This window comes from Anas platyrhynchos, chromosome 1 (genome assembly GCF_047663525.1).
Source record: "Anas platyrhynchos isolate ZD024472 breed Pekin duck chromosome 1, IASCAAS_PekinDuck_T2T, whole genome shotgun sequence".
Lineage (NCBI taxonomy): Eukaryota > Metazoa > Chordata > Aves > Anseriformes > Anatidae > Anas > Anas platyrhynchos.
The window spans coordinates 40,051,511-40,108,389 of NC_092587.1; the positions used below are offsets into that span (position 1 = coordinate 40,051,511).

Sequence of the window (56,879 nt, forward strand, 5' to 3'; positions counted from 1 at the left end):
AACATGGTGTAGCTGTAGCCAAGCTGCTCTGCAGATCCTGAATGTTTTGGTACTGTGTATTTGAGAAAAGAGGTGGGTTTTTTGTTTGTTTGTTTGTTTTTTAAATAAGGCTACAAAGCAACCTGAAGGAAGCTGTAGGAAGCTGTTAATGGCTGAACAAACACAGTGAAACTACAGCTCCTGGAGCTCTTCAAGACCTCTAACACAACCCCCCGCACAGGCCTTCCTTTTAAGTAACAGCAGCAATAACTGATAATAGTAAAAATGTCTTCTCTTCTGGGTTGCTATTTGGAGAAAGACAAGCTAAGGGGATAGAGTCGCCCTTTCACAGGAAAAAGAAAGAAGAAAAAATGTTAATAGAAGAGAAATCCCTGATCAAAAATGCTGAGGAGGACAAGAGGTGGGATGAGAAGTGAGAAGGAGTCCTCTGTTTTAGTAATACTGCCTTGTTGATCTTCCCTCCCTCCACCATGTGGTTTCTATTTTCTTGTATTAATCCGTGCTTCCCCTCCCAACATTTTTTCATGTGCTTGCCAGTTTGAGGTCAACGAGTACTAAGAATGGACTGAAAAGAATTTCCAGGATGTTTTTTGAGACTATTAATAACTTTAGCAGCTATTCAAGCAAACAGCGTCCCATGTTCATTGTACTTCAGCACATAAGCTCATCGCCTGAGAAGGCTAATTCAGAGTTTTCTCGTGTTACAGATTGTACATATGGTCTGATACACTATGGGGGTTGGAGACAAGATGCCACTTCCAGTGGGACACAGAAAAAGAAGGAGCCAATACGGTACTGATCAACAGGGACATTTATCAAAGGCAATGAAATTCCAGAAGCAGGACTCAATGGGGGATTTTTAAGTGTTGCCGCTTTCAGCACTTCCTAATTTCAAAACATCTGGCCACATGGCAGGCATCCTCGAAGCCCTGAGCTGCGAGATATTCCTCAACAACACACAGGAAGGCTGAAATACCTATGAGTGAGATTTGCAGAGGCCAGTCAAGCCAGGCAGGTTGCCAGAGGCTAAGAGGAGAGGTGACACTTCTGGAAATGTGTGATTAAGCTTCATCAGTTCTTTGCAGAGAAAGCCCAGAGCAGCATCCCTCACCCCAGTGAAGTGGGGGGCTTGGTGGAGACTTGAAAAAAGAAGTTAGAGTCTATGATGCAGTGAATTCGTCAAAATAAAATAGGTCCAATCAGCAATGTTCAGGACAATTCACCCCAAAATTACACTGAAGCCCTGTGTAGGGCAGAATGCCAGCAGGACAATGACCTGTGCTTCAAACAGGGCAGAATACCAGGGCTACCAGTGCTTCACATGCTCCAGTACAGTGCTCTAACTGGTATATTGGGCAAAGCTGGCAAGACATAGCCAGCCTCATTCCTAGCTGTCTTCCGTGTGAGGCCCAACATGGTAGGCATGCTCTGAGAATGACTTTTTATTTTTCTTTTTTTTTTTTTAATAAGAAAAAAAAAATCAGGGCTGGAATATGAGAGAGGTCATGGAGAAGACGATCTGAGAACCCCACTGAGGGCTGGGCATGAGGCAGCTTGAAGATGCCAGGTGTGGCTGCTTACACATGAACAGATGTCTCGCTTCCAAGGGGATTAAAATTTGACCTTGAAGTGCTTAAAAACAGGGGCCATGGTCTATTTTAGAGCTGATTTTTGGAAATCAGAAGACGATATTTATAAAGGGAGAGAGTAAAACTTGCACAGGAGGAAAGGAAACACTATGCCAAATTTCAGAGTGATGTGTGTGGACATAGATCATACCTTAGAGGGGGAATACTGGGGAGTTAAGTGATGAATTCACACCCAAAAACTATGCACTTGATACAATGTGCTAGCTTGCACTCCGCTTGCAGACTGCAGCTTTTGGGTATCCAGAGCTTTCCAACATCTTATGAAATGATGCAATCAATACATACATGTATGTGTGTGTGTGTGTTTGTTGTTATTGTCGTTGTTTTCCTAAAGTTTTTGTCTTGTGTTTTTCTTATTGATTTTGTTTTTCAGAGAGAAATACCAAAAGGCAAAGGGATATTCAATTTCTCTTTTGTCTCCCCTCAAAACAGGACAGGTTAGCAGACTAAAAATTGTAGCCATTTCTGGATTTATTTCTAAGAAGCAAAATTAGATCTGATTCTTGTACAAGCATCAACACATCCCTTCTGAGTTTCAGAAGGTTTCAACACTCTTTCAAAAAGGTAACCAAAGCCAAGGAGTGACCCAAACCTATACCTGACGTGGTGAGAGCTGAAGGGCAGTGAAATACGGCTCCTGCAGAGAGAACCAGTAAGTTACACATCTGAAGGCAGAGCTGGATTCTTCCTCCTTTATACAAATTATAGCCCTTTCTTTTTTGAAGCTTTCCAGGAAGCATTGCAGACCTCTATATGTTATACCAAGTTACACCAGCTAAGAGTCTGGCCTAAGAAAAAGAGAAATGGAGGACAAATTTGTCTGGCATGGTAGAAGATGACAACACTGTGGATACAATGCCATGTAATGCAGTGCCATGGAGAAGCTGCTAACTGTTCTATGGATTTTTTTTTATTTTTTTATTTTTTAAGGCTTACAGCTAAGTTTACTTCCCATTTTCCCAACAACTCACATTTACTGAATACTGTAAATCCCAAGAGCAATTTCCCAGATAAATGAGTGTTAATTACAGAAAAACAAATAAACGTGGTTCAGTCCTGTCTGGAGTCCACTTTCTCCATCGTCACACCTTCCTGTGCCTATTGACCTTGCAGGACAGCGTGCTAACCTGGCTGCAGTGGCTGGGGTGCCAGCCCTGGCCTGAAGGATGCAGAGCAGGCACGTCCCAGCAGGAAGGAAAGGGTTATGGCATTATGGATGTGGGTTGCTGGGCTTTCCTCCAGACTCCTGCGATACCTTGGGCAAGTTGTTTAGCCCGTGTCCCGGGGGCCCAAGCTAAAAGCAAAGAGGTGGTAATCCTTCTCAGCAACTGTGTTTCTCCTGGCTTTTAAAAGAGTCCCTCGGGCCGGGGATTTTTCTTACCAGAGCATGTTCCAGCCGTGATCCCAACAGGGAGCACAAGGACTGTGTGGCTCGTCTCCCTGGCAGCAGCTAGCACGCTCCCACCAGAGGAGGGCCCATCCCTTGCTCCCTTGTTTCTCTCTGTGTCTCGTTCCAGCTGGTCTGACGCTCCCAACATTACTTACTGGTGTCACTGGAAATCCGTCAGCATTTTTTTCTAGTGCGTGGCTATGTTTTCTTTAACTGTGGTTGAATTCCAGCCGATGCCGTTACACGATCCGTACCTTCACTGATGATTGCAGGGGAGTTGATGTTGCATTTTCACTTCCTGTCTTTAAAAAGGAGACAACTGCATTGTTTCAAATTGCTCCGTGCATAGCACATTCCCCTCATAGTTTCGCAAAACCCGGGACAGCTTGTGAGATATGCTAAAGGTCAGCAGAAATATATTCCCCATGGGATAACCCTGGAACAGTGTCTCCATTGAAATGCTTGTGGTAAAGCTTTAGGCTCCGGTGTGTGTGTTAGTGCAAGTGTTCGGAGGAAGACTGGCAAATGGTCATCACATTTTGGGAGGAGCAAGGAGACAAGGCAGGACTGGTGCTATTGAGAGTCAATCTGGAACAGACACAGAGGAACAGATTTTACATCTTCCAAACTAAAAGAGTGAGATGAGGTGGACTCACAGTAGATGGTGGATTTTGTGAAGGTGCACCATAATCTTTCCAGTATGAATGATGGAGTCAAGACGCCTAACGTCAGAGCCAGACCAGCACTTGATCTCTGCCACCCGTGATGGCCAGTCACTTCTGAGGCTTGCAGGCTGAGCTAGGTATCATTCACCGAGATGTTCTGATTTATAGCTGCAATTAATTTTATTTCAGGCAGGTGATTGCTCATTCTGTTTCAGTGACTTCCCATTACGAGAGTTTGGAAGACCGCAATGGCTTTTTATGCTAATTGGACTCTGCTTCCTCAGATCCTCACGCAAACATTTAGCACAAAGCAGAGACTGCTCTCTCCTCAGCCATCTGGCAGAGAAGCTGAAACCAACAATTTTCCGAGTCAAAAATCAGACATCTGAAAATACTGTTAATGTATTCTAACCCCTTATATAAACTGAGCAAGTCAAGAGGCAAGTCAGAAGATGAAGAACAGGCTGCAGGAAGGGCACACCACTCATCTTGCCCTTCAGCACCCCCAAGCAATCAGACTAAGGCTGCTGGATCAGGAACTCAAATCCACCCTCCCTCAGAAGGGCCGTACTGCCTGCAGCCCAGCATCTGCTACACCAAAGGTCAGGCAAGGGAGCTGATTTTTTTAATAGATTTATGCTGACAAACAAATGAATCTGTGTACTTAAATATACATGTAATGGGCAAACACACACATTTATGCCCAGGATGCAGATCGCTGTTTGCTGTCACCACGTTATATTCTACTTGACTTTGTAACAAACCGTTCCTGGTGAAAATCAGTTTTAAGCCCCATAGTCTACACCTTTATCAGTCAGGGCTGGAAAGCCTGCCTTGCTCGTGTAACAGGCTTCAGCTTTCTGGGGGACAGAGGGCTTAGAGAGAGCTCCCAGGAAGGAGAATGATAAGACAAATTACTGACTTGTCACACGATTCCTTCTTCCGTGTGACACAGATAACAGGGGAAACAGAGAACTCACGGCAGGTCGGGTCAGTGACACTCCGTGAGGGAAACAAAACTGAGGGCTGCACTCGAGACACACCATTCAAAAGGACGTATAGAGCATGCAGGTAGTAAACCTGCATTGTATTTAAGCTCAGATTTACCTGACTAGGGCAATGTGGCCGCCCTATAGTCCAGAGATGTCAGCTGTGTTTTATCCTCCAGGAATTCTGCGTTTGTATAGTTTTTCCAAAGAGGAATATCCATATAAGAGTTAATTGGACAGTCACAGTCATCATGAATGCTGATGGTTAAGAAACTGCCCAAGAGCAAAAAAAAAGATGAACATTTGTCAGAATATTTTTCATCCCAGACTATTCTCTAAATGAAAGACTGCCTTTACATGGAGGGTCACTGGAACAGAAGGGTGTGTAAACACTATCTGAATATCACTGCAGGAAAGATTTTTTATTATTATTTTTATTTTTTTAATTAAACATGGGTCCCACTTGCTAGCAAACCTGTTCAGAGTAGCAAGTACCTTATGGCAGAGAGAAACCCATCCTACTTCACGATATGTATGTGCCTATCCCAGATTTTCTGTGCATAGCCACCCAAGAGGCTCAGGAACAACCAGAGACAGGGGTTTCTGCAGGTCCAGCATCCCTTCCCTGCACTCTGTGAATTTCTTAAACCAGCACCACTGCGTGCGGGCAAGGGTAAGCAGTCTCCCGAGCAAACCAGAAGGGTTAAATTCCCACTGAAGACGGTGGGGGTTGCAGTGTGCTGGGGACCTACTGGTACCTCTCCATTATCATCGTACCCTTTCTTCGGTAACAATAAGGCAGTTATTGGAGGGAAACAACACTCCCTTTGTCAACGTGACTTTGCTGTTAGAACGGTTTTCATAGCTCAAAAAATGCTGGGCAAAATTGATCTCAGAAGAGGATATCATCCCCGTCCAGCCGGCGAGGATAGATTACCATCGGCTTTCAAAAGCAGCAGTGTATCTTTTCCATCCCCGGGAGCCAAGCAGATGGATGCCTGGATGGACGGTGTGGGGGTAGCCATAGTAACCACCATCCCACGAAGCTCCCGCTCGCATTTCTCTTTCTATCACAGCTGGGGAGAGAAGCCAAGAGCCCGCTGGGGTGCAGATATCCGGTCAGACCTTCGGCTCTCAGCTCCAGCTGGGCTTTCCATTCCTCTTCAGCAATTTCCTAATCTCACCTATGCTTTGTGGGTCGTAAGGTTCAACCCCTGGGGATGACCCCTTGGGCAAGTGGCTTCCCCAGACAGGCAGCCCATATTCTGGGTGGACATACGCTGGCCACTTTATTTCCCCAGCAGCATCAAGAAGCCCCACAGACCTCCCCTCTGAGCCAGACAAACTCCTCTGTCTCACCTGAGCACACCTAGACTGCTGCTTGGCACATGGAGAGACGTGAGGGCTGACCCAGGTGCCACGTTCATCTGCATTACAGGCAGCTGTGTGGTCTCACGGGAGCTGGCTGGAGGATGCCACCAGGCAGACCCCCCCGTGGCTTCTCAGAGGGGATAACAGCCCCAGGTGCTGCCGCCTGGAAGGCAGCTGCGAGGCTTGGACAGGGGAGAAGGCTGCTCTGCTGTTAGCTGAAGGTGTTATCCATCCTTATCTTTCACTTCGGGTGTTATCATTATTTCTACTGGGTGAAGGTCTTATCTCAAAGCAAAATTTACTGACTTCTGTGGCGACTCCTCCAACTACCCTGGGGGCACTCTGAAAGGTTGGAACAGATTTTATAAGATGCCTATTGAAAAGGAAATGTGATGATTCCTCTTAAGATGGGCTACCAAAGCTTGCGTCCACTTCAGAACTGCAGAGTAGCCAAGGCTGGAAGGGGCCTCTGGAGACTGTCTTGTCCCATCCCCTCATCACTGTCCTTTCACACAAATCAAATTATCAAATTGTGTCTGAGGATATTATGGGAGACAGTATCGAAAGCCTTGCTAAATTTAAGATAAAGAATACCCTGCTGTCCCCTCATCCACTGGTTCAGTTCACCGAAGAAGGCTACCAGGTCGGTCAGGCATGATCTTCTCTTCATAAACCCATGCTCGCTGCTCCCCGTCACCCTCTTGTCCTCCACCCATTTGGAGATGATTCTCAGAATGACCTGCCCCATCACCTTCCCAGGGGTCAAGGTGGGGCTGACTGGCACATAGCTCTCCAGATCTTGCCTCTTGCCCTTCTTGAAGGCAGGACAGGCGTTTGCATTCTTCCAGTGCTCAGCAACCTCCCCAGCTTGCTGTGGCCCTTCAGAGATGATTGAGAGTGGCCTCACAAGGACATTGGCAGCTCCCTCAGCACTCATCCCATTAGGTCCCGTGAGCTTCTGTGTGTGTCCAGCTGGTGCAAATGTTCCCTATCCGATCCTCTACACCAACAGTAAGTCTTCCTTGCTCCAGGCTTTCCCTCTGATCTCTGGAACCTGGAATTCCTGAAGGCAAATCTTACCCACAAAAAACAAGTGGGTGACCTGTGGATGCCTCCCAGCTCCATGTTGCAAACTTGCTTGAATTGAGAGGTTTGATTTCTTTGAAGACTCTCTGAAAACTTCGACCTAAGACATTATCACATAAAGCAATTGCCAGCCACTGCTGGTGATTTGGTCTACCTTCAGGAGTTCAATTTGCACAGCAGCCACCTGGAGTCAGTCAGTATTGCTCTGCACAACTCCGCCCTCCAAACAGCTCTCCTGTTCTTGGGTCCTGGCCAAAACAAAATTAAAGCACTTCCCATTCAGTTTTGCTAACTGAGAGAACTTGTTAATTTAAAGCTCTATGACAAAGAGTAGATTAGGTTAAGCAGCTTGTTTAGAACAGCCTAATCCAACTGTTCCCAGCATACAACTTTAAATACCATTGACTTTATTAGCATGTGCAGCAAGAGCAGCCATAAATTACAGAATGCCTTACAGCTGTCACATCTCCATCCTTCTTGCCTTTGTGAAGCTCTGGAGTTGGCTAAAATGTGCCGGTTTTACAAGGGGAAGAGGGCAAGTAAAAGGGTTGGGAACCCCCTGTGGTACCCTTGCAGACCAGCGGGCATCCTACCCTGGGGAAGGGCAGGGTCTGCACAGCCCCTGCTCACCCAGCGATGTGCGCAGCCCTCCTGCCACCAACACCTGCACCCCGCTGCCTGCTGTCCCCCACAGAGCCAGAATCAGGTAAACAACTCAATGCCTAGATGTATTTGTGTGTTTATTTTAGCAGGCACACATCTGAAATTAAGCCCCCTCATGCATTAGAGGAAGGGTTTTTGTTTGCCTTACGCTTTGCTTCTCCTCTCCCTGCTTCACCTGAGTCTGGCTAAATTACATCTGCGAAGCACAGGGGTATTAAGCGAAGAGCAATGCAGAAAAAGCTTACAAAGAAATGAATAATTCTGTATTCATAGCAGGGCTTGAATAATGTCCCTAGAACCACATGCTGGGAAAGGAGGAGAAAACCAAATATTGAACAGCTGCTCATTAGAAAAGCACCAGCCATCCTGAGCCCTGACAGAGACAGGAGTCGTGGGGGGAAGCACTGCGTGACCGTGCAATTAAAGGCTCTATCGGAGAGCCCCGGGGGGCTGCAGTCAGGCTGCCCAGGCTCTGCAAACCTGGCATTCTTTTAATGGCACCGCAAGCAATTTTCTGGGGTCAAAACCCGGGAATCCAACACACCCAGGCCACAAATTGTGCTGTATTTTGTTCCAGGGACACCTTCCGGGGGCAGTCAGGAGATCAAATGCACAAAGCTCTGCTGCTCCAGCTGAGGGGAGAGCTGGCAGCAGCCTGTGCTTGACGTCCTCTTGCTTGGACGTGGGGCTGGAGCAATGTGCTCTGTGCCAGCCCTGACCTGGCTTCTGCTGGTGTCTGGCAGCAGGAAAAAGCACCCTGAAAGTGCCAGACATCAGCGTGGCACCCCAGGGATGTCAGTGAGGCTGGTGATGGGTTTCTGTGTGCTTTACCTGCACAAGTCCACAATTCTGCCAGGAGGTTTTAATGCAGGCAAAATAATAGATTAATCTCTGGCTCCAGTCTTGAGAACAGCAGCACTACTTTGGTAGCAATTTAAAAATGAAAAATCAGCTTCAGACAGACACCCAGTAAGAAAAAATTTGTGTCTGATGGGTATTTGGCACAGTCATCAGCATTATACAGCAGAGGTTCGTAACAGAAGCAATGAGTAAATACATTACCAACCTCATTCTAAAATACTGATGGTCAGACTGACAAGCTGTGATTTCACTGCTGTTTTTTTTAGGAATACAGGTGTGTCGGTGACGTGACTGATCTCCAGAGGTCTTGGAGAAGGATGAGCAATGGTTGATGGACTGCAGTCATCCGCAGGGCTTTCTGCAGAGCAACACCAGAAAAGAAGGCATTTTGTTTTCTGCTGAGATATAAGGATACTGCAAATGGGGACCAGTACTTACTTTCTGAGGCTGTAGTTGACCCACAACAATTTTGACTCAGGTTAATGGAAAATTAGCTTTAAATATAACGAAGTCAAAATGCTAAATGATGCATTTAAAAAAAAAAAAAAAAAAAGAGCTTCTGCTTCCATTTTCTGTGTTTAGTTTTACTTGACAGTGCTCAGCACTCAGAAAGCTATAAAAACCACCGATACCTCTGTCCTGTCTCACCCAGACTTCGGTGGGTCCAGCTGCAGCTTTTAGCCTGTGCTCTGAGCTGAGGCAGGTGCAAAGCCACCATTCTGCACGGGTGGCTTGGAGAAAAAAATGTGCCTTGGCAATTCCCCCTCTCCAACACATGAGATGTTTTTCCTGCTTGCCCAGGTCCCTTTGAGGAGGCACACTGGTGTTTGGAGACGAGGGGCAGCAGCCTGTTGTGGTGAGGCTGACAAGGGCACAGCACGTGCAGGTAACATGCCCCGCATGGCGTGCCAGCCTGGCTGTGATGCACATGCCCTTTGGGTATGTAGGTGCAGTACCTGTGCGCGGGCGGCACTATCCTTGCTGTGGCACAGTACTCATCTCGCCCCCAGACATCTCCAGTCAGCTCCCGCCTGTCTCAGCTTGGTTATCTCCTCCGAGCCAAAGCCCTGCTCCTTCCTGAGTAACCCTTGCAGCTCCAGCTCCTTCTCTCAAACACAATAAACTTCACGCAGAAATTCCCTTTTTCTTCTTCCCTTTACCTTCTCCCTTCCCCTTTGTTTCCTTTGTTGTAGTGAATTATGAACCTGCAGGGCTGTTCTGCACTGACGAAGTTCCCTTGTGACTAGCTTTAATGTGTGGGAATAAATACTGCACATCCATCTGTAAGTATGGATAAGCAGAAGTGCATATATGCATATACGTATATAAAACAATATAATTGCGTGTGTATATATACATAGCAGTGTAAGTGCCTATAATTATGAGCATGTAGATATAGTGGAACAGGATGAATCTGAAAATTTCTTTAAAAAAAAAAAATTCAACTCAGAGATTTCATTAATGAGTTGAGCATCTGGAAAAACAGCCAGAATGCTCATTTCAATGCCATAGTCAAAACCGCAAGCTTCCTGTCGGTTCAAATAGCTGTGTGAGGCGTCGTTTCCCCAAGATAAGGCTATTTGCTCTGGGAAACAAAGGGCCCGTTTGCCCCCAGCAGCCCGGGGGCCGGTGCCGGCGCTGTCTGCGGGGCAGCTGATGCCACAACCCGGCGGAAGCAGATGGCGACCAGGCTCCCGGCACGGCTTTGATCTGCGCTGGACCCAGCGATATCGCCCTGTGCTGGAGGGCTTCGCTCCTGGTGCTGAGCGAGAGCTTTCTCAGATCCCACCAGAGAGTAGGAAGCGTTCACAACACACCCGTACCCCCCAAAACCCGGAGTTATTTCATGGGCACCTTGGGAATGAATCCCTGGTGCCACCATGCCTTTACCTCCTGCAGCAAAGCACTCTTTACCTTCACCATGCAACACAGAGGTGAGACCCAGCCCCAGCACACTAGCTAATTAGCACAAACCAAACCCTGATAACAAGGCAGTGTGTGCTTCAGAGGCTCCAGCCGGCCGGGCTGTCCACTCGTGTGAATGAATTCAGGTCTAGGAGCCACCAGGCTGCTGTATTTACAGGAGGCGAGAGCTGGATGCAACAGTTAGCAGTAAGCCTGCAATGTGCCATGAGAAAGAAGGAAAAGAAAAATACCTCAGTCCAAGTCCCGAACAAATGACTTCTGTGTACATATATACCCATGGGAAATAAGCATACTTTGGAGTTTTTTCTGGAGTCCTTGAGAAAGAGAATATCTGTGTTATGGTGCAACAAAACAAAACATTATCATCTGACTCTAAACCTTTGGGGCCCCAAATCCAAGCCATATATCCCTTTTCAAACAGCAAGAGAACATGAGTAGCCCACAGCCCACTGCCTCACAGGCGTTTATGTCTGGATTTTATTTCCCCTTAGAAGAGCTGCACAAGGAATATAACTGTGGTTATTAATTGCATGTGGTCAGAGCACGGAGAAGTCACCAGGCTTCTGCCATGGGAAGGGGTCAGGACGTTGAACCTCGCTGAAGGGCAGGCACTGAGGTGCCTTGTCCTGGGTTCAGGTACATTTGCTGACTCCCTGTGAGCATGAGGAAGGTACTAATAGGACTGCTGCTGGCTCACTGCCTCTGCACCGCACCCACAGACCCCTCAGATGCTGCATGAAATGGCCATTCCAGGACGAGGAGGACACTGCTCACTCACATCCCCATCCTCATGTTTTCTTGGGAGAAAGAGAAGTTTACTGTGAATTACAGCCATACCAGACTGGTTGTAACTTAACAAAACCAATACCTGCACCCAACTTCCCCTTTCCTCCTTAGGAAAAAAAGACAAAGCGGCATTTACAATGCAACCGCAAACACCAATGTAGTCAATTTGTATCACCTGTTTCTCAAGTGAGAAAACAAATTCAGGCTATCTGCCTGATCCCAGGCTTGCTGAAGGTAACTGGAATGTTTGCTAGAGCAAAACCTGCCCCTATAGCACACCCCCGTGTAATTCCGGCTGACTTCAAACGGGTCCCAGGCTGGGCGCGATGCCTCCTGCAAGCTTGGCACCAGGCTTTAAATCACTGTACAAAGTCACTCGATAAGCTGTCGGCAGTCAGAAATGAGTCATTAGTATGCTGCCAACACAGTATTCAGTGACAAAACCCAGCTGCCACTGTAGTCAAGAATGCAGTTTCTTTAGCACTACTGTAAGTCTTATTAGCATAGAAATCAAGTGTATGTATGTAATTGAATTTCTTTGTCGCATCCTAGTATGAGATTTTCCATCAATCCTGATTGTTACTAAATTTGAACTAACAGCCCATATTTGCACTTAAGCAACATCTGAAAGAGGACTACACAAAGAAAGACTTTCCTAAGTCAACACATCCCAGAAAACAGCAGCTGCGCAAAGGCAGAGGCAAGCAATATTTAATTTTCCTCCCCACGGCACCCTATCTGCTGGAAGCGCTGCCTGATGACTGCGCTGTGCTGGCAGCCTCTGCCTTCGCTGGGAAGGGAAGAGCTGCCACTCAGCCTGTGCAAGAGCAGGGGCCGTTCCCAGCAGGGGAGTCTGTCTGTCTGTCTGTCTGTCTGTCAGGACTCTGACATGTGGATTGCTGTTGATTAGTCAGCGAGATAATCCCCGGTGCAGTTCCTTTTAGGTTGCTGATTAAACTGAGCTCCTGGAAAAGAAAGAAGTGATAAAACCAAGGGGGGAATACCAAAAGTGCTTGGGACTATGACTTCAGGATTGACTTCACTGAGGTAGGGGGAACTGCTCAGAAGCAAAATGAGCCTCAAACACAGAGGTTGTCTCTGCAGGATATGCCAGGGCTGGGTGAGGGCTAACTAACTAGCTTGGACTGAGGAGGCTAGATTTTTCATTGGTGATTTCTCTGGGGAATATATTAATCCAGATTAACCACATAGTTCTGTTTTCCTATATTTTTCCAAGCACAGCTGTGGCCAAAGCCACCTGACGAGGTGGAAAAAGATGGTGAGAAAGGAAATGAAATATCCCCTCCCTGTAGAGATGGTCATTGCAGACCTTGATTGGATTGTGTTGCTAACAGCTGTGCTGTAAACTGCAATAACACTTCACCAACGTCACTGGCCAAAACCAAGCAATCTGGGTCTCCAAAGCCAGCAGCCATTACCAATCAAGTCAAGGAACCAAGTCTTGTAACCCATGTGGTGGCCCCCAGGCAGCCCAGTGCCAGGGAGGGACAGGAGGTGTGCTACGTCTGGGGTGCTGAGCAGCTTTGCAAAATTTCACAGTTTAATCTACTGCAAGATCCTGGCATGAACTAATTTTCCCCAAGCTGGGCAAACAGTTACAGGAAACATGACTGTTAATCTTACAGCACTAAGGACTTTTTGGAAGGCAAGATTTTGCTCTTGGATTTTTATTTTTTATTAAATATAGCAGAATGACTGCTAATGGTGGATGTTCTGCAAGTGGCATATCATAGTCAGATTTTCCCTAATACGTCATAATGTTGTCTGGTATTTTTATCATGAAACCAATGTCCAGTGGTGGGAGTAGGCAGACACAGAGCGCACTTCAGGGTTCGGAAGTTCCCACTGAATTTTTTTCTTCTCCAGCAATAAGCCCCAAGGTCAGGACTCTTCTGAATCAGACAGAAGGAAAAAGTGAGCTCCTTCTTCTCCTGCTGTGACGCAGCCATATAACATAAACAAAGAAATGTCCAGGAGCGGCACACAGTCTATCACAGTATCTTACTAGACAAAATGACCAGAATAAAGTTAGATAAAAGGATAGTAAGAGGGGTGAACAACTGGCTGACGGGTCAGGCCCAAACAATTCTTGTAAATGGGGTTACATCAGGATGGTGACCTGTCACTAATGAGGATACCCAAGGCTCCATTTTAGGACCAATCCTCTCCAATGTTTTCATAAATGATTTGGATGTAGGACTGTAAGGTTTTTTTTGAGCGAGTTTGTGGACGATACCAAATGGGGTGGAGCTGTTGACTCCACAGAGGGTGGTGAGGCCTTGCAGAGAGATCTTGACAAATCAGAGATCTGGACAATCACCAGCTATATGAAGTTTAACATGAGCAAGTGCCGGATTCTGTACCTGGGATAGCACAACCTTAGCTGTACGTACAGACTGTGAGGCACAAGGCTGGAGGGCAACCCCACAGAAAGGGATCTGGGGGTTCTGGTCGCCAGCAAGCTGAAGACGAGCCAGCAGAGTGCCCTGGCAGCTGGGCAAGGGAAGGGATTGTCCTGCTCTGCTCTGCGCTGGGCAGCCTCACCTCCAGCACCATGTGTGGTTTGGGTGCCACAACATGAGAAGGACATAAAACCATTAGAGAGCATCCAAAGTAGGGCTGCAAAGATGGTGACGGGTCTAGAGGGCAAGATGTATGAGGAGCAGCTGAGGTCCCTTGGTTTGCTCAGCCCCGAGCAGAGCAGGCTGAGGGGAGGCCTCATGGCGGCCTGCAGCTCCCTCACGAGGGGAGCGGAGGGGCAGGCGCTGAGCTCTGCTCTCTGGGGACAGCGACAGGACCCAAGGGGACGGCATGGAGCTGGGACAGAGGAGGGTCAGGCTGGGGGTTAGGGAAAGGTTCTGCACCCAGAGGGTGGTCGGGCACTGGGACAGGCTCCCCAGGGCAGAGGTCATGGCACTGAGCCTGCTGGAGTTCAAGCAGCGTTTGGACAATAAGGTCTGATTTTTTGGGTCCTTTGGGGACCCAGGAGTTGGACTCAATGATCCTTGTGGGTCCCTTCCAACTCAGGATGGTCTGTGATTCTGTGAGCTAATTCACGTCGTGAGCCACTGCCTGCAGTCTTGGTTCTCACTGTGCAGCCCTCGGATGAGGGCAGGCTGGATTTTCCCTTTGGGGAATCACTGGGAAGGAAAGGAGTAGATAGGCTATATGTGGGTGGTATTAGTTTTTCGCTGGAGTTTCCATCCATGAAGCTGAATAATTGCACCACCTTGGTAAAATCATGTAACCATGTCTCCCTTTGGATCGCTGTAAAACTAGCTTTTGTTCCAGGCCTGATTTATCGGTATTTCATTTTTCATGTCTCCCGGGCTTTTCTTATGCTGCTTAGTTAGCACAAGCTCACTCCCTTTTCAGTTTTACACAAAATCTCATGTGTATAAGGTAGTAAGCTAAGAAAACTTAAAGATTTCAGAGAAAGGACACTGATGTGGTGGTGACTGCAGAGTACCATCAGCTAGGACTGGGCAACCTCCCTCACTGCCCTCACTGCCCAGTGGCTTCCTTTGCCATCCTGGCTCAGCACCACCAGCCAGCTGCCAGCAGGGCAGGGGGACTCAGGCAGTGCTTTCCAGAGGCAAGAACTTGCTTCAGCCAGCATCTATCAAGTGCTCTGCAGCTTCTCTGCAACAAGGCCCAACCAGGGAATTCTGCAGAAGTGCAATCCTCGCTCTGACTCTGCACCAGTTGGCTTTTTTGGCAGTAAATAATACAAACTGGGGTACCTCTGATGTCAGCGTTGCCTTTGTCAGATCCTGTTGCTAGCTATCCTCAAAGACATGTGAGAGCATTTACTCCAGCAAAACACTTAACATTAGCTGACATCACTGCCAGTCTGTCTCTCTTGGGAAGTTTTCTCTTTTTTGGCCAGTTTGCTAATTTAGTAAATATTTAGAAATCTATGTTCTTATAAAACTAGAATGTTGGATAGCATTCCCTTTTGTTCAGAATTGTTTACAGAAATAGGCACAATTATATTAAGATTCCTAGTTAATACTCACTGGGTTAAAGACAAGAGTTCCTAAGTAAGAAGGGAGGAAAAAAGCAGGAATTTGTTGCAGTAAAGTTCAACGGTGCCTTGAAGCCCACATAGCTGAAGCTCTAACAGAAAACCTGCACTGAGTGCATGAGTTCAAAAATACAACAATGAAAATGAATGCTCAAGGCCAAATATCAAATATTAACCTTTAAAAGGCAACGAACAAATGGGAAGAGGTTGACTCCGGTGCATAGCAAAAAAAGGCAGGTTGTGCATGGGATGTGTCTGCAGGGGCACATCTCTCAGGTTAATGCTGTGGAAAATACCCCTTCAGGGAGTGGGCAGGCACCTCAGCCCCCAAGCAAGGGCTTCTGCTGAGACCCCACTGCTGTGCCCAGGCCCTTCCTGGTGCACCCCATGCTTGCGTGCTCTTCCTGGTATACTCCATGCCCTTGTGTCCTTCCTGGTGCGTCCCATTCTTGTGTGTCCTTCCTGATCTACCTCATGCTCATGTACCTTTCCAGGTGAACCCTATGCTCATGTGCCCTTCCTGGTGTACCCCATGCCCTTGTGCCCTTCCATCTTTTCAAATCCACAGCCAAGACAGCGTGCAACAATAGACAGCCCAGCTGCAAGAGGCACCTTCAGTGGGTGGTTTACAAGTGGTTCAGCTGTGCCTACAGGAGATGCAGCCACCTCTAGCTCCCAGTGAACCATCCTGAAGCAGCTACACTCGCACCAACTGCAGCTTGTGCCACCTTTCCTTATTCATTAAATGAATGTGTTGCTATTTAGTGAATATCTGAAGCCAGCTAAAAAAAAAGGGAGTTGGGGAAGAGGCTGAAACAGCCCTGCTTGGTAGGATCCAGGTAGGAAGGTTTGCCCAGCACTGACATAATGCAATGGGACAGCACAAATTTGTGCTGCTCTAGACAGCAGACAGGTTTTCAGAGTTGAAAGGCAGCTCCAATAATTCAGCAGGCTTCAGGCAGCCTGCAGGCAGGCAATTCTACCCTCAAGTGTCCAGGCTGAGGTCAGTAACTGTACACCCTGAAATTACTTTAATTACAGGACAATCACTTTCTAGTGTATTGAATATCAACCCATTTTGGCCAGGAGAAACCCTGGGGACTTGGTTCCACTTTAAAAGGAAAGCTAATCAGCATGGTTTACAAAGCACACACATGGCTTCTTTGAGCCAGCTTATCAAGATGGGTCTTTATGGGACCATAATTTACCCTCTCACAATGCGGGTCAAAGCATGAGGCTCTCAATGGAGAGACTTCCTCCAGGATGACAGACCGGGGAGGCGGGGGTATTGCCAGCTTTGATAAGGCTGCAAAGCAACGAGCTAGGAATTCACATTACAGTGCATGAAGTACCCCTTTCACCTGCCACTGCAGCCTGCCAGCGCAGAACAAAGAGCCAGCTTCAAAGGGCTGAAGCACAGTGCTCCTGCACTGCCTGACGCCTCTTCCCCGGTGCAAGTGTATCCAGGGAACCCACGGTATGAATCCACCGCAGCTTTCTGAAGGAATGAGAAAAATGATCCTCTCTTCTGCCAAGAGACGTGAGGCAATCCATGGGAGCTGGTGCTCTGCGGATGCAATTCTGGATGCTGAAGTTAGTCCTGAGTGCTACTGAGGAGTCTGCTCTTCTTTCGTGGTGCACAAATCCTTTTCTCAAAACAGGAAAGGATCCATCCTGGCTAGCAACACCCCCTCCTGTGCTTCTGACCCTTAACATTTCCCATCTGGTTTCAAATCTTTGCATTCCTTCTGTGTTGAAAAATATCTTTTAGGAGGATTTAGACTCTTCCTCCCCACTGGATTAGGTGCCTCCTTCGTGGTGGGCTGGAGAGGGCCGAAAGAAGGCACTCTGAGATGCACTGGATGTCTGTGGTTTCTCTGACACATGAAAACCATGACAGACGCCGGCACACAACACCAGACTCCTGACCCCACACGCTATATCTGAAAGCAGCAGCAGGTATCCTGTGATCAGCAGTGTAATTTGCAATGTGATCCCCAATATACAATCTCAGTGTATGTTACTGTGCAGGCATCAATATGACAGGGAGAACTGAAATACACTGGGGCAGCGTCTGTACCTGAATCTGCTGATTCAACTCTCAAAGCTGCATTAGGCAGCTGTAGTCTTCTAGTCCCGCAGATGTCTATTTTAATCATCTGTCTTAAAATATCAGCTGTTTTTATGCCCTATTCTGAAGCTTAGCATCCCTCCCAGAGACAGAGTCGTTTTCTCTAAGTGCTGCCATCCAATCAAAATTGAAAACAGGCAGGAAAGAGAAAAAAAAAAAAAAAGAACAAGTTACTTCTGTTTGCGCTTATTCCCACGCATCTTGCACAGCTTGTGGGTGAAGCACCTTGGGAGGGCGTAGCTGCAGAACTGGAGCCTGCCATCCAGATGGGACCAGTGGGACACTTTTACTGGAAGCCTGAAACATGGCCAGTTAAGGTATGAACCTCATAAGCGGCAGATTTGAGTTGGCAGAGATCTTTCTTCAGGCCTTCCTCACTCTCCTCTGTCTCGCTGGCTGAGAAACTTGCTTCTGTACAGCACAGCTGTGCCTTTCCGTGCTAAAACACCCTGCCACAAGCAAGATCAAGGGCCCTTCCTATTCTGTACTCAGAGCATCAGCTCACTGATTCTTCTGCTCCCCTTTCAGTTTATTTTATTAGCAAAACCAATCAAAGATTTTTTTTTTTTTCCAGTAACATTTAGCCTCTCTTGAAGGTTCTCCTTAGATTTCTCTGTGCCATGCTGCCCCATGCTCTGGCCTTCCAAGGTGCTGCGCTCATGCAGTCCAAGTATTTTAGCCATCCCCAAGATACCAGCAATTTGTGCAGACACAGAACTAAGATAATCTTTATTGTGATGACGGTTATTAATGACATATTATGGAGTTCACATTTAACATTTAACTTCCACGGATGCTTGCAGCCAGAAGAGCTGAGGCCACCTCTCCACACACAACTCTTCACGGTCCCCAGAGGAGTAAGAGTGTGAAGCGTGCCATCGCACACCCCTGCACTCTCAACCAGGGAGTGTTTCTCATCCACAGCCGGTGTCTGTTATTCACCACTGCAAAGCCAAGGCCCTTAGCCATTCTCCTGTCTGTGAGGAGGCAACACCCAACCAAGAAAATGAGAGAAAAATGTTTTTAACATTTATTTGTTCTTGGACCTCCCTCACAGCCTAGCTAAGATAATGAAGCTAAAATATTTAATCACCTCATGCTTCTATTATAAAACTCTTCTGTTTTGAACAAATGGAAAAACAATGGGGCTGTAAACCTGGTGTTCTGCTTCACCAAATAACTGCTCGCAGTCCCTGGTTTCAAGGAACCTGACGCATCTGGCTCAGACATGGAGCAACATGCTCTCTTTCCCTCCGGTGACTCATTTAACGTCTCCTCAAGGAAAAATTACTACTACTGGAACAGCAAAAACAGCCTCCTAGGCATTGTTATGATCAGCTGTGTGGAGAGGAGCTGGAAAGGACAAAGTAGTGAGAGTGATGTCTGGGAGTGTGGGGATACCGCTGGGGTGGGAGAGGTCCGTGGACGGGCTGACCACTGCTCGTGACCGTGACAAGAAGCTCCTCTCTGGCCTCTGCCCCGAGACAGTTTTGCATTTGCCCTGGCCAGAGGAGATGGTTATCTTCCTTATTGCAACAGCGGGTGAGCTGGCTCCAACCCTCGTGCCACGGTCTGCCCGGGGGAGGCAGTCGGCCTCGCTACCGGGGCTGCCACAGCAGGCCGAGGCCAGGTGAATCATCTCTTTGATTCGTGGTGATCTTCCTTACCACACTTATGACTTTCAGGCTGGGTTTTAGGCTCTTCCTCTGGTCAGCGAGGCCTTCCAGAGGGCAAGCCAGCCCTCCGCAATACACTTGGCTTTAGATGGGAGGGAGGAGGCTTGCCCTCTGCAGACAGCAGCCTCTCCTCACAGCAAAACAGCTAAAGTGAGTTATGGCTCCTCAGGCAGCGGAATGCAAAATTGTCAGGCTCTTGGCACGTGGGTGACTGCCTGGATATCTCAGAGACACAGCTCACAAATCCATTCGGAGGGCTTTTATGCTAATAAAGCTCTGGTTTTCCTCAGGAACTAGTCATTGCTGCCAGTTCAGAAATCTTTATTTTAGCTTTTGTTTTGAATTTTCAAAGCCTGCTTTGTCAGTGGAAATGCACATCCTCCTGACTGCGGCACAGAAAGCGCTGCTGACAATTATTTTTCTGTTACGACACATCGCATCAGGTGGTCCTATCTCAGCACAGTAGACAGCTGATGGGTGGGGAAGAGAAACTGATATAGCCTAACCATGAGGTCTCGCTGCCTGCCTGGGAAATAAAGGACACCGAAATATAACTGCGTGGGAAGGACTTCCAAGAAGAATTTGTCCCAAACCATTTCTGGAAACAGATGATAACATTATTTACCCAAATACAGGAAGCTTGAGATTGCAATGAATGACGAAAGGCAAACATGAAGAGTGAGGGGGAGAAGTATGTTCTTCTCCCTAACCCCTCCCCAAAAAAAGCACAAAAGACAGAAAGGAAAATCCGGGCAGAGCCCCCGTTTGGAGGCCATGCTCTCACGAGCCGATGTGTCCCTCTGTGTCGATGTGCATCTTACACCCGCGTGCTCCTGCCCGGCCCCCTTTGGATCCTGATGCCGGGGGCTTTTTCCAAAGCACTGTGTGGTGTCCCGCCAAGGAGAGTCCAGCTGCTGGGATCCTTCCCAGAAAGCAAACACTGCTGTATTCATGCCTCTCCGGCCTTTCACGAGTTAATTGAGGGTTACCCTGAGACACGGGAGCAACAAAACCCTTTCCAATAAGAAGGGGTCAGAAGCTTGGGGTGTGCTTCCCAGACTTCCCACTTATTTATTTATTTGTGTTCGTGTTTGTGTAAACTTTGCATAAATCTGGATTGGTCTTGGGAGCCGGAGCCCTTGGATACAGAATCCAGCTGTTTGAAATCATGAGGAATGTACATTCCCACCAGCGGTGTAAATCCAAAATAAAAAAGGCAAGCAGCTCAGTGAGCTGAAGGAGGGGAGAGGGAGGGTTAGCTCTCACAGAGCGGCATCCCATCTCCTTGTGTATTTATTTATACTTTTTTTTTTTTTTAATATGTTGCTGCCTGCTCTGTAGTAAAAAAAAAAAAAAAAGACTGGCTATTTTGGAAGCACAGCAATATGAAGTGTCCCTCAGCATCTGCTCAAAGCCACTGCCTGTGCTGTGGCTGAATCAAGCGAGAGCAGCACAGGTTCAATGTGTTTTGTTATGGAGGCAGCCTGATGCATCTGCCTTCAGCTGCCCTTTATTTATCTCAGCAGTGGGAATCAGCCCAGCTGCTGTGAATCCACTGGGAGGCTTAGAGGACCTGCACCTCCTTACCACTGTCCATGGCTGAGCTTCCCCAAGGCCAACACAGCTCTGCTGGGGCTTCCAAGACCTGCAGACCGCAGCTCTTTGGGTCTTGGTCTTGTGGCACACTGCCAGCACACCTCGTCTGGGTGTGCAATGTTGAGCACCAGCTCAATACCAACATCCCATTTTGATCTGTCTGTCCTCAGAAAAAATCCATCTCGTTAACTTGTTTCAGGAGGCTCAGTGCCAGCTCAGGTGTTGGCTGCAGTCTGTTCAGCCCGCACACCCAGCTGCATGCTCAGCCTGTGCCCCGCATCACAGGCACTGAAAATTTAACAGTGGTGTCATCACAGGGACACGTCTCAGCTGGACTTGCTTGTACTATGGGGCACACCAGCTGGGAGCAGCTGTGGTGCTTGTGACCCCTGAGGCCCCAGCTGCCACCCGTTGACTTTAGTATTGGTTAAATCTGTCCCCTAGGGACATCCGATGGATATGGGATCTCTGGAGAAGATGTGAAGCTGCCTGCTACAGAGATCAGCCCTCCCCTCCCAGCTATTACTTTATCAAAGGGGGGAAAGGTAACCTGCTGAACCCTTATGTAAGCCCCAAATATATCAAGAGCTTTCCAACAGTGTTCTTTCAGTTGTGTCTGTGAACATTATAGATATTATTATAATAAAAATGTTGACAATCTGCTTTAGTACCTAAATGTGGAATTGGGTTTATAATGGAAAACCTGAGCCCAAATGGAAAAGGGAAAGAGAAAAGGAAACAGGGGGGGGGGGAAAGGGAAAGAGAAGGGGAAAGGGAAAGGGAAAAGACAACACATACTACAGTGTCAGCATATTCCTGGCCTTTCATCCTGAATGAGCTAAGCAGTAAGTGCAAATACACGGATCAGCAGGTTCCCATTTCCTACAAAGACAGGCATTTTGTGTGCAGATAACTCCCTGTCGGAAAGGAATAAGCAAAGGTGAAGTTGGCAATTCAAAGGTTAATTACTATCATTTAAAAAAAAAAAATCCCACTTCAGGCACATTGGCTTTAAAGCTGGTTGGAAGTGGCCCTCTAAGAGCTGGAAGCAATAAACGCCATAAATAGAAGCTCTCCAGCCGATGATATAACAAGTGTGATGTGATACAAGGCCCGTGATACAATTCCTCTGTAAAAGCAACTTGCTAAGCAAGAGAAGGGGCAAACCAGTTCAGTGAACTCCGAGGGCCCCCAGGCCCAGTGGGATTGCTCACTGATGTCTGGGGTATTTTCTCCCCTGGCACAGCTCAGGCTGGGGCTGTGACCAGCCAGCAGGGCTGATCCACACCAGGGCCCCAGTAAGAGGTGAGCCCTGGTCCTGAGACACCAGGACCTGTCTGTGGCACTAGTGAAAACTCCCCGGAGTGTGCCCAGACCCCCTGCAGCTGGGTGCCTGGTGCCCTCCGCCCGCCGATGCCAGGTGTCTCTTCTCCTGTTTTCCACTTGGGAACCGATAGGGAAAGATGCTCCTCCAAAGGTCCCATGATGAATGCCTACGGAATAAATTACACCCTTGATTAACTTTGGGGTAAACAGAAAAGAAAATACTTGAGCTAAAACCCGTGACCTGCTGCGGTACAAATTAAAAGCACGGGCTTTTTAAGGAAGACAAAAGTTCAAAACACTGCAGCACCCTACATTCATGCGGATGTTATTCAGTTACTGCTCTCACAGTTATCTGTTATTACTTCTTCCTCAGCTAAACAACAGTGCACTTAGCAGAAGTCATGTGAAAGGGGCTGACGTTAGACAGAGAGTGCCGTTGATGTTATAGTTCTAGGGAAGAGTGAGATTTCTTTTATATCCTTTCATGGCTGCAGCCCATAATTGCTTCCTGTCTTACACCTACACAAAATCCATGAATATAATTACAGCAGCGCAGCGCAGGGTTCAATCAGAAGGCAGTATTGATTTGTGTGTAAATCAAAAGCCATCTTCCTCTGGTTCTGTTTACAAGAAGAAAAATAATAGGACTTTGCTGGAAAAGCTGCATAGTTAAGGAGTTGTGCATTTCACCCATAAAGTGTGTCCAGAAGGAAAAAAAAAATCATCATCTAAATTCATCTACATACACAAGCCACAGGATTTATTTAAGTTTTGACCTACAGAGTAACGTTTCAGGGAAGGTGGGGGGAGAATTCACTCGTTGTAGATTTTTAAGATTTTTTTTTCAAATTTGTATTCACAGGATCTATTACTGTGTTCTGCTGTACTGTGACCATCTATTATCAGAGCCTGGTGCCTGTAGCAGAAGCAGGTGTAACCCTCGAGGTGCACAGCTAGGTGACCATCACTCATCAGCAAAGACAGGGTGCCAATTAGCACCGGCTTTGTTAATGGAGGTGGGGAGGGGCTGCTGGAACTCCCTCAGCTGCTTCCCCTGGTAAATCCTCATCAGGGCAGCAGAGGTGACACGAGCCTTGCAGCAAAGACAACAGCTGGATGAGGGGACAACATCTGTCCTTAGAGCTATGAAGTCAAGGTGAGGAGGCAAGGAAAGGCTGAATTTGCTGCCATGGAGCAATGTCTGAAGCCAGTAGTGCCACAGAAAGGCACGTCCCCTGCGTGGGCTGGGGTTCAGCCAGGGAGAGCCCCTGTTTGATGCAGGGTACCCAGGGAAAAACATCAGGCTGGGTTTCTGCCCCTGAAGACCGCCAGGGAAGATGCGAAGCTACTTCCAGCCAGATCCACCCCGCCGAGGGCTCCCTCCTCTGCATCACCTTTGTTAAAGGTCTGTTCTGCACTCTGCTCATGCGTAAATGGCACCTCCAATGTAAATGCTAACCCTGGCCCCAAGGAAGGGCACCGTGCTCCTCCTTCCCCATCACCGGGCTTCAGAGTGAGTTTGCTCACCTGGGTAATTCTCTGCAGTTTGTCTGAGGGAAGCCTTTAAGATGGAAAGCTCACATGGAGGCGTTTCTATAGCTCTGTCCTCATTAGCACCTGCAGCTATGAAGGCATTTACACAGCTCCGGTTTTGTGAGGGAAATGAGGGCCATGTGTGAGCAAACCAGCACTCTAACCCAGGTACAATAAAGTCCGTAAACCTCTCCTTTTCACTCTCTCTGAAAGAGCTACAGCAGCACAGAATAAGATCACTAAACACCCGTCGCTGAGCGCTCACTTTAAATTAGCTGTTTTGGGAACAGTTGTGGTGCCCTGGCATTGCCTGCGGCTTCTAACAATTAAAGTTCATTTTTGTCAGCTGAGAAGAAATCAATCAGAACTAATGACTGCATTAATATTATTCATCATCCCCTGAAGATTCATTTCTAGCGAGTTACCTAAATAATTAATACCAGAACTGATTTTATGAAGCATTCTCGGATGTAGTAATGAATGTATACTAACAATCTGCTTATGAGGCCACACTGCAGAGGCATTAAAATCTGATCAATTATGACATTATGGCATGCCTTCAGTCTTGAATAGGAATCTGTTTGGGGAAAAAAAAAAAAAAAGACACCACAATGTAATTCCATGCACTAAGTTACACCACAAGCTGTTCTGCCACTGGCTGACTAGTGTTTGTTATATTAAAACTCTGCTAGGAAATGGCTAACTAATGAACCAAACTGGCTCATTTTGAACAGTTTTTCATTTGATCAGTTGTGCTTCTGATCCATTTTTCATAGAAACAGTCATCTGAACAGGAAAAATGATGGCAATGGAAAGAAAAAAGCAGTGTCTTAAAAAATCACAGTAGAGAGTACATATGTTTTTTTGTTTTTTTTTGGATGGTCTGAATAATATGAGTCAGAGATAAAAAAATTTTAAATGTGTAAATACCTTATTTCCAAATAGCAAGGAAAGATGAAGGATGAAGACTGCCAAAGCACACCCTATATATATAATATATGTATATATACATATACACACACTAGCTAACCTGTTTGCCAAGTGCCATCCTCCACAGATGAAAGAACAGCGTGAAATACTTTGTCTTGTTGACTTAGGAAGCTGCACTGTGTTAAGCACTTGTGTCACAGAGCTTAGAGAAGATATATGGGTGAATAAAGCTATCCTTGTACCCAAGGAATAGATGGAGCTGGGTAATTAAGGACTTATGGGAAAGCCTGGTGAGATTTTCCATGAAGTTTCAGTCAGTAAGACTCCTTACAGAGTCACAAAGACCTTAATGTTGTATTCTTGTGCCTGGTAAGGAAGTACCCAGCTCTGAGAGGACAGTCAGTCCATGAACTAAGGTTAAGAGCAAATGCTCACTCATGACCTAGAAGAAGAGTTCAGCACCTCAAGGCAGGATCCTAAGCAGCCATTGCACAGCTACCCGAGAGGATGCTAAATGGTTCAGCTCCTGTAAACAGAGACAACAACAGTCCTTTTGAACCCAAGGTGAGCTAAAAGAATCCTAGAAAGACAAAGGGGAGGATAACCTAATAATACAATTAGCTAATTTACAGCAGTGTTTCCAACAGAGTTTCTACAACATATTTTGTTTGTTAATTAGAAGTAAATAAAAATCTCACCAGGGCAGTGAGATGCTACACTCTACGAGTCTGACTCCCTCACCCAAGTCCATAGTGAATGTGAAGGGTCCCAACTGCAACCCTAGAGACTATGCTGTAGGTAGAGAGAAGCACTGGGGAAAACACTCCTTCCATCCCTTACTGTGAAGCAAGGCTGTTGGACAGACTGGGCTAGAAAGTTAATGAGACAGGACAAAAACTAAAAAAAAAAAAAAAAAAACCCTCAAACCACTGTGTACAGAGCATAGTGAAGACAGTGCCCTTGTGAGGACAGCCACAGATACCCAAGTCCTCTTATGAACTTATGATTTTTCTCCTATTGAATCCAAGAGGATTTAGACACTGAGCCTACCACGGCGTTTTGGAAGCTCACTCAATAGCAGATGTGCGTATTGACTTGTCTACCAGCCTGAGAAATTGGACCCTGGCTGTTCACAGCATGATAGCCTAAGTTGCAAGAAGGTGATGTTGTCTTCTGCCTGCAGAATTAGTAAACCCCGTCTGCTGATGTGCACAGAATTCCAGTCACCTCCCCAAAAGAGAGATTAAAAGCCAGGCTAATAATTAAAACACTAAATGTTTATCAATGTGCACTCATGCTAGCAGCTGAATTCACTTCTGCTGTTATTGTGTCTTCTTCCTCTCCTCTTCCCTGAACATTTACTGAATTTGCTTTCTGACAGGGATGTTCGCTAGACACTCATATTTTATGAAACCCATAGGGAATATTTATAAAAAGCAAATTTCAAATATGTCACTGCAAATGTTTGCACCACGCAGCCTACACCTTGCCAGTCAGTAGTAAATGCATGTCACACACATTCACGGATGGAATAGAGCATGGCTGAGAAATCCAGGCATAGAGAGAAGCAGCATCAATTTTAAATTGGCACAGTGAGCTTCACGAGAAGTCCAGTATATTCTGTAATTTTAAGATGTTCAGTTGACTCACAGACATCTTAAGCCTAATCAGCAAGCATGATCTTTAACAAATACCTAGGTGGAGCAGTACCTAGGTTGAATGTCAGTAAAGCCAGCAGCTCAGGACAGATCCCTCCAGGGACCACATCAGCTATAGTTACAAAAGGCCATGGGAAACCCAACAGCTTTCAGACAGGATCCTACCAGTACGGCTGGACAGGTCCTGGGTCCAGCTGGCTGGGGACATGCCACCACTGGCACGCTTCCATGCAGGCATCCATCAGGAACCCTCCAGTTTTAGGCACCTGTAAGACCAATTAGCATTTTACCAAGAGCTTTCCAGATTGCAGGTTTCAGCTGGTGATCCTACAATGATACTTGGGTGGTTCCTGTTCCTTCTTCTGCCTAAACACCAGTTATCTGAGAAAATGTTACTGCCAGAATTACAAAGAAAGAGCTTTACTCTTTGTGTGGTTAACACAACACTAAATTTTGCTAAAGCTCTTTCTAAATTCCATAGTGCTTAAAGACCCAGCATGTTAACTAATTAGTTAATATCTGTGGCATAATTTGAAGAAATTATGGTAGTTTCACCCTCATTTACTTGGATTAGACTTTATCCTGAGTAGAGTATGTAAAATGTGAGAGATTTCCAAAGATTAACTGGCTTATGATTGATCCCTACATAATTAATTTTTGTTCAAAAGCTTCTTGAATTACACATGTATGCCCCATATTAAATTCAATAATTTCAGAAATTTCATCTCTGTACTTACAGTGCCCTGAGATAGGACAGTCCGGGTTCCCTAAATGCATCCATCTCTCCACAGAAGGGATTCTGTGTTCTGATTACAAAATCCATCTGAGAACCTCATCCAGTATAGTTAAAATCTATTTCTTTCCTAGTGAGGAAGTTTGTAAAGAAGAAAATCTGAAGGAAAAAAAAAAAAAAAGGAAAATGATCTATTCTTTTTTGTTGTTTGTTTTCCTACAAAATCTAATAGTGAAAGTTGCTACATGATAAGTGTTGCCTGATAACCAAGAAATGGAAATAGTGTTCTTCCTTCCCTCATAGCTGTTTCCCCATACAAGATTAATGTATGCTCTTACATGTGTGTATACAGACACATCAGGTGTCGATAGGAAACTTGGCAGGTGATGAGGACGTCACCTGTAAGTGAGATGAATGAATGAGACAAGTCACCTAATAATACTGCGATCTGACTTCAAACAAACAAAATATCAACCTAGGTTTGACTTCAATTGCATGTTACATCTGTGTATTTTTAAGTGCTGAGCACTCAGCAGTTGCTACCAAAAAACTTCAAGGAGGTGCCAAGACAGAAAGACAAACACAGGCTCAGGCTTTCTCTCTTGTTTAAACCCAGCTGCAGGAAGTAGAGACTGGTGTTTTACAGCACTGTGGTCCCCCCTCTCAGCAGGGATGTGCTCTCTCAAGGGAAAGCATCCCCTGGTACTGGTGCCTGCCCAGTTCAGAGGAACCCTCATTCATGCTCCCGTATGATTGAAGCATCTCTTCCTTGCCGATGGCCATGGGGACCAGGGACCCAAGAGCAAACATCCCACAAGAAGAGAGGTTCAAAATGGCGACAAGGGTAGGGCAGTGAGCCAGCCCTCACGGGCTCCTGGCAAGACTGATGTAACTGCTTCAGGAAGCTCAGTAAACCCAGGAAGGAGGGATGGGAGCCAGAAAGCTCATTGTCTACAACAGGGGAAAGCCAGAGGTGCTGTGGGAGTGGGGGTACCACTCGGGAGATTCAGACAGGTTTTGTGAAGGCTTTCTTATATCTGTTCTTACCCAACACACGGAGGCTGCGGGGATGCTCTGCTGCTTAGCTGCCAGCTCACAGCCTGCATCTTAAATGTCCTTAAGCTGTGAACTCTGTTTTCTGCATGTCACCTAAAGGCAGCTCGCCCTGTCACAACAACCTGCTATCAGAAACAATCTGTTGTCCCTTGTAACAACAGCCTGCTATATCAAAACAAAGGAAACAAACCGAGCCTTACAATTAAGCAGATAGCAGCTCCTCCAGCCCGTTGTTCGAGCAGGAAAACTGGGTAGGAGACGTATGGGCTGGCCCTGGCAGATGCTCCAGCTGGGCTGGGTTTTCCTCTGGGTGCCGTGGGGCAGGGCTGCGGGCAGCACCGTGCCTCCGACAGGAGAGGGGCGCATCCTGCCCTCCTGACCGGGGCTGAGCCTCCAGGGCAGGCAGGTTGCAGCATTCAGACACGCGAGGAGGAGCACAAAGGGGCCCTTCATGCCGCTGCTATTGCAACGTCAGATTGCAGTTTTCTTCCCAAACATGAGCCGAGCTCTCGGCCATAGGCAGGCTTTTTAGTCAGCCCTGGCAAAGATGAAAAGCCTGAGAAAGAGAGGCAGTGTCTGTGCAAGGAGGACTCATTTACATTAAATAATTATCCTGAAGGAGAGAAAGAGCAAGGGAGTGATTTTTTAATTACAAAATAATAATAATAATAATAATAGCAATCTGGAGGATTGTATAGAGTCCTAGCTTTGTTGCCTGCAAGTTATTTATTTGCAGTAAAACCCAAACAGCAGGTATGAGAGGTAAGAAATATCTGTTTGTTACGATTTCCCAAACAGAATTTCGGATGGGAAGGAAGATGGGAAATACTTCTGTACTGCCACAAGGCTGCTGTTTTCATAATGCTCAGTGGGACATAAAGTCAGTATCGCAAAAATAAATGCTAAAAATATGAGAGCCGACAGACAAACACATTCTGTAATAGGTTAGGAATGACTCTGCGGATGAGCATGTGTGCACGTATGTGAGAGGGACCCCGCGCCGTCATACAAGCGTGTCCGTCTGCTCTGCAGCCTGTTTGTGCAAGCTGGTACTGCTTCCTCTGCCCTGATATTGCCTAGTGGTTAAAAAACAGAAAGGATTTGACTCCCATATTTTCCCATAAAAAATCACTTTTGACCTGAGATGAAGAATAATAGTACAGAGTCCCAAAATGAAGAACATTTTGTTGTGATGAATTCACGATAGGGTCAGCAATCTGTGCTGCGCTTCTGGGATTGGTTCTCTGGATGAGGCTGGAGTCCTGAGCCTCCTGGTACCTTACACAGGGGTAGGATTTCCAGGAATGTGAGCACTGCTGCTGCCGAGGAAAGTGCCATGACTTGGGAAATCCCCTGCAGAATCAGGACAACACATACCAGCTCTGCATGCAGGTGGACCTGTCTGAGAGGTGACCGGCACAACATGTAATATTAATGCGAACATGCCCTGTCACCATAGCCAAATGATGGCAGACGTTATCAGTGCACATAAGCCTGTCCATTTCTATGCTGGCAAAATCCCTACAGTGTTTGTTTCTCCTATAAGAAAAGCCAGCAGAAAACTAACAGACAGATATCACCACAAGGTGATGGCCAAAATGGCTGCTAAAAACTCAGAGCAAATGTAGCTTTTATATTGTGTATAATAGCAGAAAAACACATGGGCATAGCTATATAAATATATTAATTTGCAAAGTAAAATCAACTAGCTTAACTCCCTCATAAGCCAATTCTAAATTTTTGTTGCTTCCTTAAATTTTCAGTAAACCTAATTTTCAGGCCCTGCAAGCCACTGTATTGGAAGACATACAGGCTTACAGCAGTAGGTGCATAAATCAGGCAGCAGTGTTCATCTGTGCAGATATCACTGGAACGTGACCACCAGGATCACTGATTTACATTTACAGCTCTAGAAATAGAATTTGGTGCCGTGGGCTGCGTAAGGTACCTGGGAGAGCGAGGCAGAAGTTAATATGCAGAACGCATTAGGCTGTGGCATTCGGCCAAGGATGGACGTGCTTCTTTGGGCCCAGAAGTCTGCCCACAGCATCTGAATGCTTTGCAGCCTGCTGAGGACTTCTGCTACAGGCACAGATAGGAAACCAGAGCAGGAGAGGAAAAGGAGCAGGGTTAATCTGAGAGAACAGGGGGGGAATGGACATCAGGAAACACTAAAAAGTTACTAATTCTGTTCATCTGAGAAGAATAGAAGAATAAGTCTCCTTCTTATGCCTGTTCTGAACCAAGCCTTGAGAGGCTGACCCCTCTACCCAGTAAGAGGATGGTCAGAATTACACGTTTCAGGTGAAGTGGATTTAAAACAACAGACCTGTTGTTTATGGACACGTGCTAGAAGCATGATACTTCCCTCAGATTTTTTTTTGTACAGATAAGTTCCTCCAACCTCCATCCTGCCACGGAAGTTAATATGGGAGAAAGTCACGAGAAAAGACTGGAGATGAAATCTAAAGAGTAAAGATAAATACCACTGATTTAATTGAGTATATTTCAACGTGAGTTTGTAGTGTTCCCATATATTAATAGCAACAGAAATCCAACCTTAGCCAGGGTATCCAACAAGCTGTTTCTTAACCTTGTCCCTCTCCTGCAGGAATAGGGAAAGGAGGAAGAAGAAGGAAGCAAGGGAAAGGGGAAATTACTTTATCCTAAAGACAGCAGATGAGGCAGGTTCCCAAACACAGAGAGCTGTCTGGGGTACAGCTGAAAGTTTCTCCTGAAAACCCTCTGCCTCCGAGGACTGAATTTGCACTTGTACTCAGATATTCATACATGATTCCCAGGGTCAGCCCTTAAGACTACAGCTTCTCAGCTGTTTCAGATGCTAATATAGATCTGCATTTCCTGTGTGGCTTGGCCAGCAGCTCTTTTATGGTAATGCATTTTATTGCAAGACTTCAGCATTTTCTATCTCTCTCAAAGAATCTGAATGTGGAAAGCAGAGGAAACTTATTTGCAAGGTGTGAGGTAAAATATGGGTAAAACTTGCAGCAGAAAATGTTCATGTAAGTATTAGTGGGCCCCTGTATATCTTTGTATTTCTAAGTATGTGGGGGTCTAAGCTCACTGTTTTCTGGTCCAACTTCTTGCATTCACATTCTTCCTTCTGGACATCTGCTGCCTGCCTTGCCCACATCCCACCAGCCCACCCAAGTATGCCCCTGCTTTCTCCTCCTTTGAAGGCAGCCCGAGCCCAGGGACTTGTAACTCACCTCTAACGTAACATCAATGCTGGAGCTGTTCAGGAAGCCTGTTGTCACACGGAGCCGTCACCAGGACATGTGGGACACACTGGGCACCTGGGACTCTGCAAAGAGACAACTTGATTTCTCTGCAGTCATTGCCTGAAGATTGCAAGCTCCTGTCCCTTGATCATGCACTTGGATCAGCACACTTCAGAAGCAAGTTTAACATACATGTGGGTGAACACAGCGATGGCAATGATTTGTGCCAGCCCCTGTGGCAGGAAGCCACGATGGAAGCAGCACACATGTAAGCACTGAGGGCCCAGTGCACTGCGTGGTCACCTGCAAAAGCTGAAACCAGGGCAAATTTCACGGCCAGGAGGGACACATCCAAGCACCACCCCGGCCTGGCACACCATTTTAACCCGCTACAGCTAGGGCAGGCCTGCATGCACAGTGCAGACATGGAATCGGGTGCAGTCCTCATCTAAATCTGAATGGGGTTGAAAAATTGGTCTTGGCGACATGGTGGAAACAAACCAGTATTTCCCAGCGGGTAGAGATGTTGAGTTTGTTGGTGGTGTTTTTCTCATTACAAAAAGGCTGGAGTGAATTCAGACATGGTCATAGCTCCAAGCTAAACACTTAACTGGTCATCAGACTACAATGCAGATGTCATTCTGTGCTTAAATACTGGTCTAAAATATTGGAAAACTGTCTCCAGGAGATGCATCGCACTTAATCAGTGACCTCTTCAAAAACTCAGGGGAAAGCTTAAAAATGATAGATCCAAACAGACAAATTCTAACCAGGTTTTAGGGGAAGACGAAGACATCAAGACAGAGTCAAGTTATGAAATATTCAGAATACTTGGAGCAGTAAAGTTGCCTTGTCACCACAGGATATTAAATCATAAAGGCCCAGATTATGCTGAGTCCTGCCCTGAAAGAGGATTTACAGAAATCAATAAAATGAAAGTAACAGGATTATTCAAAGGCTTCGTTATTGTTCATCAGAAGGATGTCAAAATCTGGTCTCAAATAAAGTCAGTTCTGTTCCTTGCCCTTATTCATCTTATGATATTATTTACGAAGCTACAGTCAGTCATGCTGGCCAGTTTTAACTCAAGTATTGTGCCAATTTGCCTGGTCATTGCCTTAATGGCTTGAAGATCTGAAATAAGAGAAGAAACGACTGTGGCTCATTAAATCATCTTTTGAATAAAATCTAGGCAGAAATTTAAAGTTTGTGAAGACCAAACACAGGAGAGCATAGACAAGTGTCAGTCGCTCACAGGGGCATATGTGGACTTGCTACCAAGTGGCTTCATTAAACCCTGCTGTGTAGCCACTTTCAGGCTTGTCATTCACAAGCAAACACGCTGAATGATGGCAAGTAGCAGAAGATTTTCCTAGAAACAAGCGGTGTCCTATTTTAGTGGCTTATTGTTGAGACTAACGCATGATGTACAAGGAAATGAGCGTGAGATAACGCTTTCAAAATAGACCATGACGGTTTTGCCACATTGGCGCGGCAGCACTGATGAGTAATGTCCATCCTTATCAATGCGCCGCGTGATGCACGACTGGGTCCCAGCACCACGGAGCTCCTCCGGGCTGTGTCCGCACAGCGCTGCGATTGCTGGGCCACCACGGCATCCAGAGAGGCATTTTTGTGCTGAATTTAAGTTCTTCTATTCTGGAGAAATGTCAGCCCTTCCACACCACCTCGGTGGCCAAGTGCATGGTGTAATTACCGCAAGGGATGAGATCAGAGACTAGAGGCACATGGAGAAGGTGGTGCACAGCTGGGGGGTGAAAGCCACATCCAATGGGACTTTGTTCTTGTCCTGACAAGGTGCATGAATGTCTTGGCACTAAACCCATCTCCTTAAAATGTGCTGGGGGATGCTGAAATACTGTGTGCTCATAGCAGACCACATCTCAGGCCATGTGTGGAGAGAAAATAATTCAAAGCATGAGAAAAATCACAGCCCTTTCTGGCTAGGAAGATACCGCCTGTGTTTTCAGAACAATGGTATACGTGTTCCTACTGTCAGCGTTTGCAATAGCAACACAAATGTTTTTGTGAAAATAATGAAAATAATATATCAAAAAAGTTATTTATTTTCTTATTCACTTGGCAGCGGAATACTCTGGACAGATAGTACTTGTCCTAATATCAAGCAAAACACCAAAATTCTATTTATTTATTTATTTATTTATTTTCCCAGAAGATATATTTTTCCTTCACCTTTCCCTCATTCCCTTACCCTCATAATAGAACATGATGTAGAAATTAACAAAAATCAGATTATTTATCCAGAGAGATGGAGAATCCCCCAGATCCTTTAACAGCCCAGCCAGGAGTGTGGAGCAGATGAAGGGAAGCAGTGCAGTCCAGGCTACCTGTGTGGTGTTATGTTCAGGAATTATTTTGTCTTACTTGAAAGAGGTTCCTAGGTAAAAGAAATTTCAGGATATACTGACAGTCTTCCAAATAGATGCTCTCCTGAATCATTTCCTCAGAAGCTAAGGAGCCGAGGTACACAACTGTATCATTACACCCGCTTGTATGAAAGGTACAAAAGGCCTTTTCTTTTAAAGTTAATAGCAGGAGAATGAAATAATCTCTCTCTCTCTATCTTTTTTTTTACAAGAGAATAGTTTCATTGTCCTGCCCACATACTTTATTTGTTGAACTGACATCTGTAATAGTGAAATGGAAGAGGAAAGGGAAGCGGATGGGAGAAATAAATGAATTAAAATGTTCAGGAGAAGCTGTTGGAAAGCACTCTCTGACTATGAGTAAACTTTACATGATCTGAGCAATGGCATAAACACTGAAGGAGAAAGTCTGAGCTAATCCGATTGTAAATGTTGACCTCTCTCATACATCACTCTTCCCACAGCGTTGTTGTCATTTGCTTGTAGGGTTGATCCCTGAAGGCCCAATTCCCCTTTGTGTGCATTGACAAATTTTTCAGTTCCAAAATTTCCAATGGGCTCAAGCCCATCTCCCACCTGGAGCCTGGAGGGATTTGAGCACCATGATGCCTCCACCTGCAAGGCTGCTCCCAGCAGCCTGGTGAAGGCAGCCTTTGCCTCCTGCTTTGGCCAGAGAGGACCAACACGTGCCCAACACAAGCAACCCAAGCCATCGCTGCTGGCAGTGAGGTCCTACCCCCTCACCGGTGGGATAACCCATGGATGTCCAGGGGGCCAGCAAAAGTCTGGCTTTGTGGCTCTGCTTCTGCTGCTGGGCATGAACCTCTGTGGTGAAGAGGAGAAGGTCGAACTCCAATGGAAAAAATACCCTGCATGTTTCAAAGTGCTGCTGATGGAGGGAACAGTCCCGCTTTCCTCACTCGTGCCAAGGATTTTGCTGACCCAGCGGGACTGAGGAACTTGTGCAGCAAGTTAGAAGAATTCGGTGCTGTGCAAGGAAGCCCCCCAAGTTTTGCCAGTATTCCTCAGCAATGTGTCTGCTTGTTAAATATTGTCTGGGTGTAACAGGAGGGATAAGTTAATTAGCACGTACATTTTTGTGTGGACCAGCTGTCAGCTCCGTCCGTTGTCAGAAATGCAAAATCCTCTGGGAATCCCTGTAAGAAAACACACTTTGTCTTCTAGGAACAGGATGGTTTTCTTTTAATATCCCCTTCAACTGTAACTCATTTAGCTTATAAAACTTGACAACAGATTCTGGCCACTGATGTATTGTTTTCTTATGTTAAGCCTTTTTTTCTCTCCTTCCTCCTCTGATACCTTATCCTTTCTGCTTAAATGTGAGACACAGCTGTCTCTGCCAGCAGGAGCTCACATTATAAAAATCGCAAAGATTTACACAACAGGTGTCCTACCAGCCCACTGCACTAACATTTTCCCCATGCAAGGAAACAATATACTGGGCTGGGATAAAAATTAAATCAAATTAAAAGAAGAAGAAAACATTTGCTGGCTGGATATTGGGCTTGGCACAACTTCAGCTTTAGAGCTGAGGCTTTCTCTTACAGGAAAATGAAATAGCCTTCATAGGAGCAGATGGATAAAATTAGTCAAGCAGGCTATACATAAAGTAGTGATAACCTTGGAATAAGAATTAGTAGAAACAGGATAACTGGGAAAATCTTTTAAATTATATGCGTATCAGTTGTCCCAGTGCCACTTTATTGGACCGGTTGGACACTTACAAGGCAATAAAACAAGGCTACGGGCTAAATGTGCTTGAACCCCTGCAAAGTTCAGGGCTGTGAGACTTTTCCGGTGCATTGCTTACAGGCCCACGGATGGAGATTCTTGAACCTACTCGGTTTTGTTCCTTGTAGCTCCTTTTTTAAGACCCCCAGTGGACCCACAGACTGCAGTTTAAAGCCACTGCTCCAGCCAAATAAACCCCATTGCTGAGGGGAGTTCTTCGCATCCCCCAAAAGCCAAAGACATCTACTAATAGTTTTACAATATATGTTGTGTATATATAGTGTGGGTATATATAGAGGCAGTCTCTGTATAAAGCAGAATGTCATTATATTTAGACAGACACGTGATACATAATATTATAGCAAAAATGCCCCTGCTGCTAGGCAGTTGCAGAGAGGGGTACGCTTTAGTGGCTTATTCAGAGAAGGGAAGAAACCTTCACCATTGCATGCGGTGTGTATATAAGAGACACACTGACACTCGGTACTCAGGCTTTTGACTGGATCAGATTAACTGTCCCTCAGGAGACAGGGCTATGAGCTCAGGAAATGCTTGAGCACTTATCTGCATGCTTTATGCTGACAATGTGTTGGAAGGCAGAGAGTGGGGACAGCAAGAAAAACGGCCTTTGCACATGGGAAACTCGGTGTGCAGAAAGCAGCACCAGAGCTACAGGAGCAGGATGCCGGGCTTCACACTTGAGGCCGGATCTGAAGGCTCAAAACCCTTCACAAATAGGATTTCCTCCTGGGCGCACCTCCCCATCTCCTGCCAAGGCCATGTGCTAACCAGCAGCAGGGCTGAGGGAAAATCTCGCATCCGGAGGAATCCCTGTGCTTCATCAAACACAGGAGGAGGAGGATGCTCCCCCGGGAGCAGTACGGTTTTAAAGACAGGTGGAACATTTCACCCTGCCTTCCCCAAAGAGATTTATGACAAGGGGTTTCAAGCAAAGGCAGAAAAAAAAAGCTGAAAAGGAAAGCTGAAAGAAATCGTTGTTGACTTGCACACAAGATGGTCCATCCAGAAAGTGATCATAAAGCAAAAACAACCCGTTGCTGAGTATGACTAGGCACACAAGTGTACCTGAGGTTACTAACATATTTAAAAAACAAAGTCTTGAACATTATTACCAAACAAGAGGATTCAGCTATGTAATGAAAAGCATACAAGTTGCTATTATGAGACAAAAATGGAGATGTGGAAGATTTTTGAAGCACAGTCCCGCACGTTACCAATATATGGGAACACAGCAGAAAGCTAAAGCCTTGTTAAGAAAGCAGGCACAGTCTGGCATGGAAGGACATTGTGTAAATTCAAAATTATCTTACATCCCTTCCTCAATTATTGCTGATTGTTTCAAGAGAATAAATCTGTTGCCTTTCAGGAGGTACAAAGGGAGCAAAGCCTCCAAGAGTTGCTGTGCATTTGAACAACAGTATCCATAAGCTCCTGAGGGAGGAAAAAGAGAAGTGTCTCAAGCCAAATGTTGACTGTAAGGATTTAAAATCCTGCTGAAACATGTGTTTCACATTCAGGCTTTTCGTGTGAATTATGGTTAGTAGTTCTGAAGATACTGAAGATATGTGAGAAAGACTTAAAGCCCTAAAGTGAATGAAAGGATTGTATTCATTAATGCTATGCCACAGAGGCCTAAATCCCTGAGGCTGAGCGATACCTTCACACATATGTGACAATTACTGTTGTGATTTGGAGTGACTCTCTGTTAATCGCAGTGCAGTCATCAGCATCGAAAGCATCCAACACAGGACGTTATGCTGTTAGGATAACCATTGTCTTTCTGCAGTAATCGGAGATGGCTACGGATTACTTGCAGAGGAAACAATCTGGCCTTCAAACGTGTGAAATGCTGGGACTTCATGCTGCTGGTTATTTTAAAAATAAGGAAGTGTCAGTCACTGCGGGCAGGGCAGCCGTGAAACCCACCGTGCTGCTGGTGCTGCTCTGGCATCACCTCTTCACTCACAGGAGACCAGGGATGGGCATTGCGCTTTGTGCTTTCCCTTCTCAAATCCAGCCCTGTGCAGGACCCGTGGGGATCCTCAGGAGATGCTGCAGATGTTTCTGCTTCACTCTGGGTTGGTGTGAAGACCACGCTGTACAAGCACAACTCTCTCCAAGGCAGCCCCCAGCACGAGCAGCTGCAGAGGCGAGCGGGCCTTGCAATATGGCCAGGAGACGCATGGTTACTCACACACTGGTATACAGTACCCACAGTACCTACCGTTCTAAGTAAGCAAAGATATCTGCAAACCAAGGATGGTAAACAGTGATGGCAACTTGGCTGCCGTGTCTGAGGGTTACTTATGACCTGAAGGTCTTTTTCTTGGAGATTGTCACCGCACCAGGCCGCGCTGCCATGACTCACTCTGCAAACCAACCTCACTGCCACAGCCAGGAGGAAATGATTCACAAACCCTGACCTTTACCCTTGCCACCCCTGCAGAATGAGGTCTGTGTATAAGCACTCACAGAGCTGGAGCCATGGGAATTATAGCTAGATAAACCATTCACTGATGACCGTGTCACGCAACAGTTTCCCTGCCTGTGCTGCTGGTGGAGATGTTTGCCGTGAGCTGGGCATACCGCAGAAGAACAGATTTGGGGCAAAACAGAGCAATTGGAGAGAGAGAAGATGAGTCAGAACAGAGATGGAGAGCTGGATGAAATCCATTGTTCTCCTCCTTGGTCAATGCTATGAAGTCCATGTCTCTTCTCAGAAAAGCAGACATTAGAGTGAGGGCTAATAACAACAATATCCCTGATGCCATAATTGGCCTGTGGGATAATGACAGCACAGCAGTCATTAAAGAATAACATTGCCTTATTATTACTTGCAACATCCTCAAGGTGTAGGATGCCTGGCCCTGGGAAACAATCCCACTGTTGTCATACTGTACAAACAAGGCAAGATGAGGGGCTCTGCCCCAAAATGCTGCTCCCCTGGTTGTGGGCAAACACAGGGGAAGGAGAGTGCCCTCTTCGTCTCTGTGGGGTGCCACCACCACCTCCAGCCAGACCTCCCATCAGCACTTCCCAGTTTAAAGGTCCAAGAATCAATTTCCATCTGAATTCAATGGAAACCAACACGAAGCGAGATTCCCACTCCTTTGTCACATCCTGTTGGGCCTGGCCTCTGCCGCAGCATTCCCAGGGCTTGCAACAAGTCTAACAGAGCTATGACCAGAAGCACCTCACTGACCTGGCAGGGCCATCCCTGGGAGCTACCAAGCGTGGCCTCCTTAGTTTTGAAAGGCAGGATGGCCGAGGCTGGAAGGGACCTCTGGAGGCCGTCTGGTCCAGCCTTCTGGCTCAAGGTTGCGCATGTCTATATTTTAAGCTTCCAACTAGGACTAAAAACAAGTCCAAGCTCCATTAGCTCCGAGAAATATTTTAGCTAGGTCATTTTTCTGAAGTGGTTAGAGCTGGGAATTTTCTTTGGACCAAACTGCTGGGACCTGGCCAGCCTCAAACACAGCAGGCAGCTGCAGAGCTACCAAGATGAGATGGGCTCCCCAGTTCTTAGATTCACCTCCGGGTGACTTGTGCCCTCCTGGGGGAAGCTGGGGTGCTGGCAACCTGGGAAACATGAGCAGCACCTATTTTGTTACCCTGTCTGACTTGAATTCACCACCGGGAAAGGGGGATTGTGTTGAAACGGCTGCGACAGACTGGAGCCCGGGCCAGCTGTCCCTTCAAGGGGCCAGTGTACACAACTGGGACCATTTGTCAAACGAGCTCTTTCTTCAGCCTCTCAGCAAGCGTCAGAGCTTCGGCAGCGGGCTCTGCCTGTTCTCCTGGGGCCCTGTAGGACTTGTTTGTCATAAATCACTGATTAGGGGATGAGTATTTGGATATCTGATGCTTTTCCTTTTTGGTGCCTGATTCTCCTTTTCCCATTAACCAAGAGGCCAAAACAAATTATACTGAATGCGACTGATTATTTATTTTTATTGTTGTTTTCATATTGGCAACTGAATTGGCAGAAAGGATCCCAAATTTCCAAAAGGACAAAGCCCTTCACTGAAGTCAATGAAATTTTGTCATAGGCTTCTGTGTAGCCATAACTTCACCTCCAGAGCTTTATTCTTTATTTTCCTGACTGCCCCATAGGTTTGTTTTACCCATTCCTTCTACAGATTTGCAAAGGTTTTGTTAATAGTGCCACTGACACAAAGGTGGCTGCAAGAGGAGCCAGGGAGCTTTCTCCAAGGAGCAGGAGCCCTGCAGGCTGTGGGGACACCCGTGAGGTTCAGTTGTACCATGTGAAAGGAGTCTCCATGGGGTTGGTGGTGTTCAGCTGAGGAAAGCCACGTCTGGTCTTTGCTAAACCTCCACCACTGTGCTTTGAAGTCCTTCGGAAAGCCTTCCTTGGACACCGGTGCTGTATCTGGTTACAGGCCTGGGGAGTGTCAGGGAGAGGCCCTGGCATCCCCTAGCCCCTGACCTCTACATGGAGCCGCTGCTTTTGAGGACACGGTGCTCCTGCAGCCATTCCACCAGTGCTTCCCTGCCATGGAGGATCCGGGGCTCTCATGCGCTGCTGGGCAAGCTCGGGCTGAAGGGCAAACATGAACGCACATCGTGTCCTTCCCCTCGGGCAGCCGGTGTGATAAGGGGGTTGGACTGCCACAGAGTCCACACAGCTGATCAGCGAATGGGTATCACCATAAAACAGCTTCTCCTAAGCTGGCTCTCCCATTCATGTAGGGGTGCCACTGCACATTTGGGGCTGGACGCAGGGTTTTGATTCTCTGTCAGGAGGCTGTTGAGTCACAGAGGCTAGGAACACCTTCCCTGGGGAGGGAGGGCACACGGGCAGACCTCACAGATGAGGGCTGTGTACAGACCGAGCAGGCAACGTGCCTGTGGCTGACCAAAAGCAGCAGCACCTGTACAAGGCGCCGACCCCTCTGCCAGCAGCTGACAGCGTTGTGGTGCATGGACCTCTCCCACCAGCAGCTGCGGGCTGGGCGCAGAGGGGAGAGGGCTGGAAAAAAATACACACAGCCAGAGCTCAGCAAAACTGCATTCAGCTTGATTTAAGGTTCTGACTTCACTTGAGTGGGTGCGTTGAAAAGGATCCTGAAGTGAAAGCTCTGAAAATTAACCATGAAATCCTCTGAAGACTCATTAAATTAAAAAATTAGGAAATCAAAGCTGGCAAAATGATCTTAGTAGCCATGCCAGCTTTGCAGATATGTCATCTTCCCTTTTATGCAAGCTTTGCATTGTGTGAGAGTAGTGCCATCGCCCAGAACAACAATTAAATCCTGCGTTAAGGATACCTGTGTAAGCACTTACCATTGCACACGAAGCTTTGGAGGCAGACGGGATTGCTGCAGATTTTCAGCTAAGAGGAAAATGACCAAATTGCTTAGAATTACATTTCGGAAAGAAAATACCTTTTGGTAGGTGGCTCTGTGGCTGAAACAAGTAGAATTAAGGAAAATGTGGGGGAGAAAACTGTTTCCTTGTAATAATTCAGCACCCAAGAAGGCTTCTTCCGTCAGCTTTCACCCCCCGTGACCAAAACCGGGCGAGCCCTGAGCCGCCTCCCACCGGGCTGAGTCAGGGCCCCATGCCGGGGGGTGTCAGGGCGCTGCTCCCCCCCGGCTGCAGTTTCACAACGCCAGCCAGCCCGGCCATGGCCCAGGACTTGTGGCGATTTCCTTAAGCCCTCAGGAAAACACAAAGGAACGATTTCCAAATTGTTTGGAGTGATCCTAGCGGCTTCCCTGGGGCAGCAGCTCATGCTCCTCTGCAGCTGCTCCTCTCCACTGCCTGTGGGCTGGTTCCTAAAATGAAGTGATCACAGTCCTCTGCTTCGTGCACGGTGCTGGCACTGAGAATGGGACAAAAAATGACTTAGTGTTACACCCGACATCGGCTGTAACACCTTACTGCCCTCTCAGCCAGGAGGTGCTCCATGTGGCCCAGCACCCGACTTGTGCTCACAGCACTGCAGCCACCCCTCTGGGCCCTGGGGCATCACGAAGAGATGCTCACGGGAATATGACCAGCATCCATCCCCTCTGTCTCCCTCAGCCCCAAGGGACTGTCGGACTCACTGAGGGACCCTCCCCGGCACCGCAGCCTTTTCCCAGGCCTGCGGGTGCCCCGGTGAGGAATGCCGACCACGCGCCGCCGGGGAGCGGAGCTGTCAGCGTGACTTCCCCGCCGCTGATGCCCCCGTCATCGCTCCCACACAGCATCAGCACGCAGCCCGCTGCCGTGTGACAGGAGCTGTGACTTTGCTTGGGAGCCAAGCACCAGGAACGAGCACCAGGGGGACGTGGCTTTTAGTGGGACAGGAAATATTAGCTATCTGCGATAAAACGGAAAGGGCGGCCAGTACACGTCCAGCACACTTCGAGGCATCACTCTGTGGCTGGCAAAGAGTACTAGCAGCCCTAAAAAGCAAATAAAGAAATAGCTTTTCCACTTCAAGGCTGAATTTTAGAAGAAATGAGTAATTTTTTTCTTGCTCATCCTACAGTGTACACACACAAAAAAGCCTCCAGCAAGGTCATCTGCATGTTGCAGCAACTGCTGGCACAGGAGGGTGGGGGGGCGGGGGGTGTTTTCAGCCCCATGGAGGGCTTATGGGGTGGTTGTGCAAGCACAGAGCAGCCTTGCACAGCGCGTCCCCTGGCATCAGCCAGTTGTCTATGGGTTGCTACAGCCTTGCACATCAATCAGGGTTTCCTCTTTTTTTTTTTTTTTTTTTTTTTTCTTTTTTCTTTTCCCCTGGTGGAAAAGCTTTTGTATGGGATGCTTCTGGCTAGAGGAATCTTTCTCATAACTCCCAGTTTCTGTGTGGAATGGGCAGGTGACAGCAGAATGGCAATAAAACAAGGACAGAAGAACATCAGGCCCTTCTCTTGTTTTTCATGTTTTAGCTAAGGCAGTTCCAGTGCTGGAAAAATCTACTCTGACACTGGATTCATACTTACACCATCCCTCCAAGTTATCACGGGGCTGATAACCTCCCTTTGCCCTTGCAGTCTGTGGCAAACAGAGGAGCTGAATATCTCAGGAAGTGGGCAATAACTTCAGATCCCTCCACTCCTGCTGGGCTGTTTGCACAGGGGCAATAACCAGGAGCAGGAGCCACCCGAATCTGGTGCTAACCCCCCTGTGGTGGCTGTGGGTCCCACCCCGTGGTGTTGTGGTCATGCTCAGCTCCCTGACCAAGGCACCATCACTGCTCGGAGGCCCCAAGCACCCGGCCTGCTCCTGCATGACCTTGGGCAGGTGGCACAGGCATCCCAGTCCCAAATTTCCCCTTCTCCAAGGTGGAGATAGGAGAGGCAGAGGGCTGAGAGCCTTGCAGAGAGGGGCTGTCACAGCATGAGCAGCTATCATCTGCGGCCCCAAGCACACTGCGGTGTGAAGAGCGCCGTTCCCTCAGAGGACCCCGGGCCTGGCACCAAAGCCAAGGACAGGCTGTGTCTGTGCTTTCACACAGCCCCGTCTTGCTCTCTATTTCCATATTTCTAGCTTTGCAGGCGGCCGTAGGTACAAAAGATGCAGCGAGGGACAAAACGTGGTCAAAAATTACAGTTAATGAAATAATCGCCTCCTAAACAGCGTATGACACAATACTTGAGTCCCCTGCAAGTTATAATCAACACCATATGTACAGTCATAAATATCAGAAATATTTACAAAACACTGACAAGATCTTAAAAACAAAAGCGGTGATTTCCTCATCTTGCTGGAAGCATTACAAAACGCGTGGTAAATTGTCTCATTCGAAATACCCCGCTAACCGCAGAGCGCAGTGCGCCTTGTTGTAATGGTTACTCACCCTATATGCATTCACTGGCACGTTTAATCTACAATGGCTGATTACAAACCATTGCAGGACAAAGATTACGAGGCAGGGTCGATACAGATTTTGTTTGTGTGAAGCCCGCTGTTGTCATAGCACCCTGTTGCACAAAAGGTAAACCAAGCCACCATCCGACCATTTCCTACACGGCGGCAGCTGGCATTGATAGAGACATCCATCAGGGGGACTCGAAAAGACTGTAAAATTGGCCAATTCAAAGTGGCTGTGATTAGTCTGTACTGGGGCAAATGTCTCTGTTTTGATTTTTCATCCAAAAAAAAAAAAAACAAATGAAATGCCTCTGGCTTTCCCTACAAAGTCTCTTTAGGAAAACTAGTGAGTGCTGCAATCAAACCAGGCCATTTGTGCCAGTCATGGGCATCAAGTGGGTGACAGCTAGCAAGATGACTTCACTTCCAGCCCCTCACCCTGGAGCTGATGGCGCTTTCCCTGGAAATTCAGTTTGTAGCATTAGGCCGAGACCCTAAAAGCCCCATTGCTGGTCCCTTGAGTGTCAGGACACCTTGAATGGTTTCAGATCTTACCAGGATTGGTCACTGTCTTCTTCTCTGCCCACCTCCAATGCTGGAAGCAGGAGGCAATGCTGTCAGCAGCAGGGAGGAGCTGTGTGGTGTTTCCAGGGTCCTTATCTCACAAGCCAAAAATCTCTCCGTGGAAAGACAGAAAAATCTTATCAAGAACACTAGAGTCCCCACAGTACAGTTTGTAGCTTCATATCTTAGAAATAAACTGTTTAAAAGACTCCAGTTGGTAGTCATTGCAATGGTTGATCTAAAAAAGAGGGGGTAAGGTGAGGGAAGCCATTTGGGCACTTTCTAGACAGGGCTAACTTGTAGCTGCTTGGAAACGGGCAGTCAGACAAGTAAAGTTTCGGGTTTAGTTCTGATTTGGGTTTAATTAAAAAGGAAATTGTTTCGTTTCAGCTCTGCTGTGAATTCAACAGGTCTGCAAAGAACTATGCCAGCGCAGATTTCCTTTGAGAGGAAAAAAAAAAAAAGCCCTTCAAATGGGACTTCTTTCATATTTCATTTTGTTTGGAAAACACAGGCATTGTTCCATCTTCTTGCTGCTCTCCCCCTGAGTTCATCGGAAAAGATGAAAGGGCAATGTTAGTGCTACACTAATCGCTGCACCCTCACTACTGGCACGGGTTCTGGGCGGACATCTCGCTTCTGGGCCCTCATTCGTTTGTTTTCTAAACAGAAACAGAAAAGGAGCCACTGTTTTTACAAAATGTCACAATCTTAGTCTGGGAAAAAAATAAAAGTAAAAATCTGTTGATTTCAATGCATTTTGAATCAGATCCACAGAACTTAATTGCTGAAGCTTATGCTGGTTTCTAAATTTCAATGTTCATTATGTTTTTTGTTTGTTTGTTTGTTTGATCAGAAAAATATCTCGAGAAAACCCTGGAAAAACAACATTCCCCAGTAGAAAAACAATGGCCCTGGTTTTAGAACCATTTTGCATGTACTGTTTTGCATCCTCTTAGTCAAAAGTTAAAGCAGAAAAACAGAGGTGTATTTTTTATACACCTTTATAAAGAAATCACCATTGATGCAGGAACTGAAACAACGCCAAGCAGTGCAATCCTTGTTCTGCTATATTTATGTCCTTACAGAGACACTTACTATCGTGTTAAAAGCTCATGAGGGGCATCTCTAAAAGCCATAAGCAACAGTGGGCACTTGAGGAGACAATAAATCCACAGACACTTAATTGCAAGCACATAACTTTTCAAAGCTGCTGAGAATCAGCATTTGTGAGAGGTTAGCTCTTTAATAAGTTGTTTATGTATCAAATATTAAGTTCAAATGCCTACAGTTTAGCTGTTTACTAAGGAAAAGGAGAGTCTCCTAGTTGTTACAAGGACTGCCTTGGAAGCCAAGCAGAGCACCACTGAAATTAGGGGGACTCAGTGTGGGCACTCACGTCTCTCACTGCAAGAAGGGGAACAGGACACTGAGCCTCATAATCATGCTGTGTGTAAAGATTGATTGGAGCATCTAGGTGGGTCTTTCCTTCAGAAGACATCTACACGGGTTGAATGCCTTCCTCTTAAGCCACAGGAAAAGCTTAGATCAGCTCTTCATCATTTTAAAGCTAGAAAAGAGCCCAAACAACCATTCCTTCAAGATAGCGAGAACTCTTTCAATAGATACCTCTTTATTTGAAATGGAATGCATCTTGAAAAATATGAAAAATAAATCACATCTCTCGGAAATCATTTATGAGTCATATTTACACACAATCTTTTTGACGACACTGATATTTCTGCTCACAATAGGATATGCTAGAAAACATTTGGTACATCACTGCAGCAATAATTCCAAAGCTGGCATTTGCATATCATGAACAGTAACAGAGAGGAAATACTTCATGATGTCACAAAAACAACATCCACTCGATCTTTCCTTTTCCCCCCAATTTCTAAATTTTCTTGGTACAAAATGGTCACCACAGCTTGAATTTTCTGGCTGCATCCTGCCCCTCAGCCACTCTTCACTTTTCTTTCTTTATTTTTAATCAAGATGTAAAATTTTGACCTCCTCGTTGACTGTCTACAATTTTGTTACCGATACCAAGCATTTTCCCATTTGTGTTTTACTGGCATTGTTGTTTATTCTTGATTAATTTATTTCAACCATATACTGTTTTTTGTGATTTTTTTTTTTTTTTGGGGGGGGGGGGTTGCTTTGTTTCTAGTTTGGTTGGTTGTGGGGTTTTTGTTTGTTTTGGTGAGGGGAAAGACACCATTATTCCTTTTCTTGCAGTTCCACTAGGACGGAGCATAATCTATCTGCTGAACTTACTTTCACAGCCATTTCTTACGAGGCAGTGACAGACAGTATTTAACCAAGCAGCTCCAGTGAGGACTATGGTCAAAAATTGCTATCAAGTTAAGGACACAGGGAATTTAGAGGGTGAGAAAGTTACCAGACTGACCACGTCAGACACCTTAGCCTTCTTTATACTGACACGGCATGAGCAGCAAGCACAACTGTCCCCGGGGAACCCCAGCCCCTTCATTTCCCTTTGGTTTCCAGCACGTTGAGTGCCCGTGCCCATCCCACCCGTGACCTGTCAGCCAGGCTGAGGCACAGAAACAGCTCGAGGTGGATGTTGTGGCGTGACCGTCTGACACCAGCATTTCTACAAGGTAACACGGTGGGCAATGACAGCAGGCAAAAGTTTGTCAGCAAACTAGATCAGTCCAAAGGGTTTTGAGAGCATCCTTCAAACCAACTTAAAACAAGAAATCTGAGGTGGAACACAGCATTGACCTTGAATCAGTGAATAAACAGCTTTCATTTTGAATTTCCTTTGCTTCTTCAACCTTTTACGTCAATTATATCACTAAATCCCTCATCTTTTGTTTTCAGAGTACAAATACTCCCAGAAGAGCAGTAACATTTCAGCTTTACACCAGATCCGTAGACTTCAGTAGCATTCAGTGGGCTTGTGCCTGCCTGGGACAGGAATACCTGCCTCCACCAGAGAAATATGCACGTCTCCAATCACGTAGGAACAGTTTTTCATCAAGTACATTTATTCTTCATTAGGCTGAAACATATTTTAGTAGGTGAGATACCAGCGATATGTCTGTATATCTGAAAAGGTGGATTAGTTACTCAGTAAACTGTAATTAACGACTCTAAAGAGAGGAGCCAAATTACAAATTACAGCCTATTTTGTAAGTCTCCGACTAGCTCATTAGAGAATCCCCTTGCAGCTCTAACATCCAAGCATTAGCAGAATGATAATGGCAGATGTACAGAGATGTGGAAATTGGCTATTATGATTGCCAAGACAGCGAATCTAATCCTAGAAGATGCAGGGCACCTTCGATTTCAATTAGTCTCCAAGTAATAACTTTGTTAGGACAGCTGTAATCTACCTCCCCAGGCTTGTCGCACAACCTTTTCAAGGGCCAGATCTGAGAGCAGTGCTCGGGGGTAACCACGGAGGATGGGGGAGGTCTGGGCTTTAACTCTGCCACATTTTGTGTGTCTGTGTGTGTGACCCAGACACCTGGGGGCAGGGGAAGGAAGAAGAGGACAAAAAGAGATCTCCGGTTACTCCTTACAGGGCTAGGAGTAAGCTCAGGTGCAGAGCAGACCAGAAAGGACCATTGCATGCAGTAGCAAGTTCTGATTTCTCCTTTTGAGTGTCGCTTCAGTTTTGCCTGAAACACTTAGAGAAACAGCTTGAACCAAGATCGTGGGGGTTTTACAGTCAAACTATGTCTCGGTTACACAAACAATGGGGTGCTGGATGCGCAGCTTTGAAAGGTTTTGTTTACGCTCACGTAACTTGTCAAGGGGCCAGAAGCGGTTTTCCTCGCCGCGTTAGTTAAAATAAATAGCTCTGCGGCTGCAGCCTTTTACCTTGAGCCAGAGACGAGGGGCCCCGAGCTGGTCTGCCCCGCTCACGAGCACAACTCGTGCCGGAGAGCACCACGAAGCTGGCGCTGCCTGGAGGGTGCTCCCCGGGGATGCACATGGGGTGTGCACCCTGGGAAGCACACATCCCATGGGGTGTGCATCCTGGATGCACATACATCCCACGGGATGTGCACCCGCAGGGTGCGTGCCCATCCCACCCTGGTGAGCAGCTCCCAGCCGCGTTCGCTCGCGCCCACGGCCGAACTCCCGGCGGCTTGCGAGAGGCACAGGAAGACGCACCAGCTGTGCAATTAGCCCTTTGTTTTCCAACTTGGTGGCTTCATCAACATTTTTAGAGGCGAGATCGCACGCCTCTCTCAGCATCTGACAGTGCTGAACACCAAAATTAATCTAGTTTATCTCGGCTTAGGGGGGCTGTGACCAGAACGATGCGTTTGGACACTAAGACATATGCGAGATGAATTTTAAACTAGGGGCTACTTTAATGCGAGACATTTAAAAACTGCCATGAAAATAAGGTCGAGAGCCCAGACCGTTTACAAGCAGACAGAGCCTTGAACTCGGATGCTAAGAAACGCTCATAATTGGTTCTCAGCTCCTGCCCTCCGGCCTGAAGGAGCCGAAGCCTCAAACCCATCGCGGAATCCAGCCGTGATTCCTGCACCACCGAGGAATCGGGTTGGATTCCCCTCAGCTCATACGTCAAACAGATGGGTTTTAGTCTCGGAACAACCCCCAGCATTACTTTTTTTTTGAATAACCAAGCGTGTATAGAATTTTATCGTCTTCCACCAGGCGTGTATTTTGAAAGAGAATCATTTAAAGCCCGATTTGTAATCGCTCTTCTCACTGGGGAGAAGAGTTTTCACACACAGCATGGGTTTCAGCCAAATTCTGAGCCAGACATCACATTTTCCACGTTAGCGTAATACAGCATATTTCGGGTAAAACCGAAGGACTTTTTGTCACATCGCACGCGGCCGGGCTACCCGGGGCTTCTGCAGGGCGCTAACACACGCCCCGCTTTTTCCTTCGCCTTTTGGGCACAGCCTGCGCTCCGAAACGTCCTGCAAACAAGCCTTTGAAAACAAGAAGCCAACAAACGACCGAACTAATAAATAAGACACGGTAAAGTTACAGTACGTCACGTCTGCCTGAAGTCCCCGGGGCACCGCAGGATCCGTCCCGAGCTCCCCAAACCCGGGGCTGGAGGGGCTCCTGGGCGCAGGGGGCGGCCGGGCGGGGGGCTCCCGGCCGAGTCCGCTGGGTGCCCGGCTCGGGGGGCGGCCGGAGCCCCCCCGGGGGGGTGTCGGGGCCGGCGCTAGGCGGAGTTGGAGGCGCTGCGGATGCGGGGGCCGTGGGGCTGCTGCGCCAGGTGCTGCTGCTTCTGGCGGGTGGAGCGCACGGCCAGGATGGCCTGGCGGTTCTTGTACTGCACCATCTGCAGCGTGATCGCCGCGTTCCAGCCCTGCTCCTGCGCGCACCGAAAGTCGATCTCCTTGCCCTCGGCCATCACCACGGTGAAGTAGACGTACTTGCCCTTCCGCTCCACGCAGTCCACCGTCTTCATGTTGGAGAAGTGCAGCTCCTTGATCTTGGCGGCCGGCTCGGCGCCCGGCGGCTGCTGCTGCTGCTGCTGCTGGGCCGGCTGCTGGGGCTGCGGCTGGGGCTGCTGCTTGGGGGACGCGAGGAGCAGCCCCTCCTCGGTGAGGATGCAGCGCTTCTTCTTCCAGAGCTGCAGCAGCCCGTCGCTCCTCTTCTCCAGCACGCCCTCCTTCACCGCCTTGCAGCCGCTCTCCAGCATCCTCCCGGCTCCGCGGGGGCTGGGCTCGGCGGGCGGCAGCCGGCACCAGCCCAGGAGCCGCCGCCGGAGCGCCCCGGCCCGCGGGATGCGGAGCGGCTGCCGCCCGTGGCGCGGCGTGGCTGCGCCCTGCCTCCCCGCCTGCCTCCCTCCCTTCCCCTCCCCTCCCTTCTCGCTCCCCTTTTTCAGCTCGCCTCGCCCACCCCGGCCGGAGCGACACCCAGCGGAAAGGGCGGCCCCCGCTGACACGCGGGGAGCCGGCGCCGCCCCGGCACCGCCGGCAAAGGGGGAGCCACAAGGGGAGCCCCCCGAGGCGGCCGGGATGGAGGAGTCGGGGCTCGGCGCTGCCAGGAGCCGCCCGCCCGCTCTGCTGCTGAGCCCGCAAGGGGAGGGATAAGGGGAAGCTCCGGGGAATGCTCACTGCTTCGAAACGTCAAGAAGAAACGCGTAACATGTCCAAACTAGCCCCCCACAAGACCCCTTTTCGTGGCGATCCTGCGCCGTTAGCACACAAGTGCTTATTGTTAGATTCCTGCCCCCCGGCCAGCTTTTGGTTTATGTTTGCAGAAGGCATTTATTTGCATAGAAAAGCGAAGTGACTGAGAGTTAAACTGTTTTAAAACTCTCTGATGTATGAGATGCAAAATCAAGAGGCAGCATAACTGAATTTGGCACTGCCAGCTAACATAGGCTGAGCTCTGTATGTCCCTCTCTACTCAAGAGCACTGCTTTGCTTTTATTTATTTTTTATTTTTAAACATGTATTTAACAGAGCCATAAAAATGAAAACCACCCCCTCACCCTGCTCTTAGCAGCCAGGAAGGAGGTCAGGCTATGGCAGAGGGCAGCAGGAACAAAGAAAAAAAAATCAACATTGTTGATTGCTTCAATGGAGTTTCTCTCTGTTAGGCAAGAGGGAAACTATCAAAGTTTGAACTTCAAGCATAAAAGGTAAGTTAATTTTGATTAATTGTTTACCTCTCCATGATTTAAGTAGTGAAGGCAATTAAAAGTGATGTGGTTGTTTTACCGTTCCTGCAGTAACTAGGAAGAAGCTCAAATCAGGAACAAAGGTAAGCTACTAGCTACAACAAGAAGATGGATTAATAGCTTAAAGGTCACTTTAGAGGCTAGTCCCTTCCCCTCAGGGCTTAGGATATGTACTAAAAGTTAGTCCATTCTCACAGGTCTCATGTTTATTTTATTAGAGGCACACACTCACACACACTCAATTTAAGAAGAGCTGAACATCACTCAGTTGTCTCAAGCTGTAGCTCATTGCCATTTCTACCTAAATTCCCCATGCAATTACCTGCATCTTCATCTACTGATGCTCACACAAGGAGCCTCACACACAGCTCAAAGGGAGTAAGAGAATCTCCCAGCTTTTCACATTTGTTCTGCATCTACTTAACTCTTGATTAAGTGTCAAAGTATTAACATTCATCCATATTCATCTATCGCAATCTACAACTTGATTAAAACATGAAGTTTGTAAGGCACAGGACACTGAACTACACCCACAGAACACCAGTTCCAACAAATCCATTTCCTAAAGGGGGGCTACAGAAAAGCTGGGGAGAGAGTGGAGCAACAGGACAAAGAGTAATGGTTTTAAGATCTAAATCTCCCATTTTTTATTAGCTATTACGAAGAAATTCTTCCTTCAGGTGGTGAGGCCCTGGCACAGGCTGCCCAGAGCAGCTGTGGCTGCCCCATCCCTGGAGGTGCTCAAGGCCAGACTGGATGGGGCTTTGGGCAACCTGGTCTGGTGGGAGGTGTCCCTGCCCATGGCAGGGGGTTGGAACCGGGTAGGCCTTAAGGCCCCTGCCAACCCAAACCATTCTGTGACTCTAATTGACCTGTACACTTCTGGTTGCTGCTTCATTACTCTAAGTGAACAGTCCTTTGCTTCCTAGCAAACACACTACCCAGCAGCATGGCAACTACTGTAGAGTCCCACATGTTACTCTGCAGCAAGCATCCTTTTTTTTCCCCTGCAACACTGCACTGTAACATTTACATAGAGTGTGTTAACATGAGCTTTTTTTTTTTTTGCTTGTTCTCAGCACTGGGAGTAACTTGCAATTAATCAACCAAAAAACTGAGTACAGAAGGCCACAGAATTTCATCCTGTATATAGAAGGTGATTAAGTTTGTTCCATTTTGGCCTTCCATCATATAAAGCGCTCAGTTGTCTTGTAGCAAATGTTGGATGTCAGCTTTTTAACCCAACTCTAAGCACCATGGACATACTCTGCTGATGTAGGTACTCACAACAACTGTTTATTCCTGGTGAAATTCACCTAAGCATGTGATCAAAAGTAAGCATGCAAAACATCCATTTCAAACTGTATTCTGTATGTCAACAAGTATTAACAGCCATTTAAAATACACTACATTTGACCAAAAACACCAGAGCAGTCAGAATTTAGGAAACTCAGGTTAGAGGAAATACTGACAGTTTCATGGTAAAAACATGTCCCAGATTTTATTGCTCAGAACTCAAAGAACAACAAGCCTTGTTTTCCTAGATGGAAGTCACAGCTGAACTTCCTGAAACATTTCTTAAAAATTAGTATCTTGAAAACCCACATTCAACATGGTTAAGCCCACTACATGTCTCACTGAGGTTTTACATGACTTGTCTTTAAATATGTATTTAAACCACTGCAATGATATTAAATGATCTACAGCTGCTACCGTGAAGTTTCACTAAATACTGTGCAGGTTCTGCATGTGTTCCTGCTTTGAGAAAGTTCTGCTGATATAGCTGATGCACAGATGCCTCCTGCTGTCAAACCTGAAATACTACAACCTGAAAAAAAATATTCCTGAAAGAATCTAAGATCCATTTTTCCCGTATTAAATGTTTCTTTTCGTTTAAATGCTCTAAGTTAATATTGGTAACACAAATATTTGGTCATTAAGTACATTCAGTCTCCTATATCATAAGCTCCCTAATTTAAAGGCTCCAGTAGAATAAATTCTGTATGTGTAAACTTAATTACTCTTACTGTAATTACTCTTAGTGTTCTTTTCAAACCCTGAGGCAAGTTAAAAACTGTTTTGGGAAGCCACCATGAAAGACTAAGAAGCCCATAATTTTAGTGTTCTCCTGGGTAATAAAAAAGAGCAACTTGATACCAACAATCAACTACTAATTTCAGAGATGCTAGATCCACACTGAGTGATAACACACTTCATTACATAGAAATAAATGGCTAAAACAGCAAAAGGGTTAAGGGGGAAACTTAGAAGCATGATCTAGTCATTGCTGGACAGAAGGAAGATGAGAAAATAGACAGCCATTGAGAAATACATGACAAATTGATGTGTTGCAATAGATTAAAACAATTATACCAAGTGCTTACTTCATAAACGATTTTCTTGACCTTTAGAGTCTCCAAGTAACTTCACTGGAACTTCCTGCTGACTGAACACTGAAGCACCGAGCAGGGAATCTGGAGCAGTCGTTTCCTTCTATGAATTCCTTCTTACCGATACCAGTGTGTATCTCTCAGTACACCAGGCATAACCAGACGAAGTATTTACCCAAACTACCAGTTGCATTGCTCCAGGCTTTGGCATTCCCTACAAAGCATAGTATGACAGTACCAAACGGAGAAGCTGTGTGCAAGGCAGAGTCTGGCATTTTCCGGAGTTCCTTGCACTTCACAGGTAGCTGTCTTCCAAAAAAAATTATAAAGCACTTGAGCACCCACTGGAGAGCAAAGCCAGCCTGTAAGATGGTTTAAATGACCTGAAGTCTCTCAGCGTTGATCACCTAGTGCTGAGTAAGACATGCTGCGAGTTCAAACATACCGACTGCTTTTCATCAGCTCCAGGATAAGCATCAAGTTTGGGTGGGTACTTGCAACACTTGAGCACACAGAAGTACGTCTGACAATAGCTGAAATTCAGGAGCAGAGGGGACTCTTCTTGCGATCTCAGCACACTTCAGTTAGATACCTATTGACACAACAAGAGCTCTTCCACTAAACCTCCACGCTCCTTTTGCGCCCACTTCTAGCATACGCCAAGTGGATCCAAATGTGGAATACCTTATCTTTCGCTTGGTGTGCTCTGCGCTTGCCTGCTTTGCTTGTTCGAATGTTCCTGCAAAAGTTGAGGGACACAGGCCACATGTGGAAGGCTAACAGCAGCCTAACAGAAGGATTTAAGAAGTGCTGAGATGGAAGCCATCACTTGACACAGCCTGTCATACAAAAACTTCCAACTCATCTTGATCTGACAGTGTAGGACCCTTACTATTTCCAGGAAATGGATTTATATTCACTTTAGGTAAGCATTAGTAATTAGAGATCACTACTTTGACACTCAAATAACTCCAGGACTCAGTGCATCTCAAACAGAACTGATCAGTTCTGAAGTGCAGCCAAAGGTTGGGGTGGGTATCAGCTACTTCACTAACCTGTGCAAGCAAACCTTTGACAGGGCTAAACCACCTGGAAAAGGCTACAGAAGAAAGGAGGAGCTGTAGAGCTGAATCCACCTTCCCCAACACCTGTGAAGCTTTAGTTCCACCCATAACACTACATAGAGAAATGCCTTTGTTATCAGACTGTCCCTTTTATACACAGCTCAGCATTTTGTTTCCACTGAGAAAGAATATCACATTGCAGTCCCCATACCCAGCACAACACAAGGCATCTGAGAAACAACTGCTGCACAGATGTTTGTGAATACAAAAATCTCTGGTGAATCTTGTACTCTCAATTTCTGATTCAGGTCTACAGCAGTGGGCCCTAAAACAAAGGGAAAGCTTAAGCATCAGCTTGAAGGCAAAGATGAACCCAGTAAGCTCTTGCAGTTTTCTACATTCTGCTGTGTTTTTCATTTAAAAAGTAAAAACCATGCCAAAGTTATACTACCTGCTATACAGGTCAGGAAACATTGGTTTCAAGAATCTAATTAAGAAGTCTAAGCCTGTGAAGCTAGTTGCAGAAGACCTTGGTAAGAAAAGCTGATACGCCAAGTATTTAGAACATCATCCCTCTCCAGAAAACAAGCCTTAAGAATACTAAGCTTAAATCTGGTCTACTGCTTCATTTCAGGACACTGTTTAAAACCATATATTAACGAAGCTACTCCATACAGTAAAACCCATTAATGCTAACATAATCTAATCTACAGTTGTCAGAAATGCCAAATTAGCAAGCAGCACCCCAACCCATCAAGCACAAGCCCTGAGCAACCTTCCGCCTCATGCAAAGGAACAGTTCCTCCTACCCCTTTCCTCACAAACCTCATTTCTTCCCCCCTCTGATAGTTCTCACTTCAATATAGCAACCAAAACCAGAAGACCCTACTTGCACAAATCAAACTTTAGTGTAGCACAGTACTGCAACAGCTAAGAAATCAGATTTCTAGTGACACATTTTCCTAGCCTGAAGTTCATAAAATAACTAACCTACTCTCCTGAAATACTAATGAATAGTTTCTCTACAGCTGGTATAAATCCATAGGAAGCAAGAAGAATGAGTCACAATACTGCAATCAGTGGTGAAAGTTTAATGCTCCTGCTACATACTGCCTTTCTGAATTGCTAAACAAGAGCTGTTGATCACAAGCACTGAAACAGTTTGTATTTAACCAATGCCATAAGAACTGGCACCTCAATTTGTATGATTATATCCTTCCTTTCGCTGCAGCCTGGGAAGCACAAGAACTGCTGATTTAGTACTAGCAAACCAATCTAGAGAGCAGCTTACCAAAATCTGTCACCCACATGGATTCACAGCTCTGGATCTTGCAGGCGATCTTTAACATCTACCAGCTCTCCTTTCCAAATACAGTATCACATTGTGTGAGTAACAAATGAGAAAGTAACTTCAACACAAGCTACATTTCATAAGAACAGTGGCTTCAGAAATTTGTTGGACAACTTGTGACAGTGCTTCCTCTTTTCAGGATACTGTTGCCAGATGCTGTTAGCAAAAATGACCTAGACATCTATTTAGGATTTCAGATACTTCTCATGTCCAGAAATGTGAAACCCAGAGCCCTGTGTTAGTTACTGACTGGGGTCATAACACACTATCAATTTAGTCTCCGCATATCCTGAAGTTTAAACAAGAAGTGCTTGGTTTCAGCTTAATCCTGGAAGACATTCACAGAGACCAAGCGATACCCAAACCTCCAGCAGGGTCAGCATTTTAAAAGGTAAGCATATTCTGTCAGGATTAACATTATCACAAGACCACATCCACATTAAGACATGCACCATAATTATACTGACCTTTTATTACTGTATTTTTCTATGCTGTGATCTATTTGTTAACCTAAATAAACGCTTAAGAACACAGCTTTGACAGTACCATTTCATATACAGCTTTAGATAATAAGGGCTCCTTCTCCCAAATCCATAGATACCTAGGAAGGATAAAGATGGCACCTGGCAGTGATTCTGAAATTATGCCCTGCAGCACTCAAAGCTTCAAGGAATACGAAGAAGAAATCAGTTTCAGGCACACTAGACCTACTTCCTCTCAGGCATCTGTGGATTAAGAAGGGCACTTGGTATAGGCTTTGTTATGTATTACCTACCTTCTAAGCAAGAGACTTACTGGAGAAACTTCATCCACAGCCCCATCCTTCCATGGCTGTTGACTCCTGCTTGTCCTGCTTTTTTTTTTTTTCCTTTTTCAATGCTTTAACCCATCATGGCTACTTCAGTATATCAGTGGCAAGGAACAGAGTAGCTACTGCAGAAATAAGACGCATGGCTACCTAGGTGCTTCTTCTCTGCCCTGTGAGGACCTTCTCATCCCTCAAAAAGTTGCCTACATACTTATTTAGAAGATCAGGATTTCTACAATTATGTAAAGAACAAGACTGTGGAGTACAATAGCATCCTGCTGACTGGGAAAAGTTGAATGGACGACAACAGCTCATGGTCTCCTCAAGCTGAGCGCATTCAAACCAAAGTCTCAGGAGCACCTTCAGGCTACAGACAAAACTAGTAAGAAAGATCTAGCCCGTGCTTCAACTTACAGTGAACATCCAGTATAGACAACACATGAACCACAGCATGCTAACAAGCATAGTGAACAAAACATTTGGTGAGGAAGGAAGAATTCCTTGGGTTTTGGTTCCTCCTCTCTAGATGCTTAATAGTGAGTATAAACTAGAGTATAGCTACATGTTCTAGCAGTCTCTTAGGTTACAGAGCAGATTTTATTCAGGACAATGTAGCTCTGTCTACAGAGACTGGAAATTCATGCACCTTTCTTTGGTCCAGATTTCACACTAATAACCCAATGCCTTAGAATCAGGCATGGCAATATCCAAGTCC

The 56,879-nt window shown here is 46.5% G+C and overlaps 1 protein-coding gene and 1 long non-coding RNA gene across 3 annotated transcripts; both read right to left on the reverse strand.

Annotated features, from left to right (window-relative positions):
• Nucleotides 1-20,996: 20,996 nt before the first annotated feature.
• Nucleotides 20,997-40,277, reverse strand: LOC119715813 (uncharacterized). 2 transcript variants are annotated; one of them, XR_011807814.1, is made up of 5 exons: nt 34,817-40,277; nt 31,304-31,398; nt 27,022-27,176; nt 26,450-26,550; nt 20,997-22,330 (listed from the first exon to the last, which is right to left on the reverse strand). It is a non-coding gene; the product is annotated as an uncharacterized lncRNA (long non-coding RNA). The 2 variants fall into 2 exon arrangements; XR_011807815.1 differs by lacking the exons at nt 31,304-31,398; nt 34,817-40,277 and adding an exon at nt 28,274-28,708.
• An 8,660-nt stretch (nt 40,278-48,937) lies between these two features.
• PHLDA1 (pleckstrin homology like domain family A member 1) lies at nt 48,938-49,702 on the reverse strand. The gene has a single exon (XM_072035099.1). The coding sequence runs from the start codon at nt 49,562-49,564 to the stop codon at nt 49,082-49,084; it is 483 nt and encodes a 160-aa protein (XP_071891200.1). The 5' UTR covers nt 49,565-49,702; the 3' UTR covers nt 48,938-49,081.
• Nucleotides 49,703-56,879: the final 7,177 nt, after the last annotated feature.

Coding starts and splice junctions, on each gene's coding strand:
- PHLDA1 (XM_072035099.1), bottom strand. CDS start 49,564: ATGCTGGAGAGCGGCTGCAAGGCGGTGAAGGAGGGCGTGCTGGAGAAG.